The 62310-nt window shown below is 45.3% G+C and overlaps 2 protein-coding genes and 1 long non-coding RNA gene across 3 annotated transcripts; 2 read left to right on the forward strand and 1 right to left on the reverse strand.

Moving 5' to 3' along the window:
• Nucleotides 1-7998: 7998 nt before the first annotated feature.
• BHLHE41 (basic helix-loop-helix family member e41) lies at nucleotides 7999-12092 on the reverse strand. Its single transcript, XM_048501155.1, has 5 exons — nucleotides 11855-12092; nucleotides 11489-11552; nucleotides 11088-11195; nucleotides 10462-10573; nucleotides 7999-9563 (listed from the first exon to the last, which is right to left on the reverse strand). The coding sequence occupies exons 1-5, from the start codon at nucleotides 11980-11982 to the stop codon at nucleotides 8497-8499; spliced, it is 1479 nt and encodes a 492-aa protein (XP_048357112.1). The 5' UTR covers nucleotides 11983-12092; the 3' UTR covers nucleotides 7999-8496.
• Nucleotides 12093-27408: 15316 nt separating this feature from the next.
• Nucleotides 27409-45956, forward strand: SSPN (sarcospan). The gene is made up of 3 exons (XM_048502299.1): nucleotides 27409-27808; nucleotides 39985-40071; nucleotides 44096-45956. Exons 1-3 carry the CDS (start codon nucleotides 27503-27505, stop codon nucleotides 44459-44461), a joined length of 759 nt encoding a protein of 252 aa, XP_048358256.1. The 5' UTR covers nucleotides 27409-27502; the 3' UTR covers nucleotides 44462-45956.
• A 51-nt stretch (nucleotides 45957-46007) lies between these two features.
• Nucleotides 46008-56255, forward strand: LOC125435863. The gene is made up of 3 exons (XR_007244930.1): nucleotides 46008-48735; nucleotides 49851-49981; nucleotides 56131-56255. It is a non-coding gene; the product is annotated as an uncharacterized LOC125435863 (long non-coding RNA).
• Nucleotides 56256-62310: the final 6055 nt, after the last annotated feature.

The following is a 62310-nucleotide window of genomic DNA, read 5'->3' on the forward strand; positions in this document are numbered from 1 at the left end:
TACAAAGTGGATTCTTATTAAAATAATGTATCTGTAGTGATCAATTATTCTGTTAATCTGGTTGTTAATTTTAGATGTTCAGTCACATTATGAAGGTTAAAACCCCAAATGTTCATAATGTGACTGAACCACCTAAAATTAACAACCAATATATACACAACACACACACACACACACACATGTACACATACCACATATATACACATATATAACCACACACATATTTTCATTAATTTTCATATGGATAAATAAAATAGGATTGGTACAGGGTGGTTAATCAAACATTTACTACACAGCATTAAAATAAGAGATGGGAAGAGTCCATAGCTCAAAGGTGAATCATCTTTTGCAAGCAGAAAGTTCCAGGTTCAGTCACTGGCATCTCTAATTGAAATGGAACAAGTAGTAAGCAATGTGGAAGTCCTCTGTAAGAGACCCTGGAAAGCTACTGCCAGTCTTAGTAGACAGTACTGAATTGCATGCTCTTCATTGCTTTGAATAGGGCATGTATGGCATCACCCTCTGTTCATGGGTATGAACTGATATTGTAGGGCAGGGATAGCTAATGGATGTGAGGATAACCAGTTCTCTGCAGATGCTGCTTTAAATAAAGTCTTCACATGATGTCTGCCACAAGCTCCCTTTATGCCTCCATTTTGTTGGTTTCTCTCTCCTGCCCTGCACCATAAAGCTTCCCATGAATGAGACCAGTTCTTCCCAGTCAGCCCCAGTACTGAAAACTGGAGGGGGGGGGGAGTTTAGTTTATCTACAATACCGAGGAAAAGTGCCAGCACCAAATGGACATAGTATCAGGCAAAATTCACTATAATCTCATTATGTTTACTACAAAGGAAGCCTCAGAGAGAAACAAGCCTCCCTCTTTGCCTAGCCCCAGACAGTTAATGAGCTAGAATTCCCTCTTGTTTTAATTCAGCCTGCAATGCTATAACTGAGGCCAGACGTGGCCTCCAAATGAAACCTTTTGCCTACCTAAGCTTTTGCATCACTAACGCACATGAACATGCCTTTGTTTCTTTGCTCCTCTTCACAGCCAACTCCTTTGGGATTAATGATTGTCAGATATTTGGAACCACACCCTGCCTGAGGATTTGGACCTGAGCTTGGAGCCTGTACAGAGAGCTAGCATTAGGCTCACCCTCTTGTTCCACTTCTTTTGACCCCTTGCTTCCTCTTTTGGAGTAATGTATGCTGCACTGTGTTGTACATATGTGTGGGGCCAGGAGATCTGCCAGAATTACAGCTGATCTCCAAATGACAGTGATCAGTTTCCCTGGAGAAAAATGACTGCTTTGGAGAATGGACTCTGTAGCATTTTACTCTGCTGTGAACCCTCCCCTCCTTCCCAAACCCCAACCTTTCAAGTTCCACCCCCAAATGTTCAGAATTTCCCAACTCAGAGCAAGCAACCCTGTTTGCACTGAAGGTGGTCATTTTACTACTTTGTATTCTAGCTGTATGCCTGATATTGCTGTGACTGCTTGAGGGTATTAACTCTCTCCACAGTAAAGCTATCTACTTTCACTGTAACCAAGGTCTCAGTAACTTCTTCTAAACTTGCACTTGGAGATTGGTCTCTTTGTCAGATAATCCCTTGATTTCCCTTTGTGTCGGTCTTTGCAGTACTTGAAGCTCCCTTGTAGAACTGTGCAGAGGCAATGGAAGGTTTTCTTCCTCGTGCTCAGGTTACCCTAATGGGCATCTAATTGGAATCTGAGCACCTTTACCTGCAAATGTGTTCTGACCACACACAATGACAAACACACTGGGTTGGATATTGTGATCAGTCAGCAGAAAGTTTCTACAGTTGCCAGTCTTCTTGGCTTTCTTTTCCCCTTCAGCGACCATTTCAGAATCCAGGGAAGTTAATTCCTGGGGTCATGCGACCTGTGAGGAGAAATAGCCATGTGGGGTAGGAGCCTGAAATGTGAACTGAGAACAAAATCACTCCCTCCTGCCACTTGTGTGAGCAAAGCTCTGCTGACAGAAAGGAGCGGGTTCCCCCTCTTCACTAGTCTCACTGCAACCTCCCAATCCAAATGACTATGACTCCACATTGCTCTCATGATCTCAGAGATAAGTTTCCATGGGTGAGAAATGGCTGTTAGGGGGTGGGGAAGATCCCAGATTCTTGCACAGACCTCATGCGTTTTTTGCACTGGATCCAACCAGCTGTCCTGTAGGCAGAACTGTTTACCTCTTAGTCCTCACAGAGCCACTCATACAATCCAGAACACAGGGAGTTTCAAACACAATGAGCATGTATTGCAAAAAGCTGTGGAGGAAAACTGTTCCAGGTGACTCAAAGAAGGAAGCTATGTCACGTATGGCCGAGGGAGGCAAGAAACTTCCCCAGACTGACAACCATTCTGACATAGAAGAAGCAATTCCTCCTTTTCTCTGAATATTGCCATCAATGAGGAAGTTTCCCCATGTGGACCCTATCCCAACACCCCTTCCGGGTTGAGGCACAGCCTGAGGGAGGGGAAATGGTGGGGCAAAAACTCAAGACACAAAGGTCTTTTGCAAGTAAGCCCAAGTCAGTGCTGGCTTTAATGAGATGGCCACTAGCAGACTACACAGCCCCTGCACCCAGCCAACAACCACTTTGCATATCTCTGTGCCTGACTCCCTGCTTTCAGTACTCTGAGGTCCCAGCAGATGCTGTGCCAGAGTATCAATGTAGCTACACAGGCCTCTGAAACTTGAGGCTAGCGGTGTAGTCTGCCCACTCAGGTGCTTTGCCTGTGACCGTCTCAAGTCACAAGGCGCTTCTCATAGCATCAATGGTGTTATGAAACCAAGCGTGTTTCTCTCATATCTGTAGTGTTATGAAATAAGGTAAGACTGACACCAGTGAGCCAGCAGAGGGCACACAGAATTATGTTTTGAGATTCTTTATTATGCAAACATAAACTTTGTGTATGTGTACCAGACAGCGGATGACTTGTTAGCAATTTACCTCAACTCATCCACTTCAAAAGCTTTAAGGTCCTTAAAGGAAATATTTTCCCACACAAGTGCTTCCTTGCTCTCTTTTAAAAAATGTTTGCAGAGTATAGATGGTATTCAGAGGTGACAAGGGTTAGCAGATGCAGGCCCCAGTTTTGCCAAGGGTTCCCTGACTTGGCACAGGATCTGGAAGGGTCCGAGACAGTATGCACATCTAGTTAGACCCCACACCAGATAAGAGTCTACTTTGCACTGTCAGTCTATGACAAGGCAAGGGACTGAGGTGTGTGCTTTGTGCACTCCCCCCTTTTCTCACACAGCCATCTCTGTCCCTTCCTTTGACAGTTAAAGGCCCTCAACATTTTTACACTTGGGACCCAAGTTTAGCTCTGCTGATCTGCAATTTCCAACTGTATCAATACAAAATGCCTGTGTAAGCCCCCTCACCACCCCAGTATTTGGGCAATGAAGGTAGGCTTGAACACTTAAAAGTTTCCCTGAGTATTCATCAATATATGGTCTAACATGGAGAAATGAGCCAGTGGCTTAACATTTAGATACATGCCAGTTAATCTAAAATTAGTCAACGTGGTATCATTCTAAAATCTCATACAAGAAACCAACACTGTACTAAAGAAGAACACACAAGAACACAAGAAAGAGCCTGCTGGATCAGACTAGAGTCCATCTAGTCCAGCACTCTGCTACTCGCAGTGGCCCACCAGGTGCCTTTGGGAGCTCACGTGCAGGATGTGAAAGCAATGGCCTTCTGCTGCTGCTGCTGCATAGATCATGGATGGTGGGGTGGGGGGAATGAATGACAATATGGAATAAAAATAGGAATGTGTGTTTTAGTGCCCATAATGAGGCCAACTAATTGTTAGAATAGCTTTTATGGGAGCCAGTGGATGTCCCCCAGTCACACACATTTAGGAGAACTAAAATTTGTGACAGAACCATGTTGTAAGTGTATGTGGGAGGATATGTTGCTATAGTGATTTGTTTATAACATGTGCCATAAAGTGTTGATTGGTTCAAAACCAAAAGAACTTCAGCAATCATGCTCAAGTTTCCCCAAAAATATCATTGTTATGTAGGGGGTACACTTTCAGATTTCTAGTGCGAATACGTAACTGAAAATTACCTTAAAGGTCTCTAGTAGTATCCAGCATTTTCAAGGATACCTGGAAATATTCAGGATTAATCTGAAATATCAGGAGTCAGCTTTTTCAGTTTCCCGGGACTGTTTATTCCCCTTTACTTTTCTTTTGTGTCTGCGCTATCCCAGGGCTTGTTTTCAGCTTGCTATGTTGGTTTTGATCCTGTTCTTTAAAATTGGTTTTGTTGATCTTGCAACATTGCATTCTTTGTGCAACTTGCAAATCAGATTTGCTTTTTGCAGTTGATTTTTAGGTTTGACAGATTTGGATCAGATTCTCTGATTTTACATTTATTGGTCTTACACCCTGATGCTATTTGGTTTCGCTTAGATTATTCTCTGGTTTTGACACTTGGGGGGGGGGGGAGATATTTGTTGTGTATTTGTTGTTTTAGGCTTGCTACATTCTCCTGTGGTTCTTCTGGGATTCACTGGTTTGTTGGTTCTGCCTGTCTTGCGAAGCAGGGGTGCTTGGGTTGCTGCTGTGTCTTTGGCTATTCTTTGTTCCTGAAGAAAGCATGGGATACTTCTAGAATCATAAAATCATAGAGTTGGAAGATACCACAAAGGTCATCAAGTCCAACCCCTGCCATGAATAGCAAACAACGGAAGATGGCTGAGGGCATTTTTTTCAGGGCCCCCAAAGGTCCAATTCAATTAAAATTGGGAAGTTATTTAAAAAGCAGCCATCAACAGCTTCCCTGCAATTTTGGTTCACTTTTGTTCGAAAACAACACCTCCATCCCTCTAGAAAAACTCCCAATAGAAAACACCTGAGCCGAATAATATCAGAATCCCAAAAATATCTGGATCCCAATAGCAAACCAGTATTTGGAAGTTTGGAAATGGAGAATACTGGGGTTTTTGGCTCCCTGATACCCAGATCAGATTTGTTTTCAAGCTGCGCATCCCCATTATTGCAACCACACACACACACATATATATATATATGGGGGGGGGGGGGGTATTTTGTAGTTTATGAAAGCCTTAATTACCAAACAACCAATCTTGTATATTAAAGTTTTTTATTCTTCAGTAAGATTTTTTTTCGTTTAAATCACAAAATACTGTGGAAATATTTAGATAGTAGCATTCATGGAGTGCTGGAAAATATTGAATATAAAGACTGATTTCTAATATGTCACATAGTAAACTGTTCTTAAATCAGCTGGTTTCTTGCAGACAGTATTTATTGTTTAAAATAATTTAAGACAGCATAAGCTTGTACTAAGCAAAAGCATTGTAACAAAAGTGAGCCTTTCCCCTTCCACCTCAGAAATTCCTCTTCAAAGAGTAGTTTTAAACTCAAAATATTGTAACACATTTCTTTCCCCTACAAAAATAGCATATTGGACATCATTAATTGGATGTATTAACAACTATTTACATACAGCCACTCAGTAGGCTAGTAAGATTTTTTTAAGGAAAAAGTAAAAACTGGACATTGTTTAAAACACAGCATTTGAGGCAAACAGTAGCAACAGAAGCAGCAGCAGCAAATACACCCCCCAAATGACTAAGAGGCCCTGGTATCATCTCCCTCCACCGACTGTTGTGTCTCACCTCTTACATAACATTCAAGTGAGAATTCTCACAGTGCTACCTTGGCAACAAACTAAAAATATCTAGGCAAGGTTCTTGGCTTAAGCCTTATTAACAAAGCTTTAGCGGTATGATTATCTGTTGTCTGGCAACAGGCCCCAGAAAGGGAAATTTGGATGTTTGGAGACAGAAAGACCTTATGATGGAGCCTCGGCCCACCATCTTCCAACGTTCAAAACCCTTTTCACATTACTGTTATTTATCTCCTCTGAGGATGTTCAACCTCTTGACCTCCTGTGTCTTTATCAGCAGTCGGGTAAGAAGCTTTTTCTACTACTGGGCTTCCAAACTGGGAAAAGCTTCACTTCTTCTAGTCCCAGCAGAAGCAAGGGAGAACCAAAGAAGAGATGCTGAAGAATGTTTTCATATATTGACACTTTTTTTTCAAGACTGTTAAACTGGGCATCAGTGGGGATGTGCATTTCTACTGGCCATAGCCAGTTCTCTAGTGGTGCCATCCAAGCAGGCAATTGCTTGGGGTGACACCTTAAGGAAGGTGCTCAGTGGCAGAGGAGATAACTGGGATCCACTGCTGGGGCACACTTTGGAGGGAATGAAGGGGATCACCCTTTTGGGGTGATCAAACACCTTGAATTGGTTTGGCAGCTGGAACAACTAAGGGCGGTTAGCAGAGGTGGGATTCAGCAGGTTCTCACAGGCTCCTGAGATTAGGTTACTAATTATTTGTGTGTGCCGAGAGGGGGTTATTAATTGGTGATTTTGCCACGTGATTTTTGCCTTGGTTACGCCCCTCCTCTCAGCAGTAGCACGCAGAACTTGAAGCAGTCTAGCAGGAGGTGCACCCTGCGTGGTAGCCTGCACCTGTGTGCATTCGTTTCCCGCCCAAGGACCGGCACAGCGGCTGTTTCCTTGCCACAGTCCTGCCCAGGAATGCCCCACCCCCGGAATGCCCGGCCATGCCCCGCCCAGCCCCACTGGTGCTACGCCACAGTTTGAATCCCACCACCAAGGGAAACTGTTACTAAAATTTTTGGATCCCACCACTGGCGGTTAGTGCATGTGCGTTTCGGCTGCTGTGAATGGCACAAGAGCAAGGCTAGTGCAAACATCTGAACCCTTTTTCTTCTCTTCATAATACAAGATAAGCTTATGTTAGCACAGGGTAAATATCTATTTTTTCTTAGTTCAATGCAGTCATGTACCTTCCCATATAACAAGATAATTTCTAAAATCTGGAACACAGCAGCATTAACCATAACCATGTAGGCAAATGCACTGACTTCAGCAAAACAAAACATATACACATAAAAATAAATGCTATGGGACACGTCTCACAATTCTGGAGCATTTAATCCTCCCAGTTGAAATCAGGGCAGCCCTGCAAGCACAAGGCAACCCCAAGCTTTGAACAAAGTCAATTCACTAATGACCCATTTCTCAATAAAGTGCAAACACAGAAAGGCTCTTCTCACCTCTATTTTTTCCCCTCTCCCGCCCCACCCCCGATCTTCCCACAGAGGGACTAATCCAGCTACCCAAGTGCAAGTTCCCAAATGGAGCTGAAAGTGACTCCCATAGGAAAGACACCGGAAAAGCACCCTAATCCTTTTACTTTGCTGTTTTCTGTCTCATGCAACACACTGGCTAGCATCCAGAAAATATGAGGCATACTTCTGTTGGAGGGCCGTGATCCTACCACATTTCCTGGGGGAAACATTCCTCCTGATTTCAGTTTGGATTTACTTGTAAGCAAATGTGAATAAGACCAAGAGCAACTGTTCCTCCCTGAGTGCTGCCTGCATCCCTAGCGTCTGTCCTATTGGAATGGTCCCTTACTCCCAGGTAAGATTCGAGGAGCAACATGTGGCTTAAACAGTCAAGCTCGTTGCCCTCAATGTGCTTTCAATGCATTTTGCTTCAAGGATCGCACACAAATACTTTTTGCCATTAAGTGTCAGAGGTTCAGCAGCAAAGATTCTGGGGATCATAGGCTGCTATCCTCTGCTTACTACAGAGTAATGACATAGACTTCAGACTACTTCTAAGTAAGACCAGTGCACTGATTTTTGAAGGAATTGCTTTTCAAGCCAGAGTACTGACAATCCCAGCATTAGTTCTGAAGAAAGAGGCACTTTATGCTAAAGATTCCCCGCCCTACCCCTCTTGGGTACAATCCGCCAGAAAATTCTTCAGCACAAAACCCTACTGAAGTGAATGAGGGTTGCCCAAGGGGATGCTAAGATACTTGCACTGTTCCCTTCGTTCCAATAGGATGCGTGCAGATCTCAGCGGATTGTATCCCTCAGTTTTGTCAGGCATGAGAGACTTTGCTGCAAGTATTATCATTACGATATCCATGTACCTATGATTACATGATCAGTAGAATATCCCACATATTGCTGTACACTCTTCTCCTTTTTCCTGAATCACTTACAATCTTAGAACCTTTTCAGTACAAAGGAAGTTCCACTCCCCTCCCCCAAAGCACTCTTTCCGTTTGCTTTACATTGATGGGGAGGGGGGAAACTGGCAAGCTCATGAAACATGAGAATGAAAAACATTGTTTAAAAATATAAGCAATGCATGGGGGGTTAAGAAAGGAATTCTCCAAAAAGTCATGGAGGGAAGCGGGGACAGGAAACCTTCTCTTTCACCTAATAATGAACAGCCCACCTAATTCAGTTCCACTGTAAAAGGATTCAGAGAGAAGGGGAATCTGCAGTTCCTTCTCACAAGGGATGACAACTTCCTCTTCAATAGGAATCATGAACAGCATGATTTGTTTCCTAGGGTGCAAGAACTCTCAGGGGGTTTCTTTACCAGACAGCAACGGTTGCTCTAGGGAGGGGAGATCCGTGTCCACACTGAGAGCTCCAAGGCTGCAGGCAAATGGATGGGGAAGGAACTGGGCAGGAGAAGCCACCTCGGGAGACAGGAGAGTTGAGGAGGAGGAAGAAGAAGAAGAAGAATTGGCTTTCTCTGCTGGTGCCAATACGGAGGAGAGGCAGGGGAATGTGGCTGCTGCTGCGGCAGCCACCGCAGCCTGAGCCGGAATTCCTGGGTAGATCAAAGGAATGGGAGCAGTAGAGGCCGGATAGAGATATTTCTCCAAGTTGCTCTTGTCCAGGAAGGGCTGCATGTAGGCGGCAGCGGCAGAGGGGGAGATGAAGTAGAAAGGTAGGCAGAAGGGAGCAGCTGGCTGCTGGCCAAAGGGCCCACCACCACTCCTGCCTCCACCTGCCCCCAGAGCACCAAAGGACATCAGGGAGCTCAGCAGGGCTGGGTCAGGTCTCAGCAGGGCAGCCACTGCTTGTTCAGGGCTCGGCATACCAGAGGGGGGGCTGCTGTTGCTGCTGTGGTGGTCCAGCTTCAGCCTCTTGGCCACAGGGGCTGCCTCATCCACCGAAGGCTCCTGCTTGACCGCCATGCGACTCTGGCTCTTCTCGCCCTCCGACCTGCCCTCACCCTCCCCGCCATAGCCGCTGTCTGTGTCCGTGTCATTCTCCCCGAGTTCCCCGCTGCTGTGTTGAGGGGTGTTGCTGCTGCAGTTCTGAGTCCGCTGGATGACTGGCACGCAGTTTGGTTGGCTCTCCAGCTTGGGGCCAGCCTGCTCTTGCTGCCCGGGGGAGGCCGAGGAGGTGGAGCTCGTGGGTCCCTTGCCACAAACCTTGGGGGTCAGCAGCTGTGGGCTGGGAAGGAACCGGGTGCAAACTGCGTGCAGATGGCTGATGAGCTGAGCACATCGTTGCTCCCAGGGAGTCCAGCTTTCAAACTTGGAGAGGTATTGCAAGACTTCTTTGGTGCATGTCTGGAATCCAGAATGGAAAGCATCCAGTTCGGATTGCAGGGGAGACTTCAGAGATCGTTCTCCTGCAATGAGGGATGAGAAAACAGTAGCAGTCGTAATTTGCCTGGAACCATGGGTGTGACACCTATCATAACTTTGCCTGTCCCCTCTTTTAAAAAATCATCAGGATACATTAATATTTACACTACTATTAAGCTTGAGACTCAAAAGTTATCAGAATTTTATCAGGACATGCCATTTGTGATAATACTGGGGAAAGCAGGGGATTTCCGTGCTTCCACGAAAGGAAGTTCCTTTCAAGTTCCTCTCCGTGGATGTGCTGCTGCAGCTGGTAGTTTCTGAGTAAAGAGATGTGGAATTGGATGGTATAGCTGCCCTCTTGTACAAAAATAAATGCAAGAACTTGTTTCCAAGTGAAAACATAGGATAGAGCTGCATGGTTATAATTCCACACATGCTTTAGCGGGAGACAGTCCCAATTGAACTCAATGGGACTTGCTTCTGAGTAAATCCATATATTCAGGCTACAGCGTGGCAATCCTATGCATACTAACTTGATATAAAAGCCACACTGAAAGTAGTAAACACATAAGGATTGGAGTGCAAAAAACACACCGCTGACACTGAACAGTCCTGCCAATTTATTGTTGAAGGCTTTCACGGGTGGATTCAACTGCTTGTTGTGGGTTTCCTGGGCTGTGTGGCCGTGGTCTGGTAGGTCTTGTTCCTAACGTTTCGCCTCCATCTGTGCCCAGCCAAGGTCACACAGCCCAGAAAACCCACAACCAGTCTTGCCAATGCCTGGACAGCACCAGAGGCCCTCCTCGGGAATTCTTCTAAGGCACTGTGTTACAATTCCCTTTCAATCAGAAAGAACGTCCCTTGTGATCTCCAAACTTTTCAGTCCAGGGATTTCTCCTCTGCCCACCCACCTGTGTTTACATGCTGATGTCTACTCACCATTCTGCAATGCAATTATCTTCTGATGCTGTTGCTCCGTTAAGGCCGTTAAAGCTTTTAAGTGTTTTAAAGTCAATTCCAAGACAACCGCTTTCTCCAGATGCCCCAGAGTCTGCCAAACAAGAAAGGAGCTTGAGATTAGCCATCATTACAAAGAAAAAGCCCTTCTTCCCCGAAAGTTCACACACTTGATATAGAATGCTTGCTCTGCCTAAACTGGTGGCATTAATGTTTGTATCCTGTTTGAAATGCTTGCAGAACTGGGGTGTTTCCACAGCACAGCCATAGGGTTGCTCTCTGTTAAAGCACTTAAACTGCAAGCATTGGTCTGTAATATCTGCTAAATGTCTGGAAACTCAAAACCCACAAACAACTGTTCTGGACCAGCATTATTCATGGTACGCTCTTACTCAGAAGTAAGACCTGCTTCTAAGCAAAATTCACTTCTGAGTTAACAGGCATGGGGTTGAGTTAATGGGCTATTTCCCCACTCTTATGCCACTATGGCTCATTCTGTAATTGCAAACTCTTTGCCACATTACAGCTTTGAGACTATAGTCACTAGATGAAGACAGACACAAAAGATATGCTGACCATTTGCGCGCACACACACAGGCTGTACTTACTGTCAATTTCAGATGCTCCGGCAATAAGTCTTTCAGCTGAGCAATGCATTCATTAATCCGATCTCGCCTCTTCTTTTCTATCAACCTGTGGGGCAGTTTGTAGGTTTCCTAATGAGAAAACCGGGTAGGAAGACAAACAGTACATTTACCAGAATGCCAATCAATACCTCAGCACCTCTTCTGCCAGCCATCCCCTCCTTCCGTACCTTAGGGTGCCCACAATAACCCCTCCATCACCACCACCCATGCTCCGGGGCTGTTAGCTAACAATAAAAACCCTCCTGCTGAGAGGAAGTCCAGCAGGAGAGGAAGAGGGGATGCTCCCAGTTGAGCTCAAATTCATGCCCATTCTGCAGAATGTTTCGCACAGGTCTGGAAGACAATCAGAAACTTATTTGTACCTTGCTGTCCTCTCTCTTCATGCCTCTCTTGGGTTTGCACATGTACAAGGAGGGATAATCCAGTCTGCAAAAGGAGGGGAAGGGACAGAGAAACCAGCTCTAGTAAGAGAGAGGCACTTTCACCTCTGGGTGCTATTGGAGGGGGAGGACCCCCAACCTCACCAGTCTGTATTTGCCAAAGGTGTGCAAAGATCCAAAGAAGTATACTGGTGTTATAGGCAGAACCCCAAACAAAAACCGATGAAAGCAGGCCCTCAGCGCCAAGCCCCAGCTCAAAGGTCCGACCCAGACTGGCACCGGGAGTTTTCAGTGCAGGTCGGAATGAGCACTTGCGTGCTAGGCGGAGTCTTCCTGCCGGCCCCTTACCCGAGGAAGTCCTGGTGGTGTTCCAACCCGGGCCTCTCTTGCACGCGAGGGATCCCTTCCTCCATGCTTGCCGGCGTCTCCGGCTGGGCTCGGAAGGATGCAGCGGCCGGAGCCAAGCCGCGGCACATGCAGCCCGTCTGACGCGTCTCGGAGGGCTCCTCGTCGCTGGCTGCTGCTGCTGCTGCCGCGCCCGCTCCCCCGACCACGCTCGTTTGGCCTCAGCCAGCGGCGCTTTGGCCAGCGGGGCACGCGCGTCGCCAGCCAGCCCCAGCCGCCGGCTCACGTGCGGAACGTACCATGCAGCCGCCCGGCTCGGGGATGGGGGCGGGGGAGGGGAGAGGAGGAGAAGGAGGAACGCCGCCGGGCGAGCGAGAGAGCGAGCGGGGCGGAGACTCTTCGGCGGGGCAGCCAGAGGCGCCTCGGGAGGGGGGCGCACTTGAGCTCGTCTCGGGGCTGCGAATCGGGGGGGTGGGAGGGGGCGGGGAGCAGAAGGAGAGGGAGTACCGCAGGAGAGAAAGGGCGCACCGGGGGCGTCCAAGCAGCCCGTCCGACCCAGGGTTTGGGGAGACTGAAAAGCCGCGCGCTTCAGCACGCCAGGCTGCTCCACCCCAGACGGCCGCAGCCACACGTGCTCGGCGAGTTTCGTGTATATTTATTAGCAGAGTAGAGCAGAAGAGACAGATTCTCAGTTGCTTTTTATATATGAGTTTACTTATAAAAGAAGCGTTACACGAAGCTAAAATAACAACTCATTTCTTTCCTGTTACACATCTACATCACTGTAGGTTTGGTTACATCTTGGTACCTATCTGCTGTCTCGTGCTCGTGGTGGTACTAGTGCTGGTGTCCTGTCTGCTCAAACAGATAGAAGAGAGTTAACTTTATAACTCCAGATGTAGGTGCTCACTAACATGTAAGCAATGGCTATCTGAGTGACCAATAGCTAATCAATAGATCAGGTCATTAACAGGGACTTCAGCAACTTGTTTTCATAGAGTTAACCCTTTTAGAACTGAGTTGTGACAGACACTTGCAAAATCCCAACAGTTCAGAAGGTAATATTTTATTTTTAAAAAAACAGGCGGTGTCAGCGCAGGAAGGCTTCAAACCCGCCGCCGCCCCGCCCCCTTCTTATTCCAATCTGGCGTCTGCAAATGTTTCCTACAAAAACGCGGTCGAATCTGTGCACGGGGGTTGCAGACTGGACGGTTTGGGTCTCCGCAAGCGCGGGCCTGGGCGGAGAGGGTCCCCATTGGCCCACTCTGCCCCGGTCCCTTGCGCGGCTCCGGGACTACTGGCTGCTGAGGAAGCCCTGGGGGGTGGCGGCCTCGCCTCCTCGGCGTTCTTTCGGGGAGTAAGTCCGACCCTGACTTCGCCCCGGCCGACCGCGGAAATGCCGCCGCCTCCGCCAGGGTGCCAGGAGAGCCCTCGCCGAAGGGCTCTGCTGGCACCAGATGCGTCGGGTCGGGAGCCGCGGCATGAGCCCCGGATGCGTTTCGTGACTGCAGGCGGGCCGCGCCGGGAGCTTCCCTGTGTTTTCAAAGCTCCCGGCTGGGGAGGCTTTCCCAAGCTCCCGTCTGAACCGGCATCCTGGGGCCTGCCACGGTCGCGCCTGCTCGGGAAAGGGTTGAGCCTGTTCTTGTACCGCTGAGGTCGTACCAGTTCAAGCTGCAGCGCTGTGACTAGGCTTGGGGGGTGGTATGCCGGGAGAGCAAGGGAGAAGGCAAGCGGAGACCCGGGACCGGATTCAGGAAAGAGGAGCCGCCGTGTGCCGTGCCTGGGCAGGGTGCGTGACTGGCCATCCGCCCCGCCCGCGGCCACCCCGCGCCCTCCCCCCGCCGCAACCCGGCTCCGAGCGGTACCAACACAAGGCTCGCCACGTGAGGCTCCTGCCGCCGCAGCCCGCGGGCGGGGCCGGAGGAGGGGAGGCGAAGCGGGCGGGCGGGCAGCGGCCTGGAGCGGCGCCTCTCGGGGAGGGAGGGCCACCGGCGCTGATCCACCCTCCCCCTCGTCTCTAGATCCACGCGGACACGCACCCGCTCTGGAATGGCGCATGACCAACCGGGGTGTATGAGTGTGTGCGTGCGCGCAGGGATGCCACTAATGCAGCATCTTTCGGCCCTGGGGCTGCCCTTGTTGGTGCGGGCCGGTTCCCGAGTCTCGCGGAGGAAGGGGGTGCGTAATAGCCAACGAGGTGGTGGAGGCAGCGGTATGGGCCGGAATGCGGCCTCGAGGAGGAGGTGCTGCGCCCGAGCCTCGAGGAACTTTCCACTCGGTGTAACCCAGCGCGCAGCTGGGCCAAAGCGTGCACGAGGACCACTGCGGTCTGCGGAGGTCGACCGGCGTTTCTGGCCCAGTGGGGGCCTCTTTTGTAAGCTCCCATCGCCTTTAAAGGGTTTGGGACCATGTGAGCGGCCCTCAGAGCGCAACCTAACTCCGCCAGGGGCTGATGGGCTCCGGTCCCACGAGCGCGGTGGAAGGGAGGCGTCCGAGGTCACCGCAGGGGAGAAAGGCACACGTGGTTCGTGAGAACGCAGCACCGCAGCGAGTCGAACTGCAATGGCAGCACGTGCCCTGCCTGGGAAGAAGTGCCCGACGTTAAAAGGCACGTTGCCGTTCGTGCAGGCTGGCATTTCCTGCCGAAAGAGGCGGGGCTGGCGTCCTGCGACTCATGCTACTATCCAGTCTGCTCGGTTGAAGGGAGCTCTACTTTCATTGCCCCATCCCCGGTCTCTACGGCCCCGGGGGAGGGATGAGCCCGCGTGCCCGTTGCCTTCCCGCTGCAAAGTGCGAGGGATTCGCGCTTAGCGAACGAAACTGGAAGCCCTTGGCCGCCTTTTTCGCAGCACGTGGGAACAGGTTGCTGGAAGTTAACGATAGTCCTGTCTGGTCGCCCGTTGCGGCCGTGATACGCTAGAAGTGGAAGGGGCTGGAAAAGGGCATTTGGCGGACTGGAGCCTTCTAAGCCCAGATGAAAGGAGCCGGGCCGGCTGATCAAGTCTCCAGTGGTGGGTAGGAAGAGAAGAATGCCTTGCCTTTCCCATCACATTAACATTTGAGGCCATCCCGTGAAATTCATGTCCCCCCCCCAAAAAAAAAAAGTTCGCGAGAAGTTTCAAGCAAACAACTGCTGTAATTAATGCAGAGAACTCAATGCCGCAGGAGGTGGGGATGCTCCCTTCCAACTCCATGGGCCACGGGGCAAGCAATAGCTGTTAGCTGTGCTTGCTCAATGGATCTCCACATTCTGAGAAAGGAAGAGCAACATACTGGAGACGGCCCAGGGCTGTTGCCTTGCGGTTTGGCTTGTATGTTTCCCAAAAGCAGCTGGGGAGAAACAATACTAGAGCATCAGTGCTGGCAGTGGATCAGCTACTTTCTTGCCAGAGTGATTTTGGGGGGGAAATTATAGATTGGCAGTGACAGGTTGCAAAATGCTGACCCATAGCCATGGTAGCAGCTTTTCTGGAGTGTTGTCACAAATTCTCACAGGTGAATGTGGGGCAGTCTGATTTACGAAGACAACCCACTTTTAAAGGAGCAAATGACTACTCCTTTGCTGTATAGGAAACTACTGCACTTTGTTGGAGTGTTGTGGGGTTTCCAGGCTGTATGGCCATGCTCCAGTAGCATTTTCTCCTGACATTTCGCTGGCATCTGTGGCTGGCATCTTCAAAGGATGATGTGATTCACAGATGTAGGCGAAACAGCAGGAGAAAATGCTACTGGAACATGGCCATACAGCCCGGAAATCCCACAACACTCCAGTGATTCTGGCCGTGAAAGCCTTCGACAATACATTGAAGCTTTATTGCTTCAGGAGTTCCTGTAAAAGCTGTTGGTGTTGAATGGCACACAAACATGGATTTGTTTTGAGGGGATTTCTCTTCCACTAATTCTGTATTCCTGATATTTCTGTGTACACATTTTCTCTTTTCATGGTGAATGGTAAAGCAATAAAGGTGATGAAAGAAAACACAAGAGGCACGATGCATCAAGTCAACTAAGCACCTTCAGTACCACTGCTTTCCATAGAGTTGAACTCATTCTGTAAATCTCTCCCACAGAAATAAAACAGGATGAAAAGTGCATAATGTCCGCATTGTGTATTGAGCTATTGAGGTTTCCATAGTTGTGAAGGTGACGTCAACTGACAGCATGATATTTAAGTGACTGCATGCGTCGTTTCGCTCTCTTTGCCTGATGTATAACTGTGGAAGCCGTCCGTGTAAATAAATCTTTTTTTTTAACCTTGCTGCTCACCTGATGATTGAGACTTAACAGTCTGGAAGTTGAAAGATTCACTCAGTTTCTAGTGTTTCTGACCGAGGTTCCAGCTACCTTTACCATCTTTGCATGCAGCTGAAAAAAGTCAGGATACCATATTGTATCTCTCTCATTAAACCCATGACTTCTCAAGTCATGCATGACAGAAGGGAGCAAGAAGTTCACAAAAGGGTTGTCTTGGCAAGGCCAAGACTGAAACAGGCAAGTGTGATTCAGGCTGCCAGACTGAGTGCACAGTGATAACCAGAGCCCAGAGCGTCTGCCTGCGCTGAGATGTTTGACGTAGTATTGAGCCTCTCTCTCTGTACAATATGGTTTTAGTAGGGCTGATCTTAGCCCCAGAGAGCAGCTGAGTGGTGGTTAGAAGCAGTTGGCTCTAACCTGGAAAAATGGCTTTGATTCCTCACTTCTCCACTCTAATCTTGTGAACCAGATTTGTTTCCCACTCCTACACATGAAGCCTACTGGCTGACCTTGGACTAGTCGCAGTTCTCTCAGAAATCTCTCAGTCTCACCTACCTCATAAGGTGTCTGTTGTGGGGAGAAGAAGGGAAGGAGTTTGTAAGCCACTTTGAGACTCCTGAAAATTGAGATAGCCCCTCTGCCAGGGTAAGTGCCCCAGGAAGGGCAAATCCGCCAGTGTAGCAGCACACCACTTCCAAGGGTAGATTCTCCCTCCCCCTCTGGATGTGCTCTAAGCTTCTATGTTGCTCATACTGGATTTATCTACACCCTTCATTCAGTAAAGCATGTTACTTTGTTGGTGTCTGGAGGCAGAAATATATGTCAGGATGTGTGTTGAACTGGCATGTATTTCAGCTTATTTGGTATGTGCTGCGTGATCGCGGTGTGCCTGAAGAACTTATCAACTGGGTTAGACTTCTTTACACAAACCCCAACAGTCAAGTGCGGTGCATAACTGGAATGTCCGACAGCTTCCCGGTGAATGTTGGCATCCACCAGGGCTCAGTGGTCACAATTGCTGTTCATTCTTATGAACACCATCACTCGGGATTTGCAAAGTGCTGTACCCTGGACGTTGCTCTATGGTGATGATGTCATGATTGTGACCACTACTCGAGTGGAACTGCAATGCCAGGTACAGGCCTGGAATGACCGTCTCAGTCAATTTGGCCTGTGCCTTAACACTGCAAAGACTGAATATCTGGAAACAACTCTTGGTATAGGCTCGATCCAGGTCAATAGTGACAATCTAAAGAAAACAGATGCACCTCGGCTCGAACTTACAGAGCGATGGCAGCATTGATGGTGAAATACAGGCGAGACTCAGAGTCAATGCAAAATGGCTGAGGTGGAAGGGAGTTACTGGTGTTCTTTGTGATAAGAAAATGCCTATGCACCTGAAGTCGAAAATCTACAAGACCACAGTCCGCCCCTTAGCACTTTATGGGTCAGAGTGCTGACCCATAACGAAAACAGCTGAGAGATGACTCATGTCATGGAAAAACACATGACGCACTGGACACTGGGTGTATCTCTCCTTGACCGCATCACCAATGACATGGTCTGAAAATAATTTGGCATCATGTCCATCGAGGCAAAAATGAGAGAGAGGTCCAACGAACAGCCCCAGACACTGTTGCCAGCATCACCTATCGCACTGAGGTTACTGGTCGACGGCCATGCAGACAGACAAAGCAATGATGGCAAGATACCATCAATGCGGATCTGAAAATTACAGGCCTGCAACCAGACATCGCGCTTGATTGAGAGAAGTGGCATTTAAAAATTCAAATAGCGGACCCTGAATTAGTGGGACAAGGCTAGGAGGAGGAGGAGGTGTGTTGAACTGGTTCAAATCATTCTTGGTGGATCAAACTCAAAGCAAGTTGGAAGCAAGTAGTCATCTGTGTGGAACTTACCTTGTGGAGTTCCACAGGATGCAATTCTGTCCCACTTGCTTTTTAAATCTCCATGTAAAACTGGGTGGATTTGATTTAGTCAGACTTGGTTTAAATCATGGTTTTCTACATAAAGACTTATTCTTGCTGGTATAATCTTAATGAAGGTTTCATTTTTAAAACAATAACTTTGGATTAGTTTTACAGTTTTATTTAAAATTACTGATTTATTAGAAATATGTGGGTAGATAATTATGAAATTATTGCGAAGTGAACTATCTCCAGTTTCATTCAAGCCACCAGGCCTTGCATTTCTTTGTTGCAGTGTTTGGATTTTGCATACATGCCAGTCTCATCTATAGGTAGAAGAGCTTCATTAAAATATTCCCAAACTAGATCTGTTTTATGGTCAGTATAGATTTTCTGCTCCAGGGGAAGAATATAATATACGTAACCTCACAAAAATCCCAAAACTTGTGGAGCATTCTTGGAGGGTTTCACTTTCATTTTAAATGCTTGCCCTTTCCTTGTCACACTCAGCTCCTTGTACGGATCTATGCTGTTCCAAACAATCTTCTATTCGTTGAATTTTTTTACACTTAGCACTTCAGAGAGAAAATGTTGATTCTATGTACATAGGTTTGCAAAGATCTTTTTCTCAACTTTATATTTTTAAATAACATTTTTACTGTGAAGAAGAGGCATGTTATTTCTGCAGACACGCATTCAGTTTTTAGAATTACAAATAATATTTTCTAGATGGAAAACTGCCCAAAATAATCCTACAGAAATCTTTGGAAGAGCATGACATTGTGAATGGACTAATGGAACATTTACTAACAATTTAAATCTTGCATGAATATACAGTCTCATACTACATCATTAAAAACTAGTCCTTATTTCATGATGAACAATCTTTAGACTATCATTACTCTCAAATACAAAACTATTTAAATTATCTTCAGATATATTTTATTTTATTTAAAAAATTTATTTAAATGAAAAATCTGATTTTAACATTTTTTAATCATTGATGTTTATCCACCCTGGTATAAAGCCCTTAGGATAAATTATTCTCATTCATGGTTTTGGTGTTGTTTTTCATCAGTATTCTGATGATATTAAGTTCTATATCCTTATGCAAATCTTCTAGTGATCTAGTAGCGCTCCTGAATTGCTTCCTGGCCATGGTGGCTAACTAGTGAACCAATTGAAATTAAACACTGAAAAGATAGAAGTAATGAGAAGGCAGGGCTTGGAGTATATTGTTCTCCCCACTTCTGATGGAGTTCAGCTGACACTCCTGATTCAGTTAAAAACCTTGGGTGTCATACTAGATTCAGTTTTATTACTGGAGAAGCAAGTTAATGCAGCTGCAAAAAGTGCTTTCTATCCATTCACCCTGTCCCAGAGCAGTAATGAGGTGGAACTGTGCCCGGGGCAGATATGTGCCCTGCACCCCTGCCACGCCCCTGCCCACCCCAGAACGCCCCCGCCACACTCCCGCACCTGCGCGCACCCGGTGCAAGTCATCCCCCTCTCCCCTGGGCGCTATGCCACTGCCCTATCCTGTATGATGACTCTGTACAAAATGATTTTACAAAATTGCTTGGATTAATTATTGAAACTGTGGTCTATATTTCTGTGTACAGCGAAGTACAATCCTGTTGTGTAATTTCTGTACCACTTTCATTTGAATACTTATGCTGTGCTTCAGTTCTTTCTGGTGGTTCCAGACTTCTGAAATCCTAACACAGTGGTTATCGAATGTCTCATTTTGTTGATTGTACTGACTTATGATCTGCCTTGAGTGCCTGTGAGAAAGGCAGACTATAAATAACGTAAATATAAAGAAAGAAAGAAATAGTATAAAGCAGCTTAAATTGTCCCTGCTCCTTTCTGCCTCAGATGTCTATCACTCAGTGTAATGCAGCCCTTTCTGGGTAGAGATACGTTACTCTGTTGTTCATTCTCATTTAAAGATGGCATGCTAGAGGAGGAGAGTATTTAAAATGCTATGTGCTAGCAGGATTCTTTCAACTTACTAGGAAAGCTCAGTTCCATAAACACATTCAGTGCTGAGGAGCTAAGCTGCTCTCCTCAGGGAATGGATCTGCTTATTTTGGACACCCGGTCAAAAGAACCTTATGACTATGGCTTCGTATTAATATGCTGTGTTATAAAAATGATCTGTGTAAAATTGTCTTTAGAGAGAGTCTGTGTGTGTTAAATGCCCTCAAGTCACTCCCAACATATTCATTTTATGAATGAATAACCTTCATAATGTGCTATCATTAACAGCCTTGCTCAGGCCTTGTAAACCGATGGCTGTGGCTTCCTTGATTGAGTCAGTCCATCTCATGTTGGGTCTTCCTTTTCCTAATGTTATTGTCTTTTCCAGTGACTTTTGTCTTCTCAGTAATGCATCTTCTCTTAATGTGACCAAAGCACAATAGCCTCAATTTAGTTTTTTAGCTTCTAGGGAGAGTCCAGGCTTGCTTTGATCTAGAACCCACTTATTTGTCTTTTTGGCAGTCCATGGTAACCAAAAAATTATCATCCAACACCATATTTCAAATGAATCAACTTTCGTCCTGTCAGTGTTCTTCATTGTTCAAGTTTCACACCCACTCACAGTAACAAAGAATTCCGTGGTATGAATTATAGTGATCTTTTGACTTAAGAATCCTTTTTAGTTCTATCATGGCTGATAATAAAATTCCTGATAATAAAATTCCTGATCCAGCAGGCTCTTTCTTATGTTCTTATGGCTGTCTTTCCCGGTCTGAATCTCCTTCTGATTTCTTGTTTGCAGCCTCCCTTTTGATTGTTAATAGAACCAAGGAACAGAAAATGTTGAACAATTTCAATTTCTCCTTCATCAGCCCTTAAAATTGTGTAATTCTCCAGTAGTGATTCCTGTTGTCTTTTTGATGTTCAGCTGTAATCTTGCTTTGGCATTTTCTGCTGTAGCCCTCATCAACAGTCATTTCAAGTCTTTGCTATTTTCTGCCAGTAAATTGTTAATGTTCTACAAATTTTCACTCCACCTGCCTCTAAATCTAATCCAATTTTCCTTATATGTTATGCATAGATTGAAGAGACAGGAAGATAAAATACATCCTTGTCTGGCACCTTGGAGAGCTGGTTGACTGTACGGACTAAAAAACAAGTTGCTTCAGCAGGAGCTGCCGCCCCAACAATAGAAACTTCACTGTGTGACTATAGGCAAGCTGCCTAAGCAAGAAATATTTTTAAACAATATGTTCATTTTAAAAGGCAGCCATTTTGTGGTGGCACTCAGTTCCCTGTATCAGAATTCCAAAAGTGGCCACAGGCTCAAAAAGATAAGGCGCTTGCCTTGCTTTATATGCTTCTTCCAGAAATAGTAATAAATCAGATTTGTCACAAATGGCTCTCCCTATCCAGGATTTCTTAGATGCAGAATGTGCAGCCTTAAACCTACTCCAAACATGGTGCAGTTTTAAATCATGGACTTTAAGTGATGGTTCATATAAAAAACTCTTCCAATAAGAACATCCATGGTTTTCTAACAGTATACGAACAGCAAATATTTTGGAGTGGCATGTTGAATGCTTGATGGCAGCAGACGGCCACCTTTGACCCTGTACAGTGGCTAAAAGGGACTTTGCTCCAGATTGTGGAGTCAAAAGGTATTCAGCAAAGAGGAAGAATGATCTGTGTCACATTAAAATGTCCTGCCAGGAAGAAAATGTCAATAACAGATTAGTGGCTAAAGTTAGAAAGCATTCACTTTGTTTTGTAGGAAGTAGGTGAAATGCAATCAATCACAACAAAATACCACAATTAAGGTAGAATGAAGTGATCTCAAAGCATTGCAGAAGGAATCCTTATCCAGGGGCGAATCCCCAGTGGGAAAATAAACCGTGTTCCCCTCGAGTTCCATAAGACACAGCACCTTTTCATCCCAGTCTCTGCCTCCCCATCGCAGTGTGCATCTTTTGAGGGGGGGGGGGGGTGCAAAGTTAATTCCAGCATCAAAAACTGTAGCTATTTCCACGAGCCCACAATCTGCTCTGTGGCTCTTTCTGATTGGCGGGTGGGGTGGGAATGCGACCCCACGGCCCTTCCCCTCTGCCTGAGGAAGTTTTTAAAAAAATTTCTGGCTGTACAGCTTTGTAGAAACATAGGAGGTCTATTTTTTAACCCTTTGGCTGTGCAGCTTCATTGGTACACACACTTTGCACTAGCTCTCCTTCTCTTTGCAGGTTCATGCCTACGAAGCCATGACCAAACACAAAACAAAAAAACCCCTTCACACGCTCTGTGCCCAACCCACTGTTTTTCTGCTGCCCCCACCAATGTGGCCTCAACCTGCGTTTTTTCAAAAAGGTGTACCTTCCTGCCAGTTTTTTTAAAACGTGGGATGAGGGGGGAGAGCATACACCAGGGCCAGGATGGAGCCGAGTTGGACACTGGAGCTGTGGAGTCTCCTTGCCCAAACCGGGATTTTTACCGTATCACACAATTTTTTGACCATGGGAATTCCCCCCATGCTGGCTTAGCAAAGTCTTTCAGGCTGGGGTGAGGAGAGAGCAATTCTTTCTCTGTGTCCTGCAGAAGCTGATAAGTTGAGATCCTCTCCCCAGCAATTGGGTTGCTGCTGAAGAAGTGGGTAGGAGGAGGTATAGTGATTCCTCTGGGATCCAATACCAAGCTGTGGGGCCAGGATGCCACAGATACCTGTGCAAGTGCTCTCAAGTTACAACAAACTTGTAGCAACACTAGCAAGGGGTTTTCAAGGCAAGTGAGAAGCACTGGTGGTTTGCCATTGGCTTACTCTGCAGAGTCTTCCTTTGTGGTCTCCCAACCAATTCTGCTTAACTTATGAAATTTGATGAGATCACGCTATACTATGCTGCCTTCCCTCTCTCCAGCTGCCATAGCAGGAAAAATAATTACTTGGCACGAAAGACTTCAGAGTTCAAGGTAAAGGAGGTACACCACTTTAAATGTATCCTCCCAAGATGCTTAGATCCTCCCAATTTGTCATAGAATTTTTGCTGTAAACATCTGAGGCCTACTACACAGAAGTTGCCATTTAAAGTTTGACCATAAGTAGGAGCAATATGGAGGGAGAGGCAGGCGGGAAGATATCATCCTTGTGACCACCTGCATTTCCAAGTCTTTAGATTTTGTTGTGGTTGGAGGGGGGCATGGGTTAAGACAAATCATCCTGCACCAAAGATGAAGCTTTAGAGGATGGGTGGGGGTGTTGAGCTGTGGCAGAGTGGAAGTGTTGTGGGAGTGAGATCCAGTGAACCATCTATATCCCTCTAGGCATTGATGGGTAATTTCTTTATATTCTATTCTGATTATTTCATATTACTTTTAAAATTTTAGTCCTATTTCAGAAGATACAGTCATCACATATGAGTTATGTCTGCAGAAAGCCTGTGAGATCACACTTCTCTAGTTTTCTTGTTTCTTTACACAGTATAAATGTCTGAAGAGGATATTGCTTAAAACATAAAACACAACGAGGCTATAATTTTTTAATGCGGAAGACACTGTTCATTGTGGTTAAACACCATAAAGAGCTGGAAATTGGCAATACTTGCAGAGAAACAGCCCTATCTGTCAAGGGAAAGACTTCCTGGCTTGCAACCTCAGTATGCTTGAAGATCCTCTTTGCTGCCACCAGTGCACAAGGACTGTGTGCTTCCTGCCACAGCGCTTCTCAGATATTACTGGAATGAAGTCAAAGGTTTGTATGTTACCCAGGATGGAAACGCAGTCTCTCAATAATGTGAGGAAAATTAGCTCAGAGCAGACTGCTTATTAATATTGCAAGAGGCTTGGTAGGGAATCTTTAATACCCAATGTATACGAAGATCAGCTCTTGGAAGAAAATCTACAGAGAGGAATACAATGCAGATTTGACAGTCTTTATTGTAGTGACAAGAGATTCACAAGCTGTTGATTCAATGCAATAAACACACACACACACACACACACACAGAGACAGAGAGACAGAGACAGACTTCCTAAGATATAAATAGGTTGGAAAATAGGTTTGGAATAGAAAGGGGTATGGGACAAAGGCATATCGGGGAGAATGGCACCCAGGGACAACACCTGCTCTGGGTCCCCCCACACACACCCCACTCTTGGGGGTGGGGCTTGGGGCGGCTCGGAAGCCAGCCTGCAGGGGGCAGTGCATTGCGGCAGATACCTGGCAGGGGAGAGGCCTTCTGGCTGTGTGGCTGGGAAGCCTCACCCCTGCCGGGGGAATCACACTGGTGTGCCCAGTGTGCCCACAATGCCTGAGGCCTCTCCCCCGCCGACGCACCCAGCCTCTCCCGGTGCGTGCGAGGCCTCTCCCCTGCCGGGGGATCACACCAGCACAAGAAGCCTCCTGGTTGCTCGGCTGGGCCCGGCCTTGGGCGCCGGCCAGGTTGTTGCACTGCGGGAGAGGCTGGACATGGGGACGCGGCCAGCACCACCACCCCATGACCAAAAGGCATGCACCTGGGGACATGTGGTACACCACTGGCATGGGATATATATCTATATGACCTGATCACGATGTGAAGAAGATCTGGGGTTCAGAACCAAATGGCCAGCGTCTGGTTCCAGAGGGCAACACATTGGGCATAGTAACAAAGATGGAAAGATGTCAATAGCACTGGGCGATTGGCCCTTTGGAGGGTGAGATACTTATAGGGTAAAGAACTACCTCTGGGAGTTATCCGGATGGATTGTTTGAGACACAATAGAGTTCATTGTAAGGTGGTCAGGAGGAGTTAGTTACAGAAGGGAGTATCTGGGTTAAGTTAATCGGGGAGGCCATGTCCTCAGAGGACTTCTTGCAGTGGGGAAGCCACCAGGGGATGGGGCGCGCGCGATGCAGCAGGCGCACCATTTCTAGTCACGTGGGGGGTGGAAAAATCCCCCCTCTCCCACGCGGCCCCCCGTGGCCCCCCCGCGGTGCACTGCCCCACTTACTTTTAGGAATGGAGCAGGCCAGAAGCCTACCTGCGTTGCCTGGACCTGGTGGGAACTACATTTCCCAGGGGCTCCTGGGATGCAGGCAGGCTTCCAGCCTTCTTCTCCGGCCTGCTCCTTTCCTAAAAGTAAGTGGGGTGGGGTGGGGGGCGCGAGGGGCACTGTGGGGGGGCAGGGGGTGCCGCGGGGAGGGGGGCGACACGGGGGGGGGGCTCAAAAGCCAGAGTGTGCACTGGGCGCACTCTGGTCTAGCTACAGCTCTGTCTTCTTGTGGCTGGAAATGAGTATCCATTTAGCAGGGCTACTGTATCATGCTGAGGACACATTCTTCCTTGGCTGTGGAGCTGAAAATTTGCTGCTATGGCAAGCAAGCTGAAAGTGTGAGAACAGAAAGAAAGAATAATCCTGTAAGTTCCTTGTAGGTAGACCTGGCTGTTGTTAGAAAATAGGCTCCCCGTCTCTGCAATGCCAGCATCACCCTTTAGGCTGGCATGTGGGCAGGGATACCTGTGAAAAAGCACTCCCCCCTACGCCATGGTGATATGGTAACATGTGTTGACCCAGACTTAAATCCCTGTTTGGCTGCCCAGATCACAGGGCAGCCTTGAGCCGGTCACTTATTTTCCAGCCTAGCCTACTTGACAGGGTTTTTATGAAAGTAAAATTAAGATTGGCCATGTGTGGGAAGAAGGGGTGGGTGGGTGGATGGATCCTTTACACAACATTGGTTTGGAGAAAACAGTCACCTGCAAATTGTTTTGAGGCACAGCTAGAATGCTGGCTAAGAGCTGGCTGTGGGCTTGCCTGTTCTTCAACTGGAGCGTCTGGGGCCCTTGTGTTTTCTGTTTTTGTTTTTTTGCAGTGCCATTCTGAAGCTTGATGGGTTCCTTATGCCAGTCATTCTTCCTCCCTAACAGCAGTTGCGAGAACCAGCAGACAATCTGATAAGGTATTTGTTAGGATTTTGCAAATGCAGGGAAATGGAAGAAAGTGCACAGAAATCTCCCATGTGGATCCTTCATTGCCTGTAGTATGGTGTAGTGCAGGGGTGGGCAATTATTTTTTCCATGGGGCCGCATAAGAAACAGAAAATACTGTGGAGAGCTGGGCCAAAAGGCTGAACTCAATTCTGCATAATATTTATTGTATTTCTTTATATAAAAAAGCAGTAAATAGCATTGTTTTGACAAGCGGGCAAGACTAGTATATGTTAAAGTTATGCAATGAAAAAGTGAGGTTGCCTTCCAAAAAATGTAATTTATTCACACAAATTTCTCAAAACAATGGTAGACAAAATGTTAACATTTTTTACTATTTGTGACTCATACGGGCCGATCAGGGTCATCCCCATTGTTGAAGACGGATGTGTCATGGGTCAGATATAATGTCCCAGAGTCTGGAGTCAGTGGTGGGATCCAAACATTTTAATAACAGGTTCCGATGGTGGTGGGATTCAAACAGTGGCATAGCACCAATGGGGCTGGGCGGGGCACGACAGGGGCGTGGCCGGGCATTCTGGGGGAGGGGCATTCCTGGGTGGGGCTGTTCACTTTTACTTGGCTATTACTGTAGCCATTTTTGTTAAGGGCAAAAGCTATCGGCTGCAGAAAAGAGACAAGTTAGGGATTGTCTGCCAATTCCCATCTTGCTCTGAAATGAAGGTAAGTGTGTCAGGGTGGGCGCCGTGGGGTGGGGGATAGAGGTGGGGTGGGGTGTCATGGGGAGAAGGGAGGCCACAGGGGGCCCTGGGGGTGATTTTGCATTTCCCACTTGACGAGATTTGTTGTACCCAGGGACAGAGATTACCCCCTTGTCCCTAGTGGAGTTAATCATTAACAACCGGTTCTCCGAACTGAGAAAATTTTAATGACCGGTTCTACCGAATAGGTGCGAATAGGCTGCTCTGGGTCTAGTGTAGTGGGTAGTGTGTCAGAGTAGGATCTGAATCTGCTCTGCCATGGAGGTTTGCTGAGTGACCACTGTCTCTCAGCCTAGCATATATTACCAGATTATTGCCGTGAGGGTAAAATGCAGGTGAGGAGAGCAGTATAAGCTACATGTAGAAAAATGTAGGATATAAATGAAGCAAGTAAATAGCATGAATGCCTTTGCACTTGCAGCAGAAATGAATGCAAAATGGTCTTGTATAGCTATTGAGGACAGGCTGGTCTTACACATCCAGAGGATTTTTGTGTTTTAATTGCCTGGTGGGCTCAGTCACAAGCAGCATTCCCTGGCTCCCTCTGGACAGAGCACTCAGACAGGCACTCTTCCTGTATGTGTTGCCCGTCTGCTACCCCCTCAGTTCCCCCTCTTCTCTGGGCTATATGTGGCGCTTGGAAGCACCAGCAATCTGCTCCAAATGTTTTCCATATTAGTTCAGCCTCCTTGCTGCAAATACCAGAAACAAGTCAGCCTGCACAAAAGGGGAGTGTCGGGTGTGGGCGAAGGAGAAAGCACAAAACACACGAGCCCATCCAGCCTCCCTTCCCTCCAAAAGTTTCTCAACATGGGAAAAGAAGAGAAGAAAGCTCCAAGCAGCCCAACTGGTAACAATCTGAGCCAGGCAGCACAAGCTCCTGGGACCCAGCAAAGGAAGGAGCCCGACGCTGCCGTGATGTCCAAGAAGCCACCCAAAGGGGATCCCAGCCCAGGCCAGGAGGACACCCACAGGTGCTGTGGCTGCCACTTCCCATTGCTGGTTGCCTTCTTGCAGCTGGCTTTAGGTGTCTCCATCACAGTGGTGGGATTCCTCATGGCCAGCACCAGCTCTTCCTTGCTAGCCAGAGATACTCCATATTGGGCTGGCATCATTGTAAGCATATCAGTCTCTTTCTACCATTCCATGTGCCAACATGCATGAAATGCTGCACCTGAGACTAACTGCCTGCATGCCTTGCTACACTTCTGTCCGCCTTGAGCTAAGCTAACTCTTGACAAGGGAAAGCATCTGGCAGTGACTGCAGTGGCAGGGTCTATTTTGTTTATATATAATCAGCTATTGCACTGGAAATTCTGTATAGGGAGAAATCCTCCTCCCAAGCACCATAGAAACAGAATTATGCACAATGTAGATTTGGAATTCCTATTGAGGAGGTTGTAATGTAAATAGGACACACGTGCAACAGCTCTGACAAAACAGAGAAATGAAAATCGTTGCTTTGACTCCTTTCTAGTCATGTTGGAAACAAAATAGCCGTTCTTTCGAGCTTCTGTAATGGAGGAATATAAAGCGTGTTTGTTCCTTCCCTCACGTTGGAGTTGCACTGATCTGTCACGCTGCTTTGGCTTTTGTGGGGAGCGAAGGGTTAAATGTGAAATTCAAAGTAAGTTTCTCAGAGCTGGTCCCACATGAGACCATGCCAGGAAACCCAAAGTCACAAGCAGCATGCTATCTGTGTGCTTTCTGGCACGAGAACAGAGAAGGTAGAAGCATCTGATAAAGCTATTTGTGAGCATGGCAAAGCACATGATTATTTGGGACTGTATGGTTTTGGCAAAGGCACACATGCCTTTTCTAGCATGGGTGGTATCTCCACACTGCCTTGCGTTAATTATACTAAGAGAGAGGCAAAAGGCCATTTTATCTCAGACTGCTTTTTCTTTCTAGTAGTTGTGTTTCAGTATACTTCGGGGTGGGTGGGTGGGAATGACAGCATGCGAGGATTCATGTTGTGAACTAGAAATAACCCTTAGCGCCCCCCTCCCAGTTATTGTATTTTTTGTTACACAAAGGCTAGTGTGCAAGCTAGATGCTCCAGCGGAGGGGATGATAATTGGGGTTTAATATCTACTTTGGACTATGTTCTCAAGCAGCCCAGGTCCCGAAAGGCCCACTCCCTTTGTCCAGGTCAGGGGGCCTGACTAGATCCGTGCTATCCACAAGTCTTGGAACTCTCTCTTTAAGCTCTCTGCAACTTTCGCATATTTTGTTTCATGTTGGAGTTTAGATCTAGGAAGCGAGGCAACTGTTGTTGTTATACTGACTAAAGGCTCTCTCCCCCATGACTACTGTTCCTTCCATACCCTCCCAGCTGTCATAGAGGCAATTATGTCATTGGCAGGCAGAGCAGTGGGGCTGGTGGGGGAGATCCCAAGCTGGGTCTGTCCAACTGGTTTATCAATTCAAATTTGGTGACTAGGCCTTGAACACAAGGTAAACAGTTAATGACAGTCCCTTACTTAGGGCGTTTCCCCACTCACCCTGATCCCCCCTATGCCGCGCGCTGCTCTCAGAGCGCAGCATCCCAGGCGTGTGCCCAGGCGTCCCCACGACCCCGCGCTCTGCGTGGGGTCATCAAAAGGCGCCGTTAAGAAGAGCGCCTGGGATGCCGCGCACTGAGGGGGGGCAACAGCGGCAGCATCGGGGCGGCTGCGCTGTCGCCGCCCCTGTCGTGGGGAGTGCCAGGGGACCCCGCGCTACTCTCCTCAAGTAGCGCGAGGCTTAAGGTAAGTGGGGAAAGGCCCTTAGAAAGAGAAAACCGGGGTACCTGCAAGCAATTATGGAGGCATCTAATTTTTCCCTTCCCCACTGTATTCTCTTTCCCTTCCCTGAAAGCCCCGCTGCCTCTCCGCATTTCCTGCATTCTTCTCCTTCCCTCTTATCAGCCAGCCTACCTTTATCTGTCCTTCTCTCTTCGTCTTTTCCTCCTTTTCTTCCCTAGTGGTGTCTACCCAGGAAAACTTTGGCCCAACTGTGTGGGGCCAGCTGCCAGGCCAGTCCCAATTGCAAGCTGGGGAACCTCCAAGGTTTTGTGAGGGGAGCCCCTGTTTCCCTTTTCTCACACTATTTCCTCTTCTGGCAGTCCCCATATCCTTACCTTCCCCTGCTTCCTTCCCACCTACCTATCAACCTACATTATATCTGTTCCCGCACCTTAAAAATATTATATCCGTTCCTGTATCTTAAAAATATTTATTATTTCATTTATACCAAATGACAGTCACGCATATTGGAAAAATCATGTGTAGCACATTTATTCCATATGTGAAGTCACAGTGCTGGGAATGTAACAACTGAAAGGGGCTAATATTGGAAGAAGATGGTCTTTGGCAGGCATGCCATGGCTGTGTTTGTCCCTCTGCTCTTCTTGCATTTAATGTTTCTTCATGTCATATTATTAGTCCAAAGAGATCTCAGGTCATTTCATACTTGGCCTGATTGCATGCTATGTTAAGGAGTGTCCAGAGTGCAGCTTCCTGTGTTCCCAGAAGAGAAGTGACCAAAATGGATGTACCACTAGAGAAAAACAGGATAGCTCAGCATTTATGGGACAGGTTGTTCTTGTCATGAGTTGTACATGTCAACAATATGAACCAGTGTGGACCAAAGTAAACTACAGATTGTTTCCATAATTTCTGCCATTAAGGCACCTTTGGACATGTACTTTACGATAGCCACAGGTTCGTCATTATTCTAGATGCATGCCTTGTGCTTGCCATTATAGATGCCCAGGCACATCTGTAATTCATATCTGAATGTTTCCACTCATTTCCTTACAGAAAGGCACTGTCACCAAAAGAGAAGTCTGCATTTGTAAATTATGCAGACTGCCCCTCTCTGTCCATGGAGAAGAATTCAAGCAGAACCCCCCTCCACACACCAGAATTTTCACCCAGTGGTCCATGGGTCATTCTAGGAGTACCGCTGCTAACAGTTTATGGCACTCTACCATCCTCACTCTACCACCTTGCCTCCAAGCCCCAAAACTCACAGTTAACATCATGCCGTTTTGAGTGAAAATATCACTCCACCAGATTAAATAAGGCCTGAAAATCCAAATGGCCTTGTTTGTGCTGCTGCTCCTGGATGTCCTTTAAGGAAAGTAGGAATGGCAGCTGCCCCCTCATGTACATTTGTTGACTTTCTGGTTATATAAGCCTTTGGTGCTTCTTGGGGACACAATTTGAGATGGCGAAGCAGGAGGAAGCAGAAAAGGTTAAGTGGCTCTACTCCCCCATGCAGTGAAGAACGTTGTGTTGCAGGGGCACCTGCTGCAAAAGCAACTTTTAAAAAATCAGCACAGTCAGCTCTCCAGATTAGAAGCCTTGCTAGACAAAAGTCTCAACCACATTCTAAAAACATTTGATGGCAATCATGTCACCCTCAGGAACACATTAGGGACCCTGGAGTCTATTATCCTGGGCAGGATGGACTACTGGTCTGACTCAGTTACCAGCATTATAAAAGGATGTAGACAAATTCAGGCTGTGAATCAGTGAATTATTTCTTGGCTGTTTAACCCATAATCTAATTTTACTACCCAGCTACCAAATCCATTGTAAGACTCTGAGTTCAACTAAACACTTGTTATGGAACCCCTTTTTAAAATGGAACAATTTATTAATAACCTTGTTTCAAAAGCCTGCATAGGACAGGGTGCTGAGGAATAGATTACTGCAGCATACAGTGGCTGTCTTTCTATGGTCAAAATATCCCGGGGTGAGCACAGAAAATATCCCTGTGCAGATGGGAATTCCGCACAGTTTCCAAAGCTGCACAGGGTCTGCCCTGGTGTTGCCCCGCTATTTTTCCTTTGCCCTGCGACTTTAAAAAAATTGCCAGTTTGGCAATTCTTTTAAAAGATCCTAAGATGACCCTGCTGCCGTGCAAATACCATGGGAGCAGACCCAGTATGTTTTTCCCATTCTGAGGCATGGATCATACAGGGGAAAGGCGGGGGAGCTGTTCCCTCTTGCCTTTGGCACCTGCAAGGCTTGGATCATGCAGGGGAAAGTGGGATAAATACAAAAGACCCAGGCTGTATGGAACAAACTGGAATATTACCTCTTGGTCCTGCCTTGGCTCCTGGGAAGAAGTGAATGCAAAAACCAGGATAAAATAGCCCCAGTATATACGATCCCAGGTCTACCCCGGGGTAATTGTGCTGTGTGGAAATGGCCAGTGAACTGCCAAGAGTCTGCGGCAATTGTAAATTTTGGGGAGAAGGGTGGGGGCATTTATTTATTTTGTTTTGAGGATGGGGGTGACATACACAAGCCTGTCCTTTGAGGATATGTTGGGAAGGGCATTTCTGCCAATATGCCCAAGATCTTTGATAGTGCTTTCTGCCGTCACCAACACATTCAATACCCAAGCTGTTTATACCAAACAGGCAAAGAGATGCTAGTGAAAATTTTTGTTGTTGTTGGGATTGTTTTTTTTACAAAAAAGGAACAGTGTCCCTCCCCCTCCCATTTCTTTACAACAAAGAGAAAGCTTGAGTGTGGGAAGTTCAAATCTGCCCTTGGAAGTGGTGCACTTGAAAATATCAAATCTATTTAAGATCAACTGAAAAAATATGGAAAAATGTTTATTTCTAGCAATGTATCATGTTCATGTATTTGTAACATTTTCTGCGTGGAAATTAAGCTCGTGAAAATAATGGGATGGTAGTTTAATGACTTTTGGAAGGACAGTTGAGTTTAACTCTTCAAGGTTTTCAGCACTCTTGTTAACATTGTGATTAAGTCAAGTCACCTTTGCATTTGACCTCAGTTTTAGACATGGGGTTAGAAAGTTTCTGGAGATTTGGAGGGGTGAAGCTCGAGGAAGGTGGGATTTGGGTAGGGCCCTCAGCAGGATATGATGCCAGAGAGCCCACCCTACAAAGCAACCATTTTCTCCAGGGGAACTGATATCTCCAGATATCAGGTGTAATTCCACGAGGTCTCCAGGCCCCATCTGGAGGATGGCAACTATAAGGGAAGGCTTGTAGTCAGTTGGTGAACTGAGGCCTTCTGCAGGGCAGCCCACTGGCTGTGGAATTCACTTCTGAAAGACTGACAGAGGTGTTAGTGAAAGTGTTTGTGCCTAAGTTGGACTTGGTGGCACTGGGTGATCTTCCATCATAGGGTCAAACGTGCGCCCCTCCAGATGTTATGAACTACAGTTCCTATCATCCCCTGCCAGCATCATACTGGCAGGGGATGATGGGAACTGTACTCCATAACATCTGGAGGGGCGCAAGTTTGATACCTGTGTTCCAGGTACTGTTGCTGTGGAACAGTATGAATTTGTTTTGACTCTTGCTTTATAAAAGGTTTATACAACCAGCCTTTGTATGGTTGCCAGCATCCAAGTAGGACTTGGGGATCCCCTAGAATTACAGCTCATCCACAGCCTACAGGAATCAGTTCTCCTCATCCACAGCCTACAGGAGCAGCAGTGGCGTAGGAGGTTAAGAGCTCGTGTATCTTATCTGGAGGAATCGGGTTTGATTCCCAGCTCTGCCGCCTGAGCTGTGGAGGCTTATCTGGGGAATTCAAATTAGCCTGTACACTCCCACACACGCCAGCTGGGTGACCTTGGGCTAGTCACAGCTTCTCGGAGCTCTCTCAGCCCCATCCACCTCACAGGGTGTTTGTTGTGAGGGGGGAAGGGCAAGAAGATTGTAAGCTCCTTTGAGTCTCCTGCAGGAGAGAAAGGGGGGATATAAATCCAAACTCTTCTTCTTCTCTTGGAGAAAATAGATGCTTTGTAGGGTAGTCTCTGGCACTGTACCTCACTGAGGACCCTGCCCTCCCCAGGCTCCATCCTCAAATCTCCAAGAGTTTCCCAACCTGGATCTGGCAGCCTGACACCCCCATCCCCCATCAGTGGCCAGGGGGTCCTGGCAACCCTACATTGCTGTGATCCCCCTTTTCACATTTATTTGCACCCTAACATAATCACGACAGCACAAAATGCTGAAAATATCATTGTGTGCTTCTCATTCAGAAAGCACCCTGCATTATTTTTGACAACCAGTTTTGAAGGGCAGAAGATTGGCATGTAGATTTAGGCACTGGGATATCATAGCATCTGGCTCCAATGCAATATGTTTGTATTCTGGAGCAGACGGCTTCGTTTCAGGAGCAGACTGTGCTTCTTTCTTCTGGTCGCTGATTAAGATCAAAATGAGCAATGGTTCCTTTCTTGGCAGCACTGCAGAACACAGGGACGACATGGTGTAAAATACCAACAAGTGCTTGTTTTAGCAACATCCCACTCATATGCACTCTCCCTCCCTCAAATGTTTGACTAACATTCCACTCTGCTGGCTGGAGCAAAACTTCACAGTGAATTCTTAAGGTCTTTGGAGGGAAGTTAGCTAGAGATAATAGATAAACTAATTCCTGTAAGTCTTCCTTGGGATTACTGGGTGACTTTGCCCCATGGCTGCTGTTAACCTCCTCTGACAGGAGAGTGAAGGGAGAGTGCTAATGTGCCAAATAGGGCCTGATTTATTGAAGGGAAGTTGCTTTATTAGTGGCAAAACTGTCACACTGTTTCTTCAAGTGCTTTAGTACATTAGCATGAATGAAGAGGAATTTAGCCAGTGAGGCAACAAGAGCAAAATGTTTCCAGCATGCAAAAATGTGGAATTGGGGTTCAGAACTCATTTGGAAAGAAAAACTTGACTTATTGTGATAAGGTTCAAAAATCTGAGGGAAAAAAATCTCTAAACTGATCTGTAGTTATCAGTTGCTTGACTTCTGCATCTTCAAGGTCACAAAATAGAACTGGGACGTGGAGGCATGTACAATATTGCAATTTTAAAAAATCTTTCAAAATTGCTATTAGGATCAATTAATAAAGCAGAACATTTCTATTAAGTTTATATTATTTTTGCAGGCATCCATCTGATTTTTGGAAGTGAAAGAAAAAAGATGAAGGAAAACTTGTAGCCAAGAGGAATGACCACAGCCTAGTTCTCTTGCTGGCAGTCAACCTGTCTTATAAGGTTGCCAATTGATCTCTAGACTATAGAGATCAGTTTCTCTGAGAAGACAGCAGCTTTAGAGGGTGGACTCTATGGCATTACACCTGCTGACATCCCTTTCCTCCCTAAACCCTGCCCTCCCAAAGGTCAACCCCCAAAACACCAGGAATTTCCCAAACCAAAGTTGGCAACCCTAAATCCATGTAAGATGGACATTCAAACTACTGAAGGCTCCTCCTGCAGTCCAAAGTAGAACCATAGATATAGACCTCCCACCTCAGTGCAAACTGAGCCAAAAGGAATGCCCAAATCCTACTTGTCTCTCTTTCATTATTGTGATTGACTGAATGCAGGCCATCCCAGTAGTTATACTTAGTTAGGATTTGTTAAACCAGCAGGATGTGAAGCAAGGGTCTGGTTTATTAACCATGGTTAGATTTCACACTCTGTTGAGCACAAACACCCTGACATAATCCTAGCTTGTTCCCTGGCAATGCCTTCTCAGGCTGCACAGAGGAGGCAATGAAACCGGCATTTCAAACCAGGATTTGAGTGATCATCGGCGAGCGGAATTTTGGTTTCACAAACAAAACCATAGTAAAAAAAAAAAACTCTAGAATTTTGTGTGGTGTCGGATCAGAGTCATATTCTGATTGCTAATTTGTTAAGCAGAAGTAATTCATAGTTTACTAATAATATTTTCACTACTATGAGGACTAGAAACTTATTTTTGAAAGATACTTTGGCACAGTTAGCATTTCAAATAAAGTTCTTCAGAAATGTATGTCTGTTTTGGCAAGAGCCTGCTGCTCATGTGGAGGAGCAGGGAATCAAACCCAGGTCTTCAGAGTAGAGTCTACCTGCTTTTAACCACTACACCATGCTGGGGGATCTCCAGGACCTCCTTGGAGGTAAATAGCCCCAGCAAGGAAAGACTAGTAATGCTGGTGAAATCTACCTCTCCCTTAAAAAAAAAGGGGGGGGGGGGCGAATGAATCCATCAATTTGCAGACTTTCTTCAGCATGCCTAGTTTTCATTCCATTATTAATTGTCAAATGATTGCTTGCTGTATTCAAAAACAGAACTTTAAAGAAGGAGGAATCTTTCATGAATTGCATGTCAGGCCTGCTAGGAGTTTGGCTCATCTTGTGAAAATTACATTTGACTTTAGTGTTCTAATTGATATATTTGGATTTTCATCAGTGTGCAGTTTTTGTTCCTGTTCTAGCTAACCACAGTCTTGGGTGCTGAGTTTTCTCCTAGGCCTGTTCTGCACGGGCCAATAGACACGGTTGGTTAAAAAAACATTTTGGAGGGGCACTTCGCAGGGATCCCGCCCCTAAAGCAAGTCTGCCCTGTGTTATTTCCCCCAAATCAGGTTTTTCTAGAATCACACTGTCCACAAGTTGTTTGAAAAATCCCAGGTTGCAGCCACTTGCAAGCGAAAGCCAGGCAGGAGGTGCTTTATTTGGCTGCACTTTCCTTTTAAAAAAAATTCCCAACTTACATCTACGTAGCCACCCAGGTGCAAATGGTCATATTGTGGTATCATGAGACGTCAGCTTGACTGTGGGGGTTCATTTGTGCATGCCTGTGCAGCTATGTATTGGTGGGAGGTAAATTTTGAAAATAGACGTGTCTCCATTCGAAGGTGCGACAGCAACCCGCATTGTTTCTGTGGACTCCAATTGTTGGATGCATGTGAACATGAAAACAGGAAAGTGGGCTACTTTAGCCTGACTTCAACCCCACTGTACATTTGCTGTGCGGAAAGGGCCTTAAATTGGTGTGTTGCTAGCTCCACAGGGTTCATTGGAGTTCTGCCAGGCTGAGTGAGGTCCCTGAACAGTTCTGTGCTTGCTTCTTCACACACTGCTTGGTCTCCAAGGTAGCGCAGTCACATTTCTTTTCAAAATGTCCCTTCAGCCTGCTGTGCTTCTCTCTAGACAAGGGGCCTTCTGACACTGAGCAGACGCAGTAGCAGTGGCTTTGAGAGTATGCCTCCCCCTCCCCCACCCCATGGTGGTGGTTCTTTACAAAAGCTTCTTCTGGTTAGAGCCAAACAGTGGGTGGTAGTCGGTTCCTTCCTCTTCTTTTCAACGTTTATTTTTTAAAACTAAATAGTAACCCTGGCAGCTTGAAACTGGAAGCTGACATCTGGGGAGGGGGCATCTTAATGCCTGCCCTTCTGACCACTTGTGAACTACAGCTTGTTTCTGCAGCAAACCTCTTTCCTATCCACAGATTAAACAGCCCCTCCCTGCATTGGTCGCTTGCTTTTAGCTTCCTGCAGCTGCCTTTTCTCTATTGGGTATGTTTGCCCAGGCATGGAAGTGTGATATTGAGTGCAGTAAAGTCAATCCTCCCAAGAAGTAAATTGCAAAAACAACAACAAAAAACAAAATATACATTTATTCAAGCAGTTTTTTGTGGCAGTGGGTAGGTAAGGAAGATTTATGGGACCCATCCTCCAGTCACTCCCATCCCACCCCCTTGGAATTCCCATGAGTTAAATGAAGTGTCTGGAGATCTTTTTACAAGGTGTGGTGCAGTCTGGAAAGCAACAAGTCCTGTTTGCATCCCTTCCCCAACCTGCTTTTTGGGAGGAAACAATTCTTCCACTGATTAAAAAATGCTCCTTGGCATCACTGCAAGGGGTATCCACTGGATCAAAATGAAATCTGGTAGTCAGAATCATATCTGGCAGGTATATGCAAAAGTTTGAACAAACAAAGGTTTGAACAAGCATGGTGTAGTGGTCAAGAGCGGGTGGATTCTAATCTAGAGAACCGGTTTGATTACCCACTCCTCCACCTGAGTGGTGAAGCAGATGTGTTTCCGCACTCCTACATTCCTGCTGGGTGACCTTGGGCTAGTCACAATTCTTTGGAACTCCCTCAGTCCCACCTACCTCACAAGGTGTCTATTGTGGGAAGAGGAAGGGAAAGGAGTTTGTAAGCCACCTTGAGACTCCTTACAGGAGAGAAAGGTGGGGTATAAATCAAAACTACTACTCCTCTCCTCCTCCCCCTCCTCTTCTTCTTCAATTGCACTAAACTGCTGGCAGTACAACATACTGGATTGAATACCCTCCCTCCCCCCCGCCCGCCCCAAAAAAATCATTGGGCCTTTCCCCACTTCCCTTAAGCCCCGTGCTACTCAAGGAGCATCCCAGGCGCTCTTCTCAACAGCGCCTTTTGATGGCCCTGCGCAGAGCACGGGGTCGTGGGGATGGCCGGGCGCGCACCTGGGATGCTGCGCGCTGAGAGCAGCGCGCGGCATAGAGGAGAAGGACGAGAGTGGGGAAAGGCCCATTGTTACCTATGACAGTCAGTCACCTTTCAAACAGTCCTGGTTGCCAAAGTCCTGGTTGCCAAAGGTATCTGGAGAAATTGGGTGGATGCGGGTCTTTTAATCATAAATTCAGATCAGTGTATTGAGGATTCTGGGGTGGATGTGAGAGTGTCCCCTTGCTGGTTCCAGGCACAATATCATTTAATTGCTTGGAACCACAAAATTACAGATGTTTGGGGACCACCAACTTCCTGGGTGCAAAGGATTCATTTACAATTTCTCTACCTATCCCTGACCAATGGTGGAAGCACTTTGGGTAGCACTAGGGAGCTAGAGAATCATGTACTTCCCCCAGCTCCACTTTCCCCTCCTCCAAGCAAAACTGGTAACTTTGGGGAAATGGTTCAGTCAAGCCTTCTATAGAACAGGCTAGTTTTCCACGTGCAAGGAGCTCTCTCTAAGAAGAAGCATCCGAATGGGGAACTGAGGTTTGGAGGAATATCATGCCACATTTGCTGATTCATTTTCATTTATAGTCCACCTTTGCCCCCCGGGGCTTGAGGCAGATTACATTATTTTCTATTTGCTTAGCTTGGCCGGTTGTCTTGGTTGCCAGTTATTAGAACAGGTTATTTGTGCTTCTTTCTGTTGGGTCACCAACCACTCAGTTTTTCCAGTTTTTTCATTTTTACATGTTGTTAGAGGAAAACAATTTGTTTAATGAAAAGGCAGAGAACGCAAAACTGCTAAGGTCAAATCAGCACTATTCCCCATCACAGTGGCAAGCATTCATTAGTTGTTGGTGTAGAGTCAAGGGGTTGGAATAATTTTTCAGCTAATCATTTTAAAGTGAGGACTCAAAACTGTTACAAATATGACCTGATTCTATTACTCTAAGCTCACATTTGTTTATTCAAAGACTCGGTTTATAGTTTCATTTCTGTAGGCTCAAAATAGTTTGGGTAAGAATAAAGCAATATTTAAAATGTCACACAGATAAAATATTAATTCAGTCTGAACTGAGTACGTTCATGTTTATGTGAGATTACTGGTAGTTTCTTAACATCAGGTATAGAAATGACAAAAAAAAGTCACTCTTCTAAAACTCTTACCTGCAATCCAGTGTTTCTATCTATGCTCATTCTCATGCTGGTCTTCCAAGCCCTGCTCTGACCCTCAAAGCCTTCTCTCATTTGTAGTAGCCAAGTCTGTAGGTATGGGCACCTGCAATTCCAAGAACATTTTCCTGGAAGTGAGTCCTGCTTACTAAAATGGGACTGGTTAGGAAGTAGAACTGATTAGACTTTCCCCCCTTAGGAATGACATGCCCAGATTGTTTTTGAGCCAAGATGCAAGCAGAAAGTTCTATGGCACACTGCTAACATAAGCAGCCACCTACAGCCTCCTCAGCCATGCACCTGGTGAGTCTCCAACCATGCCAGCCCTTGTACCTGGCCTCCAGCTTAGTGCAGCAGCCCAGATCTAAATGTATTCAAAGCTTTTGGGAGGTTCTGCCAGTTCCAGGTTGAGAAATTCCTGGAGATTTGGAGGTAGAGCATGGGGAGGGCAGGGTTTGAAGAAGGGAGGGAACTCACTGGGTATAATGCCCTATCATCCAATGAGCCATTTTCTCCATGAAAACTGATACCTGAAGTCTGGAGATCTGTTGTAATTCCTGGAGATTTCCAGGTCCCACCTGGAGTATGGCAACCACCTGGAGTCAACATGGACTGCAGACTAGATGCTCAGTTTTCTTACACTATCTTCTCTTGGCTCTAGACAAGCAGCAGTTTCTGGTTTGGGCTCACCAACTTTATTTACATCACAAGATGGATTCAGCCATCCTGTGGGGGCTTTGATGAATACTGTGAAGTGAATAGTCAGACTGCTTTCTGTGCACTGGCAGCATTGCATTTGGTCCTGGGAAGGGAGAGGCTTTGCTCTGACTTCGTGTCCTTCTTGTTTTTTCAAATGGAATTTCCTCTTTTGTAGCTCTGTGTCGTGGCCTTGCTAGGGCTGGTGATGCTCTGTATCTCTTATCAACCGGATGAGAAGACCTGCGTCCAGTTTGCCATCAAGGTATGTTGCTTCGTTTGCTTGTATTTTGATGGTATTCTTATTTCAGAAGTTAGAAATATGGATGAACCCAATTTCCAGAGTTTCCACTGTCTGGGTATAAGCCCCTCTTTGCTCTTGCTGGGGGGTAGCAAGGGGTAGCAAATACCCTAGAGGACAGAGTTTAAAATGACCTGGACAGATTAGAGAGTCAGGCCAAAACAAACAGAATGAATTACAACAGAGATAAATGTAAAATACTACACTCAGGCAGAAAAAATGAAATGAACAGATATAGGATGGGTGTCACTTGGTTTGACAACACTACATTTGAAAGGGATCTGGGAGTCTTAGTAGACCACAAACTGAACTTGAGTCTGCAGTGTGATGCAGTGGCCAAGAAAGCCTATGCAATTCTGGGCTGTATCAGTAGAAGTATAGTGTCTAGATCGAGGGATGTAATCTCTCTATTCTGCTTTGGTTAGACTTCACCTGGAATATTACGTACAGTTCTGGGCACAGCAATTCAAGAAGGATGTTGACTAGCTGGAATGGGTCCAGAGGAGAGCAACCAAAATGGTAACGGGTCTGAAGTCCATGCCCTACAAAGAGAGAGGGAGCTGGGTATGTTTAGTTTGGTGAAGAGAAGGTTAAGGGGGTAACATGATAGTTATGTTTAGATATTTGAAGGGATGTCATGTTGGCGAGGAAGCAAGCTTGTTTTCTGCTGCTCCAGAGACTAGGACCAGGAGTAATGGGTTCAAGGTGAAGGAAAAGAGATTCCACCTAAACATCAGGAAGAACTTCCTGACCGTCAGGGCTGTTCGACAGTGGAACACACTACCTTGGAGTTTAGTGGAGTCTCCTTCTTTGGAGGTTTTTAAAGAGAGGCTGGATGGCCATCTGTCAGGAGTGCTTTGATTGTGTGTTCCTGCATTGCAGGGGTTGAACTTGATGGCCCTTGGGGTCTCTTCCAACTCTATGATTCTATGACTAGTAGAAACCAGACTAAGTCTGGCACAGTGAGCAGATGATGTAAGCAAATTTAACATACAGGATTAAATTAGACCAGCTTTTTGCAGGGGTTTCACGCATTTGTGTTAAATGTGGAAGTCAGCCTCTGGCTGCTTTCGGTAACCAGTGAGTCTTTGCTTTCTCATTTCCTGTTTCGAAAAATGAAAGCTAGTGAAAGTCAACTACATGCCCTTTTTTCTCAGGTTCACACAATCACACGAGAATTGTGAATTTCATGCTGGGAATGTCATTCCAAGCATGCAGAGGCCCGATTCAGATGAGAGCCATGGCTAATAGACTGAGGGGGGTTCAGCCTTCCTGTCCCCTTACCTTTCTCTTGATATGTGCCCTGATGGGGTATACTTAAGTTTAGGTGGGGTGTATATTATTCCTCTGAAAAAGTATTTCTGGTTTCCACTAGCAACCCTGTGACCATATTTCTGAACACCTCACTTTGTAACTCAGAGGGGGTGCTACTTCGGCACAGAGAATTTTGATTTTTTTAAAAAGAAGATGAATATTCCCAACTGTGCTTGTTGAGTGACATGTAAGGAATACACAAGGATTTGGCATTTGGCTCAGATTCTTGGCTGCATGCTTGCTTCCTCAGCCAAGATAACTGAAAAAACAGCATGTGTAAGACTGGTGTCTTACACAGGCTAACCCACCCCTTCCTGCCAGCCAGTGTTCATCTCAAGCTGTAAATAAAACAGCAAGCTTGAGCCCCTTTACTTGGTCCCCACCACCACCACAGTGCCTGCCTGCCTGCCTGCCTGCCTGCCTGCCTGCCTGCCTGCCTGCCTGCCTGCCATTTTGGAATTGCCCCTGGCTTGGTCAAGTGACCAGTCTGTTGCTGGGCTGTCAGGATCATCTTGGGCTGTTTCCTATACAGTTTTGAGCCCTCCCCACTTTGACATGTAGAAAAGGCTTGTTTCATCTGCCCCTCAAACTCCTGAAGCCACAGACTGAAAATCAGCAGGGAAAATGTTGCAGCCTGACACGTGTTTGTTCGTATCTCTTCACAGCACATCGCACAAATTTGGTATGCCAGAGGCATATTTTGTACACAACCATACCAGCAAGAGATAGGCATGGTTGAAACATATTGCCGAGTGCTTAAAATAAAACATTTCTCTGGCAAATTCCACACAACTGATATTTAATTGCAATTGAAATGTCAGCTCCCTATATATGCAGCATTAATACATGCTGGATCAAAGGCTGTAGTACAGGTCACGTTGGCAGGCATAGATACCAGAACCCTAGTTTAAACGTGACACAAACAACTCAATAAGGATGAGCAACATGCACAGCCTCAGGGTTTCATCAGTCAAGAATTGAATCCAACTCCTTGAATCAAGTCTGCACCCCGCCCCAGAAGTCTTCTAACTTGTGGGTAAGGCTGCCCATGGATGCCAAAATGTCATATCCTTCTTCTCCTTTTACTTTTCTTGTATTGTGGAATGGTTGTGCACTATGGTATTATCGGAGACAATGTGGTATATTGCTTGGAGAATTGGCCTGGGATCTGGGAAACTCCAGTTTAAATTCCATCCACCATGCAGCTCACTGGATAATCTTGGGTCAATCATACTTGTTCTAACCTACTTTCCAGTCTTGTTAGGAGGATAAAATAGAGGAAGGGACAGAAGTGTCCCTGAGGGCCTTGGAGGAAGAGCAGGGTATTAATGCACTAAATGAGAGTAATAAAAATAAGTTTATGAAATCTCAATAGTCATCAGTGACAACAGGAAGCATAAACAAGCACCAGTTTGCAAAAGGAAAAATTATTTGATGAACCCATTTGTCTCACATTCTTCTGCTAAAAAATTCAGGGGAGGGTTCTCTGATGTTATCCACACACCAGTCCTATGAGGTGAGCTTGAAGGGGGCAGCCCTCCAGAGAGGCAGTGTAAAGAGAGTGTCTTGAATATCAGATTTTGTTGCTGTTTATCGCAGGAGGGGGATTCTCTTTTAGATTCTCTTCCTAGTTCCCCAAGTTCCCCAGGAAGATTGTGATAGGAAACATTTTGTGCTAACTGATGTGCATGTTGTTAAAAAGATTTGCAACAATAGGGGGGAGAGAGGAAGCCGTCTGAGTCTCACCTGCCTGTAGGGCCCTTTAGCAATCTAGTTCAGAGTTGCATGTGCTGGGGGGATGGGCAGATGTGTTCAACCAGTTGCTGGTGATCCTAATGTGCACACAGGCACCTCCATGTGCACTTAGCAGTGACTGATCATGTCTGCTACCTCCAGCTTTTTTTCTTGGCTCAGTCCCATGAGCCAAAGGACCCTTCACAAAAGAAGTTCCCCCTGCATTTCTATAGGATTACTACACTGGCCTATCAGGCAGCATCAAATAGCAGCATCAAGTGAATGGATCATCCAACAATTCTTGATACGAACAGACACCAGAATTTCCTGCCTTCATGGGCCCCAGAACTGAATGCATAGGATAGAGTTCCTCTAAGGCCCTCCAGATATTATGTAGTCCATAACAACTGTAGTCCATAACATCTGGAGGGCCATGAGTTTGACACCTATGCTCTAAGGCAGGGGTAGGGAACCTGCGGCTCTCCAGATGTTCAGGAACTACAATTCCCATCAGCCTCTGTCAGCATGGCCAATTGGCCATGCTGGTAGGGGCTGATGGGAATTGTAGTTCCTGAACATCTGGAGAGCCGCAGGTTCCCTACCCCTGCTCTAAGGGCACAATCAAAGCACAGCATTTGGAGGATAAGATCAGTTTTAATTTAGAAGAATGTGCATCTCAACACTCAAAATAAAAGGGAAGACAGGCTTACTAGGAAACCAGAATAACTCTAGTAACCATATGAGAGGAAGACTTACACACTACCAAATGTATACTTGCTGTTCCAAGCGTGGGTGGGGGATTGGCCAGGCTGCTGGTGGGGCAGGCAGGAGGGGAATGGATTGTCTACATTTGTTTGTGACCTTTTGGCTATTTACTGTCACCTGTGAACAGTGGCTTCCAAGCATGCTGAAAAAATGTCTCTTTGTGCTTTCTTTCCAGGTTGCCTACTTCCTTTTGAGCACTCTGAGCCTGGTGGTCTGTGTGCTCGCTGTGGCTTTTGCCTCCTACTGTTATTCCCAGATCACCCAGTTTACCTGTGAAACCATCTCTGAGACCTGCCAGTGTAAACTGGACACAGAGGATCCCCTCAGCAGGACTTTCATTTACCAGGATGTAGCCGAGTGTCCTGACTTTCTAGGGATTTTCAAACTTTACTTGCTGATCCAGATAGTTCTGAACCTACTGGCTGCCCTTGTGGGTTTTGCGGCATGTTTTGTGATGTGGAAAGACAGGTACCAGGTCTTCTACGTGGGCATCCGGTTGTACCCTTCAACTGTCACTGGAGTCCAACAGCAGAAAGTATAGGGATCTGGGGGAAGAGATATCCTTATCAAATCATCACCAAATTGATAACTGTTTACCTAACTGGGGGAAGGAGTATGGTGAGAGTTACATGTATATGCAGGAGTGGGGATACAAAGAACACACACTTAATGAATACATTCATTCAGACAAAGCTAAAAGAAATAGGTCTACAATAGCTTTTTTTAAGCTTCTCCACCTGATCCCATGTATTCTCCACAGAGCTAAGGAACTTGCTGAATTCAAAGTTGGGGGTGTTAATTATTGCAAGATGTGGTCAGTCCACATTGTATTACTTTTAATGGGATGTGCAAATAGCCACCTTTGCAAAGCTCCACTAGCAAAGCATCAGCGTGATTCTATATCCGCCCTCTGCAGCCAGGCCAAGAGACCTTTTTGCCAAGCAAGAGCTCCTGGAGTATAGCTTTCCTTTTTTGAATATAGTGTGGGGACCAAGGGCTACTATCCCAGAATTAAATGCAAAGCCAATGTTAAAACCCCACATAGCTGTACAAATCCATTTCCCTTCATAGCACTCTTTACACATATAAACATATGCTGTTTCTTGATTCAAACAACTGCACAAAGTATGGCCCAGTTTACATTGCCCTATGTGACACTGCTGCTGTCTGCTCTATAATGGCCCTGAATACCATGACTGTCTTCTGCTGAAGGGGCTACAGCAAACCACCTGGTTATGAAGCTGCTGGCCTCATTATAGGTTGCCAGCATGACACACAGTCTGTAGAAGGATACACCTGTTGCTTGAAGCAGCATGGGAGCCACACCAGAGGCCCCTAAAGCATTTTTCTCTGAAGGGAATATGCAAATCAATCTGGTGGCAAAAAGTGAAAAGTCACAGAAGGTGGTCACAGAGCAGTCCCCTGGGATAGGTCAATCTGTTCCTTGCATGTATGCTTCGAGTATAAATTGAACCTACTTGGGCAACCTTCACAGCCTCTAGATCATGCCCACTGTCTCTTATTCCCCCTCCAACTCCCAAGAGTTAATATTATTAAAATGAATGTAATACTTTTTCAAGAGAGGACTGTATCAAGAATTGTGTGACAAAGCCATTGCAGATGATGTATTGGCAGTTGGTGGTATATGTTTGGGGGAGGGGTTATTTGGTTTGATCTAATACTTGATTCCAGGAGCCATAATAACCCAGAGCTTGGAAGCTAAGCAGGGAGACCACCAAGGAAGACTGAGGCTGCTATATAGAGGAAGGCAATAGCAAACCACCTCTGCTCATCTCTTGCCCTAAATACCTTGTGGAGTGGAACTTCATGGGGTCACAATGACTTAGTTGTGACTTTTTAACCTTTTTAACCTTTAACTTTACCATTTAAAAGCTTTAACAGAATGACCTGTTGGTTTAATTTCATAAGATCATTTGTGCTTAGGGCAAATCCTTGAACTGTTAAAAATACACACATACATAAAGATATTTTAGTGACTCACAATGAATAAATAATAGGTTCTGCTTTTTAATTCATTACTATGGACTTCTCTGCTGTGTAATGTTGCAATTATTCTGTACCAGTTCAGCCAGTGGTGTAGCGCCGGGGTGTGTGTGGCGCAATGCACTAGGTGCATGCCTGTGCGGGAGCGTGGGCAGGGGCATGGCAGGGGCGCAGGGCGCACGCGTGCCCCAGGCGCAGTTTCCCCTCACACTGCCCCTGAGTTTAGCCAATAAGTCTTTTCCCAAAGATTCTTCAGAATTGTACCTTTGGGAATGTGCTGCTTTGCCCATGAAATCCTTAGTTCTTCTTGCAGGAAAAACAGTCCCCAGGATTCCCTGGGTAGATGAGTTATAGTGAATGCACTATAGAGCTCTTCCATAGTATAATATTATTTAGATGTGAGCTAACTAAAAGCATCACATTATTGAGAGTGATATCTAACTGAAAGACAGTGATGAGAACAAAAGTTGAATGGCATTTGGAGAAATACAAATGGCACTAAAGATGAAATCAGTACAAGCTTATAGAAGGTAGAATGCCAGGAGGTCTGTACCATTTGCTGTGGAATGAATAACACAAGAGATCTTTGCTAGAGTATTCTGCCCAGATGCACAGTCCCACCAAGCAGAGCTATTTATGCCTGGCTAAGGCTGAGAATTCTTTCCATGAGATGGAGGAGTGAGCATATATTTTTTTGCATGCATACATGCACGAGCACACACAGAGCAACTTGCAACTGAAGGCTTCACTGAGCAAATTTGCACAGGTCTTCTATCCCTCTCACCACAAGGATAAAAAGATTTCGACTGCAGATAATGGTATGGATAGGAGCATCTAAGCCTCATAAGAACATAAGATGAGCCCTGCTGGATCAGACCAATGGCCCATCTAGTCCAGCAGTGCAACAGCCAATCAGTCGCCTACACTACGCAAAGGGCCAAAACAGACTGCTGAGAAATGCTTGATTTTGGTAGACTTAACTGCCAAATAATGGGTACAATCTTCCCAGAATCCTATTGATATGAATGGAAAACGAAGCACAGGATCCATTCCTCTCACACGAGAATGCCATTTCTTCAGAATTGTGTCCATTGTTTTTAGGGGTTAATCTGATAGGCAATGGAGGTGACATCCCAGTCCAAGAGGTCTGTGCTCATGTATCTCCCTGCCATGTTAGCGTAACTTCTTCAGGGCTCCATCAAGATATTTGGTGCGAAAGATAGAAATGATACAGGGTCCTCTCTTTCTTCCCCCCTAATTGGTGGTGTATTTCTGGTCTTCCAACACACGTCTCTAGATGTTGTTGATGCGACTCTGTTAAACAAATTTCCTTTCCTTGCATTCCCTTTTCTTCACTTCCACACACCATCTCTATCACTGAAATGTACTAAGAATAGGTTTCAGTTTTTATAGAACTGACTGCAAGGCCACAGAGATAAGATCACATCTTAAGTTCATGGGGCTGGGCAGCTCAATCAAAATTTTGTTCACTGCCTTTGAACAGTGTTCAAAATCCACTGCCCAAATTGACTGCACTCATGGCAGAGCAAGTCATGTGGAAGCAGAGCTACTCTGGCATGTAAAGTCAAGTGTTTGAGATGTTATGCTTCAGCACAGCACAGCCCATTCTGTGCATGCAAATCAGCTGCAATCCAAGTTGAACTTAATGAAACTTGTACTCTGATCTTAAAGGCAGTCACTTGGAAATAAGTCTCATCAATGAATGAGCTTGAGTAAAATCCTGCGGTTTGCAGGCTGTATCAACTTTGAAAGCAATTCTCTTTAGCTGTGCTATGAATCGTGTGGTTAGAGTACCTTGCAGACATCTATAGTGTCATGCAAGGTGTTATTCTGACATTCTGTACAGATACACAAAATAAGATAAAATCATAGCGTTGGAGGAGACCACAAGGGACATCAAATTCAACCCCCCCTGCAATGCAGGAACACACAATCAAAGCACTCTCAACAGATGTACATCCAGCCTCTGTTCAAAAACCTCCCAAGAAGGAGACTCCACCACACTCCAAGGCAGTATATTCCACTGTCAAACTGCTCTTATAATCAGGAAGTTGAAAATCCTCATCCTAAGATGTGTATGAATGCTGTTTATGAATAGAAGTGGAGATTTTTAAAATTTGAGAACTGTGGTATACCTATATATTAAATAAACAAAAGGGTGGATGCAGATGAGTCACAGGATCAGCTGTGGTTTTATGGGATGCCAAAACATCAGCCTTCCTTGAAAACTGCAGGAGAATGTTTCTGGCCTGATTCTGTTCAGCCTGCAAGCAGTAAAATTTCTAACAGGCACAGGAGAAACTCTCCTTGGGCAGCAATTTTCTGACTGAGGTCTCACAGATACAATCCTTGGCATAACAGCCACAAGAGAAAAGGACACTGAAAGAGAATGAGAATCTCACAGAAGACTTACAACACACAATCCTCAGGTGCCAGCATGAGTTCTCTCCTATAGGGCAACCAGGAACTGCTCTGAGATAGGGAGAGAGAGAGAGTTGCTTCTGTGCAGGTGACAAGAAAAACAGCAGCTTCACCGGACAGTGTGTGCTAGCAGTGCCCACTCCTCCAGACTGTGCCATCATGTGACTGCCATCTGTGCCTTGCGAGCTCTGCCCAGTTCTGCGTGGGCAATTCCTTGGAGCCGTGCCTGTAAAAGAGTGCTACAGTAGAAGTCTGGAAGCTGCACACAATCAGATTAACGGTTTCCCACACACACCTACCAAGTCTGCCAAATGGCGTGCTATTTTCTTGGAGCCACTTAACATTGTGTTTGCCAGTTTGCTGAGAAAAGTGAGTGTGCTCTTGTGCTATATTTAAAACCTGTACTGTCATCCTCTCCAACTCTTTAAAATGTTTTCAATCTCTGTCCTGCCTCCATGCTTCTGTTTGGAATGTATTTTCAAGGGTGTGGAGAGGAGGGGGGGTCTGCAAAGGGAGTTCGTGAGGAACAACCTCCAAAGCATAAAGATGAGATGCCTCACAAAGGAAAATATTTGTCAATGTTCTGTGCATTTTTTTTTGCCTTGAATTATATTTATGATCTTTGTAAGAGCTGAGGGGTGGGTAGGCCAAACACTCAAGTGCGTGTATATCTATATATCTAATAACAAAGTTGGCAAATCCTTGAATGTGGTGGCTGGAACCGTGAACAGGCAAGACAGATCTTTCTGCAAACCTGAAAAGGGCCCCAGGTTTGCAAAACAATCGAAAATTAAAAAAATGGGAAGTTTTAGAAAGCCAAACATGATAAAAAGGAGTGCCTGCGACTTTAAGAAACAGATTCTGTTGCTAGGCAACCACAGATTCCAAGGCAAGGGTAGAGGGGTTCTTTACAGGCTTATTTTGGCATGCTAGGGAGGACTTGCTGGAGCCATGCCTGGCTGGGGTTGCCAACTCCAGTGTGGGAAATTTCTGGAGATGTTATGGTGAAGTTTGAGGGAGGAAGGCTTTGTGGAGGGGAGAGGCCTCAGCAGGGTATAATGCTGTAGAGTCCACTCCCCAGAGAAGCCATATTCTTGATCGACCAAGTGTCTGACTTGTAGAAGACAGTTGAAAGTGAGAATCCACTATCTTATGGCATGGATCTTCAGCTGAGAGTTTATAAAAATTAAAAAAAAGATGCCCTCACTGTGGCTTCTCCTCAGCCTGCATCTCTTTCCCTTAGACATGGGCAGGGGGAAGCAGAGGGAAGGTGAGTGTTTGAAGAAAGGCAAGAGGAAGCCCAGAAACACTCATGGTCTTGGTGAATAAGCTAAGGTGGGGATGAAGAGCAGTTGCTGAGACTTGCTTCTGTTCTTGGGCTGGCTTCCCAGAGCATCACCTGCCCACTGTTTGAGTGTTCTGTTCCATTAGGTTTTTGGTGTTTTTTTAAAACAAACATTTATTAACAAATATTTATGTTTCAGGCAGCAGACTGGAGTTAGAAAGGAGTGCCAGGTCTGAAAGCGTTGAAGACTGATGTTGTTCTACAGCCCATGTGTAGAGAGCTCTAGCTGGACCTTGGGTGTTCTCATTCCATTGGATCTGATTCCTGCAGGTCAGGTGACAATGGGGCTAAGAGTACAGGGAGTTGTCTTAGACTGTGCCAAACCACTGGCTATCACTTGACCATGCTTGGCTGCAACTGTCTACCTCCAGCAAAATATGCTCCCAGTCCACGGGCAAGAAAACCTTTACATGAAAGTGAACTGGGGACCTATGGCATGCAAAATGTGTGTGGGTTTTTTTGCTGAGCTTTGGCCCCTCCCCCAAAATACCGATGCATTCTGTCCTCTGTCAGTTTGAACCTGGACCTGACATTATTTTCAGTTAGAGTAACACAAACAACAAGATGTGTCCTGCACACCATGGAGATGTGTCTGGGCACTGTTAATTCATGTTCTGGACTAGGGAAATGATGGCATCAAGATAGGTCAACTTGAAATGTTAAAACAGCCCTGGAGGAAGTAGCTCTGGAAAAAACATGGGTCCCTTTGGCTTGGAGCTGGGCTTTGGTACCAATTGATCAGGTGGAAACTTGTTTTGCAGGAACCACTTGACACCAGGCCCCCCAGCAACTCTCCAAAGCAGCAGCCCAATGGGAAATTACTGGGTAAATTAAAGGGCAGCTTTCCTCTGTGGATGGCATGTCTTCTCATGGCTACATGCAACAAACACCTACGGTTACTGCCATTTGTTGGTCTTGATTGTGATGTTTGTAGTCTGCCACAGGACATGCTGAACTAAGTAGGGCAAGGTTGTACTGAAAAGGCTCAACCTGAATCTGATAGCCAAATACCTGGTCACAATTCCTGCATTACCACCCTAACATACATCCCTATGACTTCTTCCCAGAATTCAGAACTGGAGGTGGGTAGAAATGATGTGCCTGTTCCTTCATTCAGGCAACTAAAAAGGATGACACTACATCATGTTACCTACACATGTATTCTGACCTACATGCATCACTGAGTTCCACGGGAAGTTGCCATGAAAAAACAGACATGGTGGTGTGTGAATTAGCCAAGCATAAGGGAAAAAAATCAAGGTACTGAATATTTTTTTGTTGTTACTTTTTGATCATGACATGAATTGCATCAGGATCAGGAAGTAACAATAAAGGACTTGATTCAACACCTTGATTTTTTTCCTTTTATTTGCCACTGTTGGCATGGCCCTGACTTCTTCCTGATGTGTGAATTAGCCAGTCATATGCAATTTCAGGGGTGTGTTATTGAGGAATTTTCCTCCCCCCCATTAATTTTTACAGAATTACAATAAGTGTTCATACTGTTAGTTTAGTATCACAATATTTATTTCCTGGTTTTGTTCTACTATAATATTTCTGGAAATGTATTCACATTATGGTAGTTTTTTCTTCTTGTTGTTTTTTTTGCATGTGCCACTTTTCATGCCATTGCATCAAAAGGTGCATTAAAGGCTTTTTATTTTTAAACAATGTGTGCTGTGTGCTGTGTGCATTTTGTCTATTAGCATTATATTTTCATATGCTACAAAGCTATCTGCATAAATTGGAGGACTTTTTAAAAATACCTTTGTGAGTTTTGACTCAGTCTAAAAGGGTATTTTAAAAGAGTGTTTTCCCCAACAATGTATTGCCAAATTCTTGGAATGTCATTTTAAATGTAACTCAGTAATTTGCAGATATTTAGAACCCATGTGAGAATTTTTGCAAATCCTATGGACGGTCTTTTCACGGCCCTTGAAATTCCTCTGGAATTGCCTCTGAAGAATTCTAGACTGCCAGATATGCCTTCAAAAGCTTCTTCTTGGCTGATTTTGCACTTGTAGCTCCCCACTGCTGCCCGGCTCTTTCCTTTGCTCGAGTCCGGGCCAGTGGGGGAAGCCCCGAATGGTTCCCCACAAGCCTGGGGCTTTTCCATAAGATTAAACTCTTTATTTAATATGTATATTTAAAATATTGATATGCCTGCTATACATGCTTTTGTCTCTAATATCTAAGTGAAAATAGCTGAAAGAAATGAAAGCACAATCACCTTTCAAAAACAAAACACAAAATCTGCAGAAGAAGCAACTGAATACTTCTAAAGCGTATGGGATAGTCTTTTTTTAAAATTAGCACTGTACAGAACTTATTGCAAGCACTTTATCAAAGTGAAAACCCTTTGGTTCTTTTTAGAATACTGAACCAGCATATTCTTGTTTAATGCTCTGACAAGTATGATTGGTTGTTCAGAATGGGGAAAGAATACCAAACAGCCTACCAAGGGTGATCTTTGTGTGAGTTCTCATTTCTGTAGAATGAAAACTGCTGTGATGCTTCAGGAGAACTTTTAACATACTTGAACTGGCATTTAGTGTGGCTGATGGTGGTTATTACCCTTCAACCAGAGATGTCAGAATTTAAACCTGGGGCCTTCTGCATGCAAAGCATATATATGCTTGGCCACCACTGAGCTTCAGCCCCTCTCCATGAACATTTGTATACACACAGTTGAATCGAATACCTTAAATGGCATATAAATAATTCAACATCAACATGAACATCAACACCACAAGGTAACAACAGCCTTTACAACTTCGGGAGAGTTAAAATAACGGCATTAAAAAAATTAGCCACGGCTTCCAACAACTCGTAACTGTGGCTATTTAAAAGTTATATAACCTTCTGGTTATCTGTATACACACGGAAATGTATTACTGGTCCACATTGTTGTGGTTTTTAAAAGTTGAATTGCCTTTATGCAGTTATTAAAAAGATGGGTGCTGGATGCTTGCAGGCCAGGGTGGGGCAAAATCAGTTCTTGCCCTGGGCTCCATTTTCTCAAACATGCCACTGGTCTGAACTGCAGTCTTGCCAGGGGTGGATTGGGATGTTAAATACAGCCAGCTAAGACAAATGTGCATGCTGTACTTCCCTATCAAGTATAATTTTGCTGTTTTAAATAGATAAAGTCCAAATATATTATTGGGCATATAAATGGAGTTTAGAATTATAAATGCCTTTGGTTTCTACAAACAAAATTGTGAGTTTATCCAATACTTGAGAGAGAAAGAGTTGCAAACTCCTGCACCCTCTGCTGCCTTAGTACATGCATGTTAGTTTTTGCCATTTGAGAGGTTGGGGGGAATAAAAGTCAAAATTAGAAAATAGCATCTGCTTTAAACAAAAGGAAGTGTGTTATTTGTACAGACACAGTCTCATGTGATTACATAACAAGTTGCACAAGTCAAGTTAAACTTCATTAACTGAATTAAAACACTGACATTTTCAGCAAAGTGTTATCATTGCGCACACTATAACACATTAATGGTGAACAAAATCACATTGGAACACTGAATATATTTTTTGGAAAATGCACTAGTCTGTGTTTGTCACCTGTCTGCAGAGGTGGGATCCAGCAGGTTCTCACCAGTTCCTGAGAGTGGGTTACTAATTATTTGTGTGTGCCGAGAGGGGGTTACTAATTGGGTCCGCTTTTCCATCTCCACGCCCTCCCCTCCCCGAGAGGCATACTGCCTTTGAATGTGAAGGTTCCATATAGCAATTGCGACTAATAATGTAACTCCCTGAACTGGGTTAATCCCTTTCAGGTACTGCAATTCATTGATTCTCAGCCTTTCGTACCTTTTATCTCACCAGTCTCTATCAAAGAACCTGTGTGTTTCACCATTGCTGTGTTCAGATTTGTGAGTTGGGGCATTTTCTATAATGTGATGATGATTTAGAAATGACCTGGTGCAAAAACATTTTGGGGGGTCGTGGTGGGGTGGCTGCCCATGGGGGGGGCATCCAACTCAGGTTTTGCCCAGGGCTCAGGTTTGCCAAGGTACGCCTCTGTCCCCTTTGCTGAGGGGGGACTGGCGAGGGAACCTGTTACTAAAATTTTTGGATCCCACCACTGTCTGCACAAATTATTCTCTGATCCTGTGTAGATTGCTAAACATTTTGAGTGGATAAAAACATACCTTGAAAAAACATGTCATTACTAATTCCAAAACATATTTTATAGGACTTTTTGCTAAAAAATAGTTGGAAACTCCTCAGGGAAAAATAAATTTCCATACTTCTCAAATCTCCCCCAAATTTCTAACTTTGCTGTTGGAAAGAAAATGAGGGGAAAGTCTTCAGGGTGTGGGGAATATCTTTCCATCCTGGGCTTTCTAGCTCCATCCCGTCTATTTCACCAGCCACCTTTTTCTACCTCTGCATATACACAATGATAGAGAAAGCTAGATGTCTGAGGTTCGTTTGGTTAGCAATGGCCTCTCCCTGTGATTCGGGTTTCATGTTTCCTTTCAGTTTCCAGTGGCAACTGAGCTTTCCACTGTCTATCTTTCACTAGGATTGTTTTGACTGGTTTGAAAAGAAGGAAGGAGCCTTGTGAAGGACTAGCTGCTTCATGATTCAAACAAGGTTTAAATGTGTAGTTTTTCCATATCTGGAAAATAATAATCCCCAAACAGTAATTTAGATGTCAGGATGAAAAAAAAAAACTTCCCTAGACAGTTTTAAAAGGGTACAACAGACTGGAGAAAGATACAGAAAATGGGAACCAAAATGATGGCAAATTTGGAGCACTTTCCCTATGAGAAACTGATGAAGAGTTTGAGGTTTTAGAGGGAGAATCAGTAAGGGGGTTGTCTAGAGGATCACACAATTATGCAAAGACTCAAGAAAGATAACTTTTTCTTCCTCTCCTGTATGGCTATAACTGGGGGAGGATACGATGGGTAATGTATTCAGGACAGATAAAAGGAAGTTCTGCTTCACATAATGTGTAAATTGGGAGACTCATTGCCACAAGATGCTTTGGTGTTCACTAGCTTACATGGCTTTAAAAGCTTGTGGGTGGGTATTCAACTTGTGGGTGAATAAACTAAATTGAACCTCTGTGTTCAGAGGCAGTGTACCTGTAAATACCAGTTGCATTGCTGGGCCACAATAGGGGAACGCTTTTGTCTCCATGCCATGCTGTAGGTCTTCCCAGGGCATTTGGTTAGCCATTGTGGAAAACATGATGTTTATTCTATGATGGTAAAACTAGATGGTAAAACTAGTTGGGAATAGAGAGATTTTCAAAGGCACAATTCTAGAAAAGTAAAGAACGTAGAGAAATTCCTGGGTGAAAAGCACATGATTCCATTGCTGCACATACAACAATGGCAGTATAATGCAAAAGGGGGGGGGGGTTCAGAGCAAAGGGCCTGTCTAATCCATTGTCCTATTTTCAGCGGCGTCCAGGCAGAAGTCCACAAGCGGGATATGAAAGTGGTGGCCTTTCCCTGATATTTTCTGCCAGCATATAAAATTAATAGTTTGTGTGAGGTAGAAAGGAGACTAGCAAATGTTATAAACAATAAACAATAATAGTAACATGGAGGTTTCACTGAACTGTTATAACTGTTAATTGCTGATACAGAAAAGCCTCCATGAATTTATATAATCTAATGTTACTCTGTGAGAGTGCTCTCCAAAATATCAAACAAGCACAGGGGTAGGGAACCTGCGGCCCTCCAGATGTTCAGGAACTACAATTCCCATCAGCCTCTGTCAGCATGGCCAATTGGCCATGCTGGTAGGGGCTGATGGGAATTGTAGTTCCTGAACATCTGGAGAGCCACAGGTTCCCTACCCCTGAGCTAGAGAGAGAGAGAACAATATCAGAACAGGATTACTAATGTTTGCTGCATCTCACTTGAAGTGGATGTGTGGACTCATCCTCTGGTAAGGTGAAACTATATATATTTTAACTAAATATGTGGAGATAGTTCAAAGAGAGATTAACCAGTGAAGGACCCAAGTTTTGTAGTCCCAGGCCCAAATGGCAGCCTTCCTGGCAAGTAGGCTTCTCCACAGTCACAGTTCTCTGCCATGGAAGGCATTTTCTGAAACCCTGCCGAAGCAAAATCATCCTACTGTTGCCAATTTTCATGAATATTATTGATGACAAATCACCATGGCAGCCAGCTGAGACACGTTCTGTGAGGCCTCCTGACTTCCACAAGCCAAGCACGGAGGCTTCCTTTGCTCTCCAGGTGACATTCATCAACGGGCTGCTGAGGTGTCAGCCACGCAAGATGAAATGTTATTTTTCTCACAGAACTCTTCCATAAAATGACACATAGTGCTGAGGATAATGAGTTTTGCTACCAACAATTGAGAATCCCAGCATAATTAGATGCCTCTGACTTTTTTTTCTTTTGCCTTTCCAAATTTTGCAGGTTGTTTCAACTGATGTCACACAGCCAAAAAACAAAACAAAACCCAGCTCCCAAGGGTGGATTGGTTCTTAACCCCTGGACAGCACTACACGGCCTCATACTTCGATAAATTGCCTAAGAATTCTTGTCCTGTTTGTCTTGGTTTTTTTCTGTGTGGTAGAGATTTTCCTTTCAAAACCTATTAACACAGATGAGCATCACACCAGCTAGAGGCATACATGTACATTTCTGTGCACATTTCTGTGCACATAAAGGATACTGTGCATGTGCTTCCAGTCTGGGCCACACACCAAGGCTTTGTGCACGTAGCTCCTGTCCAGTAATTGGCAACCACTTCCGTCAAGGGAACAGAAGGTACACAGGACTTTGGAATTCTGAGGCCTCCATCACCTGCAAAGAATTTCTGAAAAAAGAATGCCCTTATGCAGATGGTTATGCAGATGAACGTCACTATTAGACAGACAATTTACAAATCACTTAATCTGAACTACCGGTAAATGAACAGGAGGGAGCTTGAGCAGAGCATTGGATGAGATATGAAACTGCACCAACTCAGAATGTGTGCCAAGGGGTTGCTTGTTCGACCACATGCCTTGCAAACGCCTCCCTGAATGTGGAAAGCTAACATCTCAGAAGGGTGGTAGTGTTTCAAGAAGATTGCTAAGCTTCTTGAGTTTGGAAAGGGGGGAGGGTTGTAACCAGAGATTTTGGCATGCGTGTGCTTTCACATAGCCCAATTCCCTCACATGTCTTCTGAGATGGTAAAATTCTAAGTGCCTGCAAAATTGAAAAGTCTGTCACTCTGGAAATCCCAGGAACATGGAATGGAAAACAAAATCCTCTGTTTAATGATTTGTAAACAATCTGATAGTCAGCTATAATTTTCATTTTCATTAGGACAATGCCCCCCTCCACCCAAGCAGATGCTTTCTCAAGAATATTTATTTAACTCAAGTGGGGCTGTGTGTGGAGGAAACATTATTGTTTCTAAGAAGAACAGGCTTGAATTGAATTCTAAAGTCCTCCTGTTCCAGGGCATTGTGATGGTCCTGGAGAGTCAGCAGGCCTCGTGGTTCTTGGCTAAAGCACAAGCCCAGTATTCTCTTTGCTTTGCTTATGCTTAGTCCTTAGTTATAAAATCTTTCCTGGAGAAAAATGCTGCCTGCCCTCATTTTCAAAGGTGCATTGAAGAGATGAAAGATTCCTTCATGCAGTGCACTGAGGAAGAGCATCCGCAGCCTGCTAGCCAGCCTTCACCTCAGCCAAAAGTTGTATGATTCATCCCAGTGACTCTGGACTGGCTTTTGGGTTTGGCAGCTGATGAGCCTATAGTAGGAAAGACTTGTAGACTCAACGGTGGTAAGGCCTCCATCTGCATCCCCCCACACCTTTTTCTACCACAGCTTTATAAAGGTTGGCAGCCTGCTTCCTATTTCCTGCCACCTTAAACAGTATTCATTTTTCTATCAAAATCAACCATTTCTTTACATAAGAGTGGAGCACCGTTGCAGCAAAATTAAACTGGAGTATTGTGGGTGAAGATTTTGTGCAACTGATGAAGGGAGCATGGAGCTTCTTCTGGGTTTTGTGCACCTTGGGTCACCTTTAAGGTGCCACAGGACCCCTGGTTGCGCTATAAATCAGGGTAGGTTCCGATGCACTCAGTGCAGAGGGACCTTTGCAAATATTTGCCTGTGCGTTTGCACCAGCCCCATTGAACTGTCCAGGTTCCTCTTTGGATGTGGCTTGGATCCTGCACACTCATCTAAGACTTGTCATTTAAGGCATTACAAGAGACGGACGTTTCTGAAATAAAAAATGGTAACTGGAGATGGAACCCTGACACTATTGCAACTAACTGAAAATTTTTTTGCATTTAGCTTAATTTTATCTTATCTATTTTCTTAAATTTTGTAAAACCGCAGCTCTCTTCATTTTAGCCTCTCTTTCTGTGTGTCCATAACTAGGCATTAAAATGCCTACATACCATAAGGCTGGCATGCACACAAACATGTGGAATGTTTTGTTCAAAACGGGCTGCTTCTTCTCAAATTCAAAAGAGAACATTTTCAGAAATCCCAGAAGCTCATTCAGTCTTGAACTGTCATCAATAGGAGCCAGCAGGAAGGGCCTTTGCACATGCACTCATTGTCTTCTGCTGCTTTGGAAATTTGCCCCGGACTGGCTCAGGCCCTGATCATTTTGGCTGAAAATCTGTGACCCTGAATGCACAGCTGGTGCTCTGATGCTGCCTCTCAGCTAAATTGGGGTGGTTTCACTTTTCTGCCTGCTCCCCATCCTTAGCAGCATTTGATTCCTCAGTAAACTCAAGTTACCTATCTCAGGGCAAACATTGTTGCCAGCCCCCCTCCATCCCAAGCACATGCTCAAGAATCATGTGATATCATCCCATTTAGTATGTTCTTACCTCCTCAACTTAGCAGACAATAAACGGAAGCAAGAGTGATGCAATGCTGCATGCAGTGAAAACATGTCGGACCTTTCTCTTACCAAGCATGTACAGGTTTGGCTAGCCCCAAGTCCCTCCTGGAAAAAAAGGGGAAAAATACTTCAGAAACTGCAAGGATTGTAAGATGGGGTTTTTTTTGGCTCATGTACAATCACTGATTGCTCATCTCCAATGGACTCAATTTTGCATGAGGCTATATGGTAGATTTCTATAATACATTTTCAGCGTTCAAAGTGCTTTGCATACTTTATTGTACAATCAGTGCCAGGACAGTGATTATAGGGTTGCCAGTCAGAAAGGTACGGGGCTGGAAGGTGGAAGAAACTAGGGGTGTGTGTTTGGAATATCTGAACAGGAAAAAATATCTGAAAAAATCTTACCAGTATTTTTCAGGTATTTTTTCAGTCAAATACACATTTGACACTATTCCTTGCATTGGGTGTTTATTTTGGGGTTGTTGCCTAACCTGCAGCTGTCCATTGGATTTCATTTATGCCCGATTGATTTTTGTTTGTCAGTATATTGCCTTTGGTTCTGCTGGGCTTGCAAAAGTTGCCCTCTGTACTTAAAATAGTTCTGCAGGTTTCTGTGGATTGCTCTTGTTTCCACAAAACAACACCTTGCTGGGATTCTCTGATTTGTCATTGGTTCTGCTGGGCTTCAAAAGTGCTCCCCCATGCTTAAGGTTGTTGTGCTGGACTTCTATGGCCCTTGCTTCTGCATAACAAAAACAGATCACTGGTTGAGGTGGGTTTTCCAGGCTGTGTGCCTGTGGTCTGGTAGATCTTGTTCCTAATGTTTCGCCTGCATCTGTGGCTGGCATCTTCTGAGGTGTATTACAGAGAGAAGTCTGTTACACACTGTGTCTAGTGAGAAGGGGAAGCAGTCTTTTCTCTGGCTTTTTGGGGGCTTTTAGGAGCAGTAAGTTGGTAGTGGCTTCTTGCTCTGACACCAGCGCAAGAGCCCTGGCCCTAGATGATGTTCTCTCCCTTCGCACTAGACACATTAGAAACAAGATCTACCAGACTGCGGCCACGTAGCCCAGAAAACCCAACACAACCAGTTGAATCAGGCCGTGAAAGCCTTCGACAATACAAAAACAGATCAATCTGCTTGGATTCTCTGGTTTGGAATTGGTTTTGTTGTGCTGTTGGGCTTGCACTGCCACATTGGCCCTGAGTTCTGCTGAACTTCTCTGTTACCATAATGCGATGTGCAAGAGGGAATTTGTAGCAGTGAAACTTGTGCCAGTGGCTGATCAAGCTGTGCTCAAACACCAGTCTCGCTCATGCTCCATTTGCTGTTTGTGAGCAGGCAGCCAATTTTTTGCTGGAGCTGTTTGGCTGTTTTATGATGGTTTACCATTTCACATCCCCAAACCATCCAATGTGCAGTCAGCAGTATTTCTCACATGCACTGTCTGACGTATCTTGATGCAAGCTTAGTTTGCCCACAGACATGTTGTGACTGCTTGTCATTTGGCAGCCAACTGCATAAATAGTGAACAAATGAATCAGCCAACAATTACTTAAATAGCATTGTATTTTTTAAAAAATAGTCTTACCAGTTGCTGTTCATTTAAATCTATGTTACTGTCAAGATTATTTTACCTTGGAGTATTTTCACCCAGCCTTATGGGATCATTAGTACTTTGGCCCCACTTCATTTAATTACTTGATCTCCATGACCCTGGAAGAGCAGTGATTTCACCTACTGTGCAAATACAAAAATACCACAAAGCAGAAGGAAATGAACCTGAGACACAATAGCTATTGAATAGGTGCAAAGCAGTTTGACAGCTATTCAAGATGAATAATGGTGAGAAGCGATCCAAGGTTTGGCTCACGAGGGATCATGATCATAGGACATGGTATCTTTGTCTGCTGAATCTCTCCTTGACTGCAAAGTCCATGGCATCCTGACCTGTCATGCCATAAAAGGTCCCTGGTTGTCTTCAGTTAAGTTGCTTGGATTCCAGAAGGGAAAAGACAAGCAAAAGGGAGGAAGAGCAGAAAGGTCAAAGAAAATACTTGGAGGTCTGAGAAGGATGAAGAAAAAGAGGCAGCCTGGGCATGGTGGAAAGAAAGAGGTATGGTCCAGAGGAGGAGTTCCAACGTGAGATCCACACATGGAATGCATGGTACCCAGCAATGCATTTCCCTGCGCCCACTTGGTTTCCCACTTCCTGCTCCCTTCTAGCCTCGTTTCTCACATCTTTTCAAATCCCTGCCTTCTGTTTATACTCCTTCACTCCATTCACATTCCTTCCTTGCCTGTCTCACTCCCCACCCCCCACCCCCTTTTCTCTCTTGAGTCTTGCTGTCTTTCACACTACTCCCATGCCACTTCTCCAGCTACCTTAGAGATTTGCTAAAAACAATGCCTGGACAGAAATTTGGTGGTGGAAATTTCTTCAGAATTTTCTTCAATTATAGGTTGTCTTTGGGACTTTGAAAGTTAGGGTTGCCAGTTTTGGACTGGAAAATTCATAAAATGTGGGTGTGAACCTTGCTATAGAGTTCTCCTTAAAAGCAGCCATTTTCTCCAGGGAAACTGATCTGTGTAGACTGAAGATCAATTGTAATTTCTGGAAATCTTTAGGCCTCACCAGGGAGTTGGGCAACCTTATCAAAAGCCAAATTCTACCTGACTCCCAACAAATCTAGTGAGTAGCCACTCTTTAAAGGGAACGAATGCCTGAATTCAAATTTGTTTTCGTGTGTGTGCGTGTTTGCTTCAACCTATTTCATCACAATGTCAGCTCTGTTATCAGCAGAAAAGAAGAAAGGGGGAGATAGGAACCCTCACTCCAATAGCTGAAAGTAGATACAAGACAAGGAAAGAGAAGAAAGGAATTTAGATTCCCCCAGTCTCAACCAGGTACCTTATCCCATCTCCTAGCACCTGACATGTTCAGTATAACCTCACTCTATTCCCCCAAAATAAAATCCATCATATAGCTGCTTATGGACTCTCCTGTACTGGTTTCAACTAGATTCTTCTATTAGAATCCCCCATCCCACAAACACTTGGTAACAAAGGCTACCCACAACAAACTACATAAATAGTGGTAAGTTCCATCAAAGATATTGTTACATGGGGGTTTCCCTGCCTCCCTGCAAAAATGTAGAGCTTTCATTTACACCCCCTTCCCACAATATTTCATTTAACTGAAACTTTATTTTTAATATACTGATGGATAAGAACTAGAGTGCTTTCCCTCGGGCAGCCATTTTGCAGTGATACTGTCCAAAATTCTTTGGAGGTTAAACAAGGTTAGGAGCGTCTGATCCAGAGGAATGATGGCAAGAGAAGGACTCAGACAGCAGATCCTGAGAAGAGAAGGCAAACAGCCAGCCTGGGCAGAGAAAAGAGAAACCTTCAGCTAGGGACTGGTGAGGGGACTGAACTTCTCACTGTGATTTGAAATAACCCATCAAAATCTGCGGCTTGCACACATCTAGCTTTCTCTTCAAGCTGATTGTGGTTGTTCTGGAGTTTGGGTTCCTGTTTAAATTAAATGGCCAAAAAGCTAAAAATAAATGAGGCAGAGAAGTCTTGAAGCATAAAGAAACTGGGGTTCTTCTTTTCCCCCTCTCACAAATACACAGCTCAAGTTCTCATTCTGGCAATGGACAGATTCCTTTGAGTTCAGAAGGTGTCAGAATTCTCACTGGTGGTGAATCACAGGATTCTTTGTCACCTTTTTG

The sequence above is a fragment of the Sphaerodactylus townsendi genome, linkage group LG06 (genome assembly GCF_021028975.2).
Source record: "Sphaerodactylus townsendi isolate TG3544 linkage group LG06, MPM_Stown_v2.3, whole genome shotgun sequence".
Lineage (NCBI taxonomy): Eukaryota > Metazoa > Chordata > Lepidosauria > Squamata > Sphaerodactylidae > Sphaerodactylus > Sphaerodactylus townsendi.

Excerpts from the sequence above, each read along its gene's own strand:
- BHLHE41 (XM_048501155.1), bottom strand. The coding sequence starts at position 11,982 with ATGTGCCGCGGCTTGGCTCCGGCCGCTGCATCCTTCCGAGCCCAGCCG. Across the intron at positions 11,196-11,488 it reads TGAAGAGAGAGGACAGCAAG|GAAACCTACAAACTGCCCCA; the intron begins GTACAAATAAGT and ends TTTTCTCATTAG. Across the intron at positions 9,564-10,461 it reads GATAATTGCATTGCAGAATG|GAGAACGATCTCTGAAGTCT; the intron begins GTGAGTAGACAT and ends CCCTCATTGCAG.
- SSPN (XM_048502299.1), top strand. The coding sequence starts at position 27,503 with ATGGGAAAAGAAGAGAAGAAAGCTCCAAGCAGCCCAACTGGTAACAAT. Across the intron at positions 27,809-39,984 it reads CATATTGGGCTGGCATCATT|CTCTGTGTCGTGGCCTTGCT; the intron begins GTAAGCATATCA and ends CCTCTTTTGTAG. Across the intron at positions 40,072-44,095 it reads GCGTCCAGTTTGCCATCAAG|GTTGCCTACTTCCTTTTGAG; the intron begins GTATGTTGCTTC and ends CTTTCTTTCCAG.